Source organism: Felis catus, chromosome B4 (genome assembly GCF_018350175.1).
Source record: "Felis catus isolate Fca126 chromosome B4, F.catus_Fca126_mat1.0, whole genome shotgun sequence".
Lineage (NCBI taxonomy): Eukaryota > Metazoa > Chordata > Mammalia > Carnivora > Felidae > Felis > Felis catus.
In genome coordinates, this window is record NC_058374.1 from 129,544,723 (window position 1) to 129,614,616 (window position 69,894).

General features: G+C 49.0%; 2 protein-coding genes and 2 long non-coding RNA genes across 12 annotated transcripts in view; 3 read left to right on the forward strand and 1 right to left on the reverse strand.

Moving 5' to 3' along the window:
- Positions 1 to 3,279: 3,279 nt before the first annotated feature.
- LOC109501775 lies at positions 3,280 to 12,335 on the forward strand. The gene is made up of 4 exons (XR_002160051.3): positions 3,280 to 3,803; positions 10,551 to 10,685; positions 11,292 to 11,537; positions 11,662 to 12,335. It is a non-coding gene; the product is annotated as an uncharacterized LOC109501775 (long non-coding RNA).
- Positions 12,336 to 14,484: 2,149 nt separating this feature from the next.
- On the forward strand, positions 14,485 to 44,795 carry HMGXB4 (HMG-box containing 4). Of its 4 annotated transcripts, none has more exons than XR_002744020.2 (11): positions 14,485 to 14,609; positions 19,803 to 19,951; positions 20,166 to 20,244; positions 21,015 to 21,970; positions 33,647 to 33,728; positions 34,973 to 35,037; positions 36,527 to 36,632; positions 37,084 to 37,253; positions 42,057 to 42,179; positions 42,657 to 42,788; positions 43,078 to 44,795. XR_002744020.2 is itself a non-coding variant. In XM_003989219.6 (11 exons), exons 2-11 carry the CDS (start codon positions 19,124 to 19,126, stop codon positions 42,699 to 42,701), a joined length of 1,806 nt encoding a protein of 601 aa, XP_003989268.2. In that variant the 5' UTR covers positions 14,500 to 14,609; positions 19,056 to 19,123; the 3' UTR covers positions 42,702 to 44,795. The 4 variants fall into 4 exon arrangements, 3 of the variants coding, with proteins under 3 accessions (XP_019691023.2, XP_003989268.2, XP_019691024.2); XM_003989219.6 differs by adding an exon at positions 19,056 to 19,154 and having other exon boundaries at positions 14,500 to 14,609; positions 42,657 to 44,795; XM_019835464.3 differs by having other exon boundaries at positions 42,657 to 44,795.
- Positions 44,796 to 48,147: 3,352 nt separating this feature from the next.
- Positions 48,148 to 69,894, forward strand: part of TOM1 (target of myb1 membrane trafficking protein) — a 42,512-nt gene continuing 20,765 nt past the window's right edge. The window contains exons 1-4 of one of the 6 annotated variants that reach the window (XM_023257421.2): positions 48,148 to 48,367; positions 54,530 to 54,796; positions 55,424 to 55,574; positions 67,491 to 67,575. In XM_023257421.2, the coding sequence (XP_023113189.1) occupies positions 55,529 to 55,574; positions 67,491 to 67,575 (131 nt within the window). In that variant the 5' untranslated portion in view covers positions 48,148 to 48,367; positions 54,530 to 54,796; positions 55,424 to 55,528. Of the gene's footprint in view, positions 48,368 to 54,529; positions 54,797 to 55,423; positions 55,575 to 66,755; positions 66,822 to 67,490; positions 67,576 to 69,894 lie in introns of those variants that run through there. The other 5 variants (XM_023257419.2, XM_045062299.1, XM_023257422.2 and 2 more) reach the window with 5 other exon arrangements.
- LOC109501780 overlaps positions 66,519 to 69,894 on the reverse strand; it is a 4,912-nt gene continuing 1,536 nt past the window's right edge. Inside the window, exon 2 of the long non-coding RNA XR_002160057.3 lies at positions 66,519 to 66,690. This is a non-coding gene — a long non-coding RNA (uncharacterized LOC109501780). The remainder of the gene's footprint in view (positions 66,691 to 69,894) is intronic.

Here is a 69,894-nt window from a genome sequence, read left to right on the forward strand (position 1 = left end):
CAAGCCCTGCATTGGGCTCTGTGCTGACAGCTCAGAGCCTGGAGCCTGCTTCAGATTCTGTGTCTCCCCCTCTCTCTGCCCCTCCCCTGCTTGTGCTCTCTGTCTCTCGAAAAATTAATAAATGTTAAAAAAAATTTTTTTTTAAATATTTAGAAAAAAAATTAGAAAAAAAAAAGTCCTCATATGAGTTAAGTCATGTTTGTCTTTCTCTGACTAATTTCACTTAGCGTTAATACCCTCCAGTTCCATCTACGTAGTTGCAAATGGCAAGATTTCATTCTTTTTGATTGCCAAGTAATACCCCATTGTCTATATACACCACATCTTCTTTATCCATTCATCCATCGATGGACATTTGGGCTCTTTCCATACTTTGGCTATTGTTGATAGTGCTGCTATAAACATGGGGGTGCATGTGTCCCTTTGAAACAGCACCCCTGTATCCCTTGGATAAATACCTAGTAGTGCAATTGCTGGGTCGTAGGGTAGTCCTATTTTCAATTTTTGAGGAACCTCCATACCGTTTTCCAGAGTGACTGCACCAGTTTGCATTCCCACCAGCAGTGTAAAAGTGTTCCTCTTTCTCCGCATCCTCCCCAACATCTGTTGTTGCCTGAGTTGTTGATGTTAGCCATTCTGACAGGTGTGAGGTGGTATCTCATTGTGGTTTTGATTTGTATTTCCCTGATGATGAGTGACGTTGAGCATTTTTTTCATGTGTCGGTTGGCCATCAGGATGTCTTCTTTGGAGAAGTGTCTATTCGTGTCTTTTACCCATTTCTTCACTGGATTTTTTGGGTGTTGAGTTTAAGTTCTTTATAGATTTTGGATACTAACCCTTTATCTGATATGTTGTTTGCAAATATCTTCTCCCATTCTGTCGGTTGCCTTTTAGTTTTGCTGATTGTTTCCTTTGCTGTGCAGAAGCTTTTTATTTTGATGATGTCCCAATAGATCATTTTTGCTTTTGTTTCCCTTGCCTCCAGAGACATGTTGAGTAAGAAGATGCTGCAGCCACAAAGAGGTTTTTGCCTGCTTTCTCCTCGAAGAATTTGATGGCTTGTCTTACATTTAGGTCCTTCATGCATTTTGAGTTTATTTTTGTGGATGGTGTAAGAAAGTGGTCCAGGTTCATTCTTCTGCATGTCTCTGTCCAGTTTTCCCAGCACCACTTGCTGAAGAGACTGTCTTGATTCCATTGGATATTCTTTCCTGCTTTGTCAAAGATTAGTTGGCCACACGTTTGTGGGTCCATTTCTGGGTTCTCTATTCTGTCCCATTGATCTGAGTGTCTGTTCTTGTGCCCGTACCGTACTGCCTTGATGATTACAGCTTTGAAGTCCGGTTAGTCTCTGTTAATGTACAATAGTTCTCCAGTTGTGTGTGGGTGTGTGTGTGCACATATCCATACATGCATGCTTCATGACATTTTTGTTTGTTTTTAGAGAGACAGTGCAAGCAGGGAAGGGGGGGGAGATAATTTTTATTTATTTTTATATTTTATTTTATTAATAATTTGTCACGTTAGCTAACATACAGTACATACAGTGTGCTCTTGGCTTTGGAGGCAGATTCCCATGATCCATCACTTACATAAATACCCAGTGCTCATCCCAACAAGTGCCCTCCTCAATGCCCATCTCCCATTTTCCCTGCCCCCCAACCCCCTATCCCCATCACCCTCAGCTTGTGCTCTATATTTAAGAGTCTCTTATGGTTTGCCTCTGAGAGGGAGAGAATCTCAAGCAGACTTCATGCTCAGCACAGAGCCCAATGCGGGGCTCAATCCCACAACCCTGGGATCGTGACCTGAGCTGAAATCAAGAGTCGGCTGCTCAACCAACTGAGCCACCCAGGCACCCCATGACATTTTTTTAAGGCTATTTTTAGAGAAGATTTAGGTTTACAACAACACTGAGAGGAGGTGTAGATTTCCCACATATCCCTGGCACTGATTTTTTTTTTTTTTTAAGAGTACAAGCCAGTCATATTATAGAACGTCCTTCGCTTGGAGTTTGTCTGATGTCCTCTCACAATCAGATTCAGGTTATGCATCTTTGGTAAGAACACCGAAAATTTATAATGCCATCAATATACTGTGTGACCTTGGAGTGTATCACTTAACCTTTCTGAATGTCACTCTCGTCATCTGAGAAACCAACAGGATGAGACCGGCAGCTACCAAAAAGGAGTTCATATGGGAATAAGATGTGTATCTCAAACTTGCAAGCAGATGAACTGGTATCTGTGAACATGATCTTCGGTTTCCTGGGTAGCGTGGGGAATGGCCAAGTATGTATGCCATGCTGATTCCTCTTATGCTAGACTCGACTAGGAAATTGTAGCTTTGAGAACGTTTGGGAAGAATGAAATTCAAGAGGTAATTAAGGTTACTTCAGGTCTGGGTGAAAGGGGCCACATTGTTTCCATCACCTAGGATCAACCTTAATCAGCCATCTCACAGATGGGAGGGATGGAGAGGTGGGAAAGAGATGGGAGTCGGCAAATCAGGCAGAACAGACCTCAGGAGGCCAAGGGTAAAAAAAATAAAATACAGAAGTCCATTCAACCACTTTGGAAAGCAACCTGGCAATCTTCTGTTAAAGGTAAATATATGCCCTAGGATACAGCATTACCTTCCCTGGGAGTCTCCTCAAGGAAATTCTCAGATAACTGCACAAGAGACTTGAACAAGATTACTGTGCTACTGCTTACAATAATCACTTAAATGGATATCATTTAAATGCCCACAGTGATGACAATGAATAAATAATATCTGGCACACTGCGAGAACAGAGTACTATACAGCTGTAAAAATTAATTACCTGGATGTACATGTGTCAACATAGACTGAGAACCAAGATAATCGTGTGTGTGTGTGTGTGTGTGTGTGTGTGTGTGTGTGTGTGTGCATTTTATAGCTTGACTTCTGATGTTGGTATTTTATGCTTTCTTTTTTTTTCCCCGATCATTCCAACTAGAGATTCATTGATTGTATCAAACTTCTCAAAGGACGACCTTTTTTAAAATAAACCTTTTATTTGGAATAATCTTACACGTACAGAAAACTTGCACAGACAGGAGAAAGTTCTCATACACCCCTCATATTGTTTCAGTTTTCCCTACTATTACTGTCTCTGATTACTGTTATAAACCTGCCTAGTCTAAGAAACCCACATTGGTAGGTTACTATGAACTAAACTGTAGACTTTGTGTTTTACCAGTTTTCTATCACTGACCTTTGTGTGTTTCAAGGTCCAGTCCAGATGGCTACTTTGCACTGAGCTGTGCTAGTCTCCTGCGGTCTGACAGTTTTTCAGTATTTCCTGCTTTTCATGACCTTGATGATCTCAAGGAGTACTGGCCAGGTATTTTGTAGCATGTCCCTCAATTTAGGGTGTGCCTGTGAATTTTTTCATGATGAGGGCAGGATTATTGGGTTTGGGGAAAGAACGTCACAAAGGAAAAGCGTCCTTCTCAGCTCATATTCGGGAAGCCTCTCGAAAGCCAAGTTCCCAGACACCAGACAAAGGTCAAACTCACTGGCAGACTTTTCTCTCTCTTTTTTTTTTTAACGTTTATTTATTTTTGAGAGAGGAGAGAGTGCGTGCTGGGGACGGGCAGGGAGAGTAGGAGACAGAGGATCTGAAGTAGGCTCTGCACCAACAGCAGCAAGCCAGATGTGGGAACCCACAAACCGTGAGATCACGACCTGAGACGAAGTCGGACACTCAACCGACTGAGCCACCCAGGTGCCCCCACTTGCAGACTTTTCTAAGGGAAGTAGCCTTAGGCCCACGGAGGTAAGCCTTTCGTGCACATGTCTTCTTTTTCTCTGGATGCTTTTAAGGTTTTTTTCTCTATCCTTAGCTTCAGGCAAATAGGTTATGATGTGCACTGGTGTCTTTTTCTTTACTTTTGTGAGTTTGGAAATTTGAAAATTTTTCTATGAATATTTCTTCTAATATATAAGTTTTAATCCACTCTCCTCTTTCAGGGACTCAAAGTACACTTCTTTTTTTTTTTAATTTTTTTTTTAACGTTTATTTATTTTTGAGACAGAGAGAGACAGAGCATGAATGGGGGAGGGTCACAGAGAGAGGGAGACACAGAATCTGAAACAGGCTCCAGGCTCTGAGCTGTCAGCACAGAGCCCGACGCGGGGCTCGAACTCACGGACCGCGAGGTCGTGACCTGAGCCGAAGTCCGCCGCTCAACCAACTGAGCCACCCAGGCGCCCCTCAAAGTACACTTCTATTAAGTTTACAGTTTCCCACAGGTTACTGCTACTCTTTATTTTGGGGGGGAGGGGGTCTTTTTTCCTCTCTGTGTTTCATTTTGGATTGTTCATCTCACTATATCTTAAAAGTTCACTCACCTTCCCTTCTTCAGTGTCTAATTGGCCATCAGTCCTGTCTCACACATTTTTCATCTCAGACATTGTAGATTTCACTTCCAGAAATTCTGAGTCTTTTTTTTTCCCCACATTTTTGACACCTTTATTGAAGTATAACTGACACATATTAAGCTGCACATATTTAAAGGGTTGATATTTCTTGGCGTTTTGACATAGGTAAATGCCAGTGAAACTGTCACCGCAATCAAGATAATATGACCTAGTGTGTTCATGGACCAGTGGAATCAAACTAGAAATCAAGAACAGAAAGATAATAACAGAAAAGTCTCCACATACTTGAAAACTAAGCAACACACTTCTAAATAAGCCAAAGAGGAAGTCTCAAAGAAATACACCACAGTGCTGAACTGAATGAAAATACAATGCATCGGGGCACCTGGGTGACTCAGTCGGTTAAGCTCCGACTTCAGCTTGGGTCACGGTTTGAGAGTTTGAACCCCACATCAGACTCTGTGCTGACAGCTCAGAGCCTGGAGCCTGCTTCAGATTCTATCTCTCTCTCTCTCTCTCTTCCCTCCCCCCGCCAAAAGTAAATAAACATTAAAAAAAAAGAAAATACAATGCATCAAAATTCATAGGACAACAGCTAGAGCAGGGCTAAGAAGGACATTTATAGCTCCAAATGTATACATCCAAAAAAAGGAAGTGTGTAAAATCAGTAACTGAAGCTTCCACCTCTAGAACCTAGAAAAAGAAGATAAAAACTAAAAGCAAGCAGAAAGATGGAAATAATAAAGAGCAGAAATCAATGGAATTGAAAACAGAAAAACAATGGAGAAAATCAGTGAAACAAAGATCAATAAAACTGGCACAGAGAGAGAAAAAACACAAATTGCCAATATCAGGAATAAAATGTGGCATCACTACAAACCCCACAGACACTAAAATAATAAGGAAATGTTAGGAACAACTCTATATACGTTTGTAGGTTTATGACTCTTTTTTTGAAATAAAAAACTATATTATTTAAGGTATATGACATGTTTTAATATACATACACATTGTGATGAACACAACCAAACTAATTAACACATCCATCACCTCCCAGTCATTGTGTGTGTGTGTGTGTGTTAAGAATACTTGAGCTCTACTCTCTTGGAAAATCTCAAGTACACGATACACTGTTACTAACTATCGTCACCATGCCATTCACTAGGTCTCCAGAATTTAGTCATCTTTTTTATTAATGTTAGTTTATTTTTGAGGGGGGAGGGAGGGAGAGACAATGAGCAGGGGAGGGGCAGAGAGAGAGAGAGAGAGAGAGAATCTGAAGCAGGCTCCAGGCTCTGAGCTGTCAGCAGAGCCCAATGTGGGGCTCGAACTCACAAACCGTGAGATCATGACCTGAGCCGAAGTTGGATGCTCAACAGACTGAGCCACCCAGGCATGCCCATCTTTTTTTTTTTTAATGTTTATTTATTTTTGAGAGAGAGAGAGAGAGAGAGAGAGAGAGAGAGAGAGAGAGAGAGAGATGCATGCACGTGCAAGTGGGGTAGGGGCAGAGAGAAGAGGACAAAGGATCTGAAGTGGGCTCTGTGCTGACAGCAGAGAGCCCAATACAGGGCTCAAACTCAGGAACTGCGAGATCATGACCTGAGCCAAAGTCGGATGCTCAACCCACTGAGCCACCTGCATGCCCCAGAACTTGGTCGCTTTTAACTACAAGTTTGTACCCTTGGATCAATATCCCTCCTTTTTCCTCACCCCCACCTCCAGCCTCTGGTAACCACCATTCTACTATAAGCTTGAGGGGGGTGGGTTTTTGGTTTTTGGTTTTGTTTTAGTTTAGTTTAGTGAGGGTTTTGTTTTGTTTTGTTTTGATTCCACATATAAGTCTTTCTGGCTTATTTCACTTCACATAATGTTCTTGGGTCCATCCACGCTGCCAAAAAGAGCAGGATTCCCTTCTTTTTAAAGTCTTAGTAATATTCCATTACACACACAAACCCCTCACATTTTCTTTATCTATGTATCTGTCAACAGACACTTAGATTGTTTCCATATCTTGGCTATAGTGAGTAATTCGGCAATGGACAAGAAAGTGCAGGTATCTCTTTGAGATAGTGATTGTGATGTGATTTCTTTTGGATATTTACCCAGGAGTGGGGTTTCTGGATCACATGGTACTTCTATTTTTAATTTTTTGAGGAACCCCCATACTGTTTCCATAGGGGCTGCACCAATTTATATTCATACCAACAGTGCACTAGGGCCCCCTTTTCTCCACATCCTCACCAACACTTGTTTAATCTTTTGACTTTTTGATAATAGCCATCCTAACAGGCGTGAGGTGATGTCTCATTGTGGTTTCGATTTGCATTTCCCTGGTGATTCATGACACCAAGCACATTTTCATGCTCCTGTTGGCTACCTGTGCTTCTTCTTTGGAAAAATGTCTATTGAGGTCCACGGCCCATTATTTTTTTTTTAATGTTTATTTATCTTTGAGAGAGACAGAGCATGTGCAGGGGAGTGGGAGGGGTAGACAGAGAAGGAGACACAAAATCCGAAGCAGTCTCCAGGCTCCGCACTGTCAGCACAGAGCCAACGCGGGGCTCCAATTTACCAACTGTGAGATCATGACCTGAGCCCAAGTCCGACACTTAACTGACTGAGCGACCCAAGCACCCCGCCCATTTTTTTAATTGGGTTATTTGTTCTTATGGTACTGACTTGTATGAGTTCTTTACATATTTTTGACATTATACCCTTATCCAATAGATGATTTGCAAACACTTTCTCCTATTCCATAGGGTCCCTTTTCATTTTGTTGACTGTTTCCTCTGTCATGCAGAAACTTTTTAGTTTGATAGAGTCCCACTTGTTTATTGCCTTTGCTTTTAGCATCATATCCTCCCCCTACTCCGCCTCCCCCAAAGAAATCCTTGCCAAGACCAATGTCATAGACCCTCCCTCCCTGTGTTTTCCTCTAGCAGTTTTATAGTTTCCAGACTTCCAGTTATGTCTTTAATGTATTTGAGTTGGTTTTTGGGTTTGGTGTAAGAAGGGCATATGGTTTGGGTCCTGAAATCTACCTTACTCTCCCCAACTTTCAGTGTCGTCTTATATTTGTTTTTTGATTTTGTGTTTTTTGTTTTTATATAATGTCCAGAGATTGTAGTTGTACTTAGTAGGAGTAACAGGAAAAAAGTAGATGTGTTCCAGCTTCCCAGAACCATGTGACCTCCTGAATCCCTTTTATGCCTTTCATGTCTCTGCTCAGCATGTTTAATCTTTGTTCTCTCCTTTTGAACATATGGAATGTGGTTATAATTATCGTTTTAATATCCTTGTCTACTAAGTCTATCGTTTGTGTCTTTTATGGGTCTGTTTATATTGATGGATTTTTCTCCTCATTATGGGTCATAGTTAATTGCTTCTTTGCACGCCTCCCAATTTTTATCGACTGCAAGAGACTGAATTTTGGCTTGGTAGCGCACTGGATATTTTGTATTCATATAGATAGTCCTGGGGTTTGTTCTGTGATACAATTAAGTTACTTGGAAACAGTTTGATCCTCTCAAGGTTTGTTTTTAAATTTTGTTAGGTGGGATCAGAGCAGCCTCTATTCTGGGTTAACTTTCCTCCCACAACTGAGCACTCTAGCAGATAGTTCATGAATTACCAGATTTTTCCATTCTGGCTGATGAGAACCTGAACTATCCCCCCACCCTTTGTGAACTATAGGGATTGCTCTCTCTAATCCTTTTGAGTAGTTCTTTCCCTGGTCTTAGGTAGTTTCTTCGCACACAGGCACCGACTGGTCAAGCTCCCTGTGGAGCTCTGGAGCCCTTTCTGGGCAGGGCTCTCCTCATTCACACTCTGCCTGAGAATCCCGGCCACCTTGATCTCTCCAAACTCCCAGCTCCCTCTCCTCAACTCAGGGAGATCACCAGGCTCCACCTGAGGTACCCTTCCCTACACCGTACTCTGGAAACTTCAGGCAGTAAACCAAGGCAATCATAGGGCTCACACTGTTTGCCTCCCATCATCTTGGGGATCGCTGTCCTGTGCTGCCTGATAGTCAAGGTCTGAAAATCCTCATCTCCTATATTTTGTCTGGATCTTTTTGTTGGGTCCTTCAGGCAGCAAGAGAAATCTAGTCCCTGGTATTCCAATTTGGCTAGAAGCAAAGTCTCCCAAACATGGTATGTTGATTGAAAAACACAAATTGTGTACTGGGAATTTATCCAAAGGATACAGGAGTGCTGACTCACAGGGGCACATGTACCCCAATGTTTATGGCAGCTCTTTCAACAATAGCCGAAGTATGGAAAGAGCCTAAATGTCCATCAACTGATGAATGGATAAAGAAGATGTGGTTTATGTATACAGGGGAATACTACTTGGCAATGAGAAAGAATGAAATCCTGCCATTTGCAGCAATGTGGATGGAACTGGAGGATATTATGCTGAGTGAAATAAGTCAGTAAGAGAAGGACAGATATCATACGTTCTCACTCATATGTGGAACTTGAAAAACTTAACAGAAGACCATGGGGGAGGGGGAGGGAAAAAGATAGTTTCAAACAGAGAAGGAGGGACGCAAATCATAACGGACTCTTAAATACAGAGAACAAACTGAGGGTTGATGGATGGGGGGCAGGGGAGAGAGGAAAATGGGTGATGGGCATTGAGGAGGGCACTTGTTAGGGATGAGCACTGGGTGTTGTATGTAAGCAATGAATCATGGGAATCTACCCCTAAAACCAAGAGCACGCTGTATACACTGCATGTTAGCTAACTTGACAATAACTTATATTAAAAATAAAAACAAAAAACAAAAAGAAAAACACAAATTGCTACCAAATGGTCCTATACCACTTACATAGCTTTGCAAAACAGTGCTGGTATGGTGCAACACAACACAACACCATATATTATTCCTGCGTAATGGTAACGAACACATACAGTACCTGCCAGGTATCAGACACTGCTGTGTAAGGGCTTTGCTTTCCTTCTATCCATTTTGAGAAGAGAGACATTGGGACCCTGAGATGTCTGGAATTTGCTCAAGGTTACACAGCAAAAAGTAATAGAGTTGAGCTCCAACTCAGTTGGGCATCCAACTCTTGACTTCAGCTCAGGTCATAATCTCAGTTTGTGGGTTCGAGCCCCACACCGTGCTCTGTGCTGACAATGCAGAGACTGCTTGGGATTCTCTCTTTCTCTCTCTCTGCCCCTCCCCCACTTATGTGTGTGCACGCTCTCTCTCAAAAGAAAGAAAGAAAGAAAGAAAGAAAGAAAGAAAGAAAGAAAGAAAGAAAGAAAGAAAGAGTTAGACTTTCACCCAGTAAGTAAGTCTGGCTCCTGAGTTAATACTCTTAATCATTAATTAGGCTACTCTGCCTCTTGTGCCTATATGTGATCAAAACATGGACAGGAAAGACACACACCAATTTCAATTCCTCTGAGAAAAGACAAGGCAATGAGCTATTATTGATGCTGGGGATAGAGATGGGGCTCATTGATGCTTTCTTTCCTAAAAAAGATTTTTTTTTAATTAAATAAAATTTTAAAACAAGCCAATATAAGGAGACTAATGTTAACATTTGTTTAATCTGGGAGGTGGGTACATGAATATTTGTACTTTGAACTTCTAAGTTTAAAATATTTTCCTGTAAGGCTGGGGGAGAAGGAAAGAAGAAATTGAGGGTCACCCCCATCAGCTAGAAATGCACAGTGGAGGACAGAGACAGCCAGGTTGGGAGGAGAGGGCAGGTACTGGCCCAGCCCTTCCAGACTAAGTACATAACTCTCCACGTGGCCCAGACTTCCCCCAGCACTAACACACCTGACCCCACTGCTTGTCATTCTGAGCATGTGGTGCAGCCCTGAGCCTCCCTGCCTCCCTTTACCCAATCTCTTCCACCAGGAATGCCCTCCCACCCTATTCTACAGGCAAGGACCTTGCCCTACAAGCAAGGACCAGCTAGAGGGCTTCCTCTTTCTTGAAGCCTAGGGACTCGAGAGTTCCTCTGGGCTCCAAAGGACAGAGGAGCCCCCAGCCAGTTTATACCAACAGGTAGGGGAGATCCCTGACTCACGCAGTAAGGCATGGAAGGGGCAGAGGACAGCTTGATCCGGGCACCGAGCATCTTCAAGCTCTTTCGGTGTCTTCTCGCTTTCTCAGACAGGCTCCTGCCTTTGAAGTTTTGACCCAGCCCCAGGGAAGCTCAAGCTGGGTATTACGATCACCAGGCTGGCATTCCACGGCCACCCCTGAAGTCTGAGCTGTGACGTCTGCTGCAGACGAGCGGTGAAGCAGGTAAACCCAGGGCCGCCACACCATCTATGTAACTTTCCCAAGAAGCTTGCACCCCTGTCGCCTTGAGTCCCCAGAAAAAATGGTCTGTCCTAGTGTTCATTCAACAACACCCAATCAAAAGGATTTGCTGAATACCCGCCATGTGGCTGGAGGGACAAAGATGACTTAGATCCTGCCCTTGAGGAGTAGGGAGAGGAGGGATGTCAGGGGATTGCTGACATCCATGTGGGAAGCGCAGTGGTAGAGACACGAAATCGAGCATGTGGGAACACGGAGCATGATTCGGACAGGCGGCATTCAAGCTACGTCTTGTAGAACAGATAGGAGTTTTCTGGGTACGGAGCTGGCAAAAGTGGTCGAGCGGTGGTGGCACGCAGGGAGCACACCGCAGACAAGGAAATGTGTGCACAATGGCGTGGATGCATGGTGGGGCACTCCGTGCTTAGGGAACCGGAAGTCTAGGGAACCGGAAGTCGGTCGGTGTGGCTGGGGCAGGGTCAAGGGATGTGAAGAATCAAGACTGACTACTGAGAGGCAGTGGCCCCTCAAAAGCAAGGACAGGGCATCACAGCCTCATTACAGAGGATTTACTATTTGTCATCCCAGAATAGATTCCCCTGTTCTTTTGGGAAATGACTCCAACTTCATGGTTCTGCCAGAAATGATCCATCACAGCATGGAACGACCACCTGACCCCAAGCCAACCAATCATTCTTGCCTGGGATTCCTTCCCATGGAGCTGGTATGGGGAAGCCCTCTTCCCTCTTTGCTCACCACCGTAAGCCTAGAAGCCTGGGCTACACGTGGCCGTGACTCCAGGCCCGCGAGGACGGCCCACCTGAGCGAACAGAGGTAAGAGGGAGGGATCTGAATCCCTGAACCCGGAGGCCTAGACGGCTAGCTTTTCTCTGGCTCCTAGCATTTCTTCACCTCGAGCCATAAACTTCTTCTTGCCACTTACGGTAGTTTTAATTAGGTCTGTGCACTCCCAGCCCAAAGGGCCCTGTCTTCAGCATATCCATCTGGACTGATGCAACGAAGCTGCTCACAACACAGCTGACGAGGCCAAAGCATGGAAAAACAGTGCAGGGAAGAACACATCCAAATCAAGTAGGACTTGATGGGCCACCTGCTATTACCATGCACGGGGCAGTTTCCTCGGGTCACGTGAGCCAGAGACCAGCCCCAGGCCCAGAGAGCACCCACCCTTCACACATCCCAGATGCCATCCTCCTGTTTTCACGGGACGGCGTTCTCACTCACAAAGTCTGCGTGACCAGGCCCTTCTCCACTTCGGGCTACCAAGTGGTCCACCTTTCTCTCCTTCCAAGTTGCAAAAACAAAAGAACCATGGCAGGGTATTAGGTGGAGAATATTTTTCCATCGAGGCTCAGAGGAAGGCCTAGCAATCATTCCTGGAGCTATGGCCTCTGAGCCTCCGCCACCAGCCCGCTTCTGGCTGGGCCGGCCTCTGCTTCCGCCTCCGGTGCACATGTCAGTCAGAGGAGCCTCTCTGATCGCTACTTTAAATAACAATCCCTACTTCCACTCCCTCCTGATATCTTACCCTACTGGGCATTTTTTTCTCCACCTTTGATCACCACCTAACACGGTATCTATTTTCTGTTCCCAACCCAATCAGAACGTAAACTCCGGGGGGGGGGGGGGGGGGGTGTCCAGACACTCCCAGTTTTGTTCATTGTTCTATTCTGAACACCCAGGACAGTGCCTCACACAGGCCGTGTTTCCAATAAATATCTGTTAAATGAATGAATGAATGAATGAATGAATGGACAGGCAGTGATACCAGACTGGGATCAGGGAACAGAGAGGGCAGACCGAGGGGTGATAGACTTCCGGTCTGCAGAAGGTTAAGACGGGCAATTATTTGATATGCCCAATCTCATGAGGGATGAAAGAAGACACAGGACAAACGGGACCCATGAAGCAGGCGGGTCCAAGCGAGTGGTACAGCTGGGTGGACAGCTACCGGCTTTGCCTAGCGCTCCTTTACCCTTCTGACAAGAATCCCTGATTCTCCTCGAGTTTATGCTGCTTTAAAGCGTGAGCATGTGACCCGATTTAGCCAACCAGCACACCCCACGCCTTTGCCCATAGTGATTGCTTTCTGTTTGGATACATGATCTAATTCAGGCAACCCAAAACAAACGGGTAAAAGAAAGCCCCCACCCAGGGACACTGCCCGTAGCAAGGATGATACAGCCTGGAGGTGGACTCATCACCTGCAGCCTGAGAATAAAGCCAACCCAGAGGAAAGAACGTCTCTCCAGAAACTTGAGTTCCTCCCTGGATCCAGCCATGCCCAAAGGTACCAGACGTTTCAGAGCTGTCAGCCAATAAAGTCTCCTTTTCTGGTGAACCATTTTGAATTGGGATTACGTCCCTTCCAGCCGAAAACATCCTGAGCAGCCCTGAAGAGCAGGAGTGACAGTCCATTCTCATGGCGCTGAAATCCCTCACAGGGAGGCCTCATGTCAGGCCAGATGTCCCAGAAGAGCCATCCCATAACTCTTGGTGAAGCTCACTGACTCTCTTTTTGATGGGCGGGATGGGGCCATGATGGCAGTTTTATTAACTATTCGCAGTTACGTTTGGGGAATAAATTCAACCACTTTGTCTCAGGTGTCTGAACATCTCGCATCTCACGACTGTGAAGGGCCGTGATTACACGGAATCCGACATTCAACTCAGTGCAGAGGGAGAGAGGGCATCGTACGGTGAAAACAGCACCGAACCAAGAGCCGAGTCATCTGGCTTCTCATCCTTCTCTGATCACTAACTGGCGGTGCGTTGTGAGCCAACTCATCCACTCCTCTTCCTCTCAACGTCTAAGTCCGCAAAGCGAGCAGCCCTTCTAATTCTGGACTCAAAAGCCCAGGGAGACGAGGGTTCCTAATCCTTGACAGGATCTAAACCCAGAAAAACACGCATGTGCACAAACACGTAATTTTGCAGAGTGTCATGGGGTTCACGACTCTACGACCCAACCTAGATCGCCAACCTCTCTCCATTCTACAATAACTAGGACACTAGCTCTTCTTGCATTCCTCTGGTAATGGGGAACTCACTATCTGACGAGGTAGCCAAACACGACTGAACTGCTCTAGAAACATTAGTTTGTCTTCATATTGAACCAAGATCTTCACACAGCAGTTTCTACCTATTGGTCCAAATTCTCCAGAGCAAATCAGAAAAACCCTCTCTCCCTCTCTGTCTCTCTCCTGCGTGCGGCGTCTCTTCATTTGTTGGAAGACTGTTTCCAACTTTTAAATGCAAATAATATGTGAGAAGAAACGCAGATGACGGCTCACCATGTACATTATTTTACAGTTCGTTGTTAGAAAAATACATTCTTCCGAAATATGCCAAGCACCCAAACGTAAGTGCCAAATTCCCAATAAGCACTATTAATCTGCACGGCCAAGGGTTTGCACAGACAGCACCGATGCACGAAAATATCTCGAAGGAAATGGCATAGTCTTGCAGAAAGTTCACCTCATTCCGATTCACAGGAGTTGCAGTAGTACCTGCCTCCTCCCCCAGCTACCTGTGCACGGCTGGGCAAGCCACTTAACCTCTCTGAGCCTGTTTCGCATCCGCAAAATGCGACCGAACCTACCTCACAGGGACGCAGCGAGGATTAAGTGACATCCCGTTCGCGAAGCTCCGAGCCCACGCCTGGCTCCCGGCAACTTCTCAATCAATCCCAGCTCCCGGGCTCAGCCAGTAGCGCGTTTCTTTCGATGCGCTCGGCGCTCCGTCAGGCGCGTGCGTCCCCTTCCCGAGCCGGAGCCTGCGCTCTGGGCTCGACTGCGGCTCCCTGGCCGCTCGCGCTTTTCTCTCCTTCTCCAAGATGGCGGCGGTCGGCGGCGCTGAGGCGGGATCCGGGCGAGCCGAGTGAAGGTAGCGGCGAGCGGAGCCCCCACGAGGCCGGGCTGGGCCCCCTCCCCGAGGCGGCAGCGGCCCCGCCCCGCCGCCACCCGCCGCTTGGGCCCGCGACACCGCCGCGGGGGCGCCTCAGGCCCGGCGCGGCCTAGCCCAGGGGCCGAGCCGGGGACTGGAGTAGCGGCCGCAGTCCGCCCCCGGGAAGGGGCTGGGGCGGGCCGCGGAAGGAAGGCGGGCGGGAGCTGTTCAAACGGGGAAGGCGGGAAAGCTGCGGGGCCGGGAGGGGGCGTGCGGCCGCCCCAGGGGCCTGCGGGCCGGGGCCGCCCCTCCCCCTGCCCGGGCCGTCTCCGCCCTCGGGGGCGCCCGGAGGCCGCCGGGACCGCGGGGAGCGGGTCGGGGCCGCGGCGCGGCTCGGGACCCGGGGTGCAGGGGCCCCGGGCTGTCAAGGCGAGAGAGCCCCGGGGCCGGGGCGGCGGGAGGGCCGGGCCCTAAGCCGGCGGAGAGGATGCGAGGAGCTTTCTTCTTTTCCTCTTCACAGAGCTTTGTTGAACTAGCTGTTGCTGCAAAACTGCCGGGAGAATCCCATTGGTTTGCGTGGGGACCGCAAAAAGGGTGGTCCTGGGGGCTCTCTGTATAAATAACCCGGTGTTATGGGTCCTCTTTGCGGGCGACCCAGTGGGAACGTGCCTTCGGGGTGCGATCTTCTCCGTACAAGGCCCGTGTCCCCCCGCAGCTGTTACTTGTGTATGTTCACTTTATATCATGCATTGGAGGAGCGACCTCTCCCCCCTCCCTCTGCCGGTTAAGCTGGTGGCCGGTTATGTCCCCTTATAGCAGAACCAAAAAAAAAAAAAAAAAAAAAAAAAAACCCTCAGTCAAAGGAAAGCCTGTTGATTGGACAAAGCTTGTCAAAATTCGTCCTGGTGGTTTTTTGCAAATGTGTGTTGTCAGCCGATCTGTGCGGTGGTCGTGGTTCCGCTCAGCTCCCTTGCAATGGGAGGATTCAATCCCCATCCCAGGCTGTCGGGATCTCTGCAGTTTCCAGAGCTGGCAGGGGCTGTGAGTGCTGCATAGGTAGGTTCCTGGAGAAGGGAGTGGCGGGAATTCGGAGTCTCTGCGTTCCGAGTTCGGAGGCGGTCTCCACAAAAATGACAAGACAGCACCTGCTCTATCCTAGAAGGAAACAACTGTAGCAATTCAGCAACTGGCAACAGCTGGCAAAGCACCTTCCTTTTCCTGCACTGACCGGCCACCCGGGTTCCTGGAGGAAGGCTAGAAGAAAACAGGGACCCGTGAACATGGCTGTCGTCGCGGACTAGACCCGGATTTCAGCGTTTCGCTCACTGCTCGGATCGAGGGCCTTACTCTGTTCCCTCTTTTTCAGTACTCACGTTCTGGGATGAAGAAATTTGTTCACAACGATCGCTGGGGCTCAGATTACCGCAAAAAAAAAAAAAAAAAAATCACCTTCTGAAACTTTGTTTCAATACTTCTCATTTGGACCTGCAAAATAAGAAGAAGCAACATTAAGTAACGAACTTTCACTTACAGTATCATTTCTTAGCACACTGAGAAGAACATAATTGTAAAACTACCCCTGCCTCTTGAAGTTGACAACACTGAATTCCGTGAACTCCAAAATGGTGGGATTCAGGAGAATGGGTTTTAACACCTGTTTTCGTTGTGCCGACATTTCATGTTAATTATGGCCTCTGTCTTCTAACGTGGAAATCAAGGCTAATAATATTTTTCACTTCCGTTAGTCCCACAATCTGCTGCCTAACCCTGAACTCTGAATTTATCGTGGATAATGATTACCTGGAAGGAATATCGAGGGGTCATCTGATCCCATATAAATGTTGTCCTAACTCTGCCTTTCTTCCACACTATTGCCTGAGACTTCTTTATCTGGCTTCATCTTTCCTTTGTGAGTCAGCAACCCAAACTAACCCCTGAGCTGCAATAATACCTTGATTTTAAAGAATCTCGAAACGCAAGGTCCATCAATCTGCCCAAGCTGTGAGCAACAGAGTTCACTGTGTTTTAAGTTTTTTAAGCTCTTGGCTATTCCAGTTCTTTAGTGAATCAGCCTTGCCTTCAGGTCCCATTCATTTTTTTTTTTTTTCTCTCTCTATGGGTTATTTAATTCTGTAATGTATAAAATGCTCTTCAGCGTTTCTCTGAAAGTTTAAACAGGAGCAGGCCTAATTGCAATATGTCATGCCAATACCAGCATGTGTTTTCTGTATTTGCCCGTGCCTCTGAGGATCAGCTCCTAATTTTCTGTTCCCTTTCACAACTTTTTAAATCCACTGGTTGTTTTCCAAAGCAGTCAGTTAAGAGACCACGAACACTTTTTCACAGCTCTGAAGTCACATCGTGGTGTTCTCTCTCATACTGTCTTCAGAGGTACTTACTCCCATTTTGACTGTTAGACCGTTCCACTCTGGTTTATGTTAGTTTTGATGTTACTAAAAAGAAGGCCTGCCCGTACGTCTCAGGGCCTGCAGAAGTGCCTTGACAACAAATTGATGGCCATATTTGTGATCCCGAATGTTTAAGATTTTTTTCCTTATTATTTCTCAAACATTCTTAGCCAAAATTCATTTGGCATGAAAAACATTTAAAACTCTAGGTCTCAAGTTGCTGTATTTCTTGGCATTACCAGCCTGTGAAAACTAACGGGACCTTTATCTTTTTTTCTGATAAACTCAGTATATTTTAGTGCCAGTGAGAGGGTGTACTGTTTTCAAATGAATGGACGTAATTCCCTCGGACGTTCCCCCTTGCCTTACCGCCTGCAGTCTGCACCACTTGTGTGGAGAGGGGAGGGCAGTAATTTCTTTTTTTTTTTTTTTTTAATGAAATCTATTGTCAAATCGGTTTCCGTACAACACCCAGTGCTCATCCCAACAGGTGGGAGGGCAGTAATTTCTAGCTGAGAAAGTTGAATACTGGAACATGGAAATCTAGCTACAGTGGTGCAAGTTGCCTCGTGTTTCTACATGAGATCTGACCTTATAGCCCCTTCATTTCCTATGACAAGCCCTCAGAGCAAGCAGTTCTCCAGTTTATCACTCAAATAATCCAGCTGATTTGGTTTCTTTACTTCACTCTAGATACTCTTGACCTTGACCAACTCCATTCTTCATTCTCCTCAGGGAAGTGGAGAAGTACTTTTTTGTGTTACTTTTCTGAATGTTCCTTGTAAATCATTCTTGGTAATGCTTTTTCTCTTTGTACGCTCAACTTAGGCTTGTCTACGCACTGTATTTTATCTGACTCGTGCAGTTAAGTCTTCTCGTTTATCTTCGATGTAACTTAGGAAAGTTCCCCTTGTTAATCAGATTCTCTATCACGAAAGTTACACACTTCAGCATTGCCCATGCCCGCCTAAGGGATTGGCAGTGTCTCACCAGAGAGCCCGTCAGCATTTCTCAATCCCCTTATAGTAATGGAAATAAAATGAAATTTAAGTAAATAGCCAATCCAATCACCTTGTAAGCATTTCACTAACTGGATGAGAACACTTTTTGATATACTTAGTCTGTCATTTTTAAGTTTCCTGCAAAGACTTCCTGCAGGACTTGCGACATTACCTGTCCTTAAAGTATTTGAAGAACTTTATCCTAGAGTGCAGTCTACAGCTTGTCATTGTCAAAGTCATAGTAGACGTATAAACGTGAATGCCAGAAAAAGTTTAACGTCTTCAGAATAATACTTAGAACATTTACATTACGGTAACTCTTCAAATCAGTAAAAATCTTAATCACAAAAACTTCACCGCCAGTGGACAAATGAATTCTTCCTTATTTCCACCTAGCCTTTAACAGAGGCTTGATAGCCTTGAAAGCTGTCATGTGGCCAACCAATATAAGAAGTATACTTATTTTTATACCTCTGCAGTTTTGAGCAAATTCATACAGCCCAACAAAATGCAGACCAAAAAATTACACTGTAAAGTTATCCTTTCTGTTTAAACTGCAACACGATAGATTTTAGCCTGTTGCCAATCCGCATGGTAGGACTTTATGGTCTGGAATGTTTGCTGTAATCTGTCTTCCTCTGCATCCTGCTTTATCTGTGCATTTCATAACTGTGACTGAACCTATCCCTCTGACTTAATGTCAGTATTTACCATCTCGGTGTTGTCAGTCCTGTTGGCATTTCAGAAATTCTCATTAATTTTGAGGTATTTTTTATTCTGTGGGAGGTATTTTATATACTTCACCAAACCACAACTCTAACTCATAAGTCAAATCAAATTAAGCCCAGTACACTTCCACACTTCCTGCAGTCTCAACCCCGATACATTTACAAGCAGAATGAGGAGGTGACGAGACACTCCTTTATTTCTTGCTGCCCTTCCAGTCTGCCCTTGGATCACTACGCATTTCCATCTGGAAGGTTGCTTCTCCACAGTGATTTCGCATTACAGGAGGGTTTTCCTTCTTTGTTTCTCAGACCTGGTCCTGTAGACGGGAAGGAGCCTGGACACAGTGACACATTCACAAAGGCCCTGCAGGACCACCATGGCTTATGATGACTCCGTGAAGAAAGAAGGTATGACCCCTTAATCTGAGAAGCATTCCAAAGGGGGTTTCCTCTTCAATCCTTGCAGCCTGTGGACATAGAGACCAGGACTGGCCATCACAGCCTGGACTCCCAAGTGCTGGCCCAGAGCAGTATTAATGACACTCAGCCTCCACAACATCCCCCAACTGGGCCCATGGATGCGAAAACCAGGACAGGGTTCCAACACGAGAGTCTGAAATATAAGTCTCTAGTCTATTGGGGTGATCCCCTGCAGCACTCGTGGTCCTTGCCAGCTCCATGTGCAGGAGTCTGGGGATAAGAGTCACGTTTTGGACTCCCACAGAGCAGCACAGCGCATGAATCCTTATTCTTTTCAGCCTTACCTCTGCAAGTCTGTGTCCACCTGCCAAATCACAACTAAGAAACCATGTCTGAGGATGCACATTGGGCTTTGCATAGCGTGGAAGCATTGTTTCTTCAGGTTTGGTTCTTGTATTTGCAGCCAGGTCATCAAGAAATACACTTGTCCCCTTGGATCCTAGCCCCGTATGCCAGTGGGCTTCTTGAAACATTTTAACTTGGAAATGGAGGGCCTGTTGCCTTACATATGTGGTGACTTGGTTGCCACTTACTTAATCTTTCTCATTTCCTTTCCCAAATGAACCCGGCTTTTAGATTGCTTTGATGGTGATCACAGCTCTGAGGACACAGGACTAGCTGCTGGCCGAAGCCAACGAGAAAAGAAACGTTCTTACAAAGACTTTTTAAGGGAAGAGGAAGAAATCGCTGCTCAGGTCAGAAATTCTTCCAAGAAGAAGTTAAAGGTAAATTCTACACATTTGAATTAGGAAAGCTTTTAACTGTCTCACATCCTATTTCCTCATACTTGAAGAAAGAAGTTTATCTTAAAATAAACATTGTTGGCACCCGTTTGTAGTACTTCCCGTATTTTACTTTGTTTTCCAAAGTCAGAAATCAAAGAACAGCATCGGGCCCCGTCTTATTCGTTGGTCAATTCTTCTTCCTCTTCAATTCCAGGATAGCGAACTTTATTTCTTGGGGACGGACACGCACAAGAAGAAGAGGAAGCACTCCTCCGATGATTACTACCATGGAGGTGAGGAGGGAAGGGGCAGCAGGTGGGATGAACACATCACTGGTTCTTGGAGTCGGGGTAGGGGAAAGGGATCCAGATGTTGCTGACTCAGTGGCCTATTTAACAGGACAGTGGTTCTTGTTCTGAGTGCCGATAAACCAGTGTGAAGGAGGAGAGAGGTGGAGGGCTGGTATTTTGGAGGATTCAGCATAGAAGAACAGTCTTCATTTGTGATACACCAGGTACCAGGTTCCTTCTCCCCCCAATCATCCACTTCTCTTCTGCCCATGGTTACCTAGCATCCCTTTTGCCGTATGTAGTCCCGGGCCCTCGGGCCTGCACCTGTGGGTTACTTCTCAGTGCAGTGCATATCCACTCACAAGACCAGCCTCTCTTAGCTCTCTTACGCGCATAGCTGATGAGACTAACCCTTTACTAGAACGGGCTTGTCCTGAACACAGAAACAGATGACACTCTGTCTGCAGTGCAACCCAAATTGTGACTACTCATAATCCCACAGCTTAGTCCATTCTTCTGGGTCCGCTCTCTCTGGTTGCTCGTGAAGTCTCAGTGAAGAGAAACGACTTTAGTGGCGAGAACTGTGTCCGGGGTCAGGCAGAATCTACCAAGCCAAGAAGCACACGGGCGTCATCAGGAATCAGTTGAAGGGTCCCCCCTCAAATCATTTCTCTTAGCCTCTTGCTCGTGTTAGTTGAGTGTTTTGGGTGAGAGAGGAAACTTGTTGGAAGTTGGTTTGTCGTGTGGACATGACTTCTCTTGATTATTTCTAGATATTTCGTCTTTGGAATCGTCACAGAAGAAAAAGAAGAAGTCCAGCCCGCAGTCTGCTGATACAGCCATGGATCTGTTGAAAGCTATCACTTCCCCGCTGGCAACAGGCTCCAAGCCCTCCAAAAAGACAGGGGAGAAATCCTCCAGTTCTTCAAGTCACTCAGAGAGTAAAAAGGAACACCACAGGAAGAAAGTAAGTGGAGGCGGTGGGGAGCTGTCCCTGGAGGATGGCGGTTCCCACAAATCAAAAAAAATGAAACCGCTCTATGTGAACACAGAGACACTGACCCTTCGGGAGCCCGACGGCTTAAAGATGAAGCTCATTCTCTCGCCAAAGGAGAAGGGAAGCAGCTCGGTTGATGAGGAGTCTTTTCAGTACCCCTCTCAACAAGCGACGGTGAAAAAATCCTCTAAGAAATCAGCTCGGGATGAGCAAGGTGCTTTACTCCTAGGACACGAGTTACAGAGCTTTCTGAGAACAGCCCGGAAGAAGCACAAGTCCGCCTCGGACCCACACTCCTCTCCTGGCCCCGAAGGCGGTGGGTCGGATGCCTCCCAGTTCCCAGACTCCCACAGCGCTAACCTTGATCTTTCAGGACTTGAACCTATTCTGGTAGAATCAGACTCGTCCTCTGGTGGGGAGCTAGAGGCTGGGGAGCTAGTGATAGATGATTCCTACCGGGAAGTCAAGAAGAAGAAGAAGTCAAAGAAGAGCAAAAAGAAGAAGGACAAGGAGAAGCACAAAGAGAAGCGACACTCCAAGTCCAAGAGAAGTTCGGGACTTTCGGCCGCAGCAGTGGGAGAGGCCCCAGTGGCTCCCGGCCCTCCTCCCAGCGCCCCGCACGCTGGGGCGGCCGCCCCTCCCCCCCCGCTGCCCAGCCTCCACACAGACGGGCATGGTGAGAAAAAGAAGAAAAAGGAGGAGAAAGACAGAGAGAGAGAGAGAGGAGAAAAGGTAAACCATTCTTTAAAGTGCGGTGGGTAAGTGACGATGGTAGTAAGCGGACTTGGAATTCGGCAGCTGAGGGGAGCCGTGGCGAGTGTGGCCCCGTCCGGTGGGATGGCGTGAAATGTAAAATATTACCAGTGGCCAAGTGTGGCTGATGCGAAAATAAGAGCAGTCTTGATTATTCATGGGTTTTGTTTCTTTAATTTTTTTTAATGTTCATTTATTTTTGAGAGACAGAGACAGAGCACTAGTTGGGGAGGGGCAGAGAGAGAGAGAGAGGGATGCACAGAATCTGAAGCAGGCTTCAGGCTCTGAGCTGTCATCACAGAGCCTGATGTGGGGCTTGAACTCACAAACGGTGAGATCACGACCTGAACGGAAGTCAGATGCTTAACCAACTGAGCCATCCAGGCGCCCCAGATTCATGGGTTTTCTTAACGGAGCTGTTCTCCCATTGTGCCAGGCATAGGGTTAGGGACACCCTTGAAATTGGAATTCACGGAAGGAGCCAAACCCACTTTCTTTCACTCGGCAGCACTGGCTGCCTGGGGCAGTTGAGAGAGACTCAAGGTACCAGAGGTATTCTGTGAGCTTACTTTGAGAAACAGATTTTCAAAATGAGAAGAATAATGACCAGGTTAACAGAGTAAGGGAATGGCTTTCCACTAACTGTGCTTTCCACTTTCTGGTGTCAAATGTGTGTTCTTTCACCATGTGAGCGCCTGCTGTCTACCAGGCCCAGTGCTGTGGTTCTTGTTAAGAGGAGCAGAGCTGAGCGGGACCTAGCTCCCGACCTCAGGGAGCCCACAGATTGCTGAGGAGACAGGAATGAGAAATCAGCCAGCTTGGTTTAACTTCTTTCCCGCAACTTGAAAAACTTCCTAGCAGTTGTACAGTAGGGGCTGGTGACTATGTCATTACAGGTTTTCTTTGAAAAATAAACCTTTCCCCCCTGTTATCAAAGTAATTGCTATTGCAGAAATTTAGAAATCGAGAATCGTAGAAAGAAGCTCAGAAAGGTTAGTTTCGCCACCCGAGGCCAACCATTGGCTTCCTTTGTTTAGAGTTCTGCAAGATGAAATGTCAGATAAAGTCTGAAAGAGAAGCTGCTAAGAAGGAGAAAGTCAAGTATTTAAGAATTTCGAAATGGGAGCTTCGGTTCCGCCTGTGACGGGTACGGGTCATGTTTCCCACTGCAAAGAGTGGCTTTGAAGTGTGTATGTCTCACAAATGAAAAACAGAAGTGTACCTTCCGAGCCACGAATCAGTGTGCACGTCAAGAGCTGCATAGTCAGACACTGGGTCAGGTTTTATTCATTTATTTGCAAATTGCTTCGTGAAATCGTATGTACTCTGTGTAAGATGCCCTTTATCCTGAGAATTTCCATTCGCTAGTGATGTATGACAGTGCCATAAACTAATCGTACAGTGCTGAACGTAGGAGGTCAGGGTGGTCAGAGCTTACGGAAGAAAAAGGATTTCAGTACAGAGGCATCCAAGGTGGCAGAAAGACGTTTAGGAAGTAGCACAGCAAAACCACCGAACTCTAGTCCTGTGTTTCTAACTGCCTGATAAATATTGCCACCTGGATGCCTTGGGTCCCTCAGACCCACGTGTCACTGACTAAGCTCATCATCCCGTCGCCCAAACCTGCATCTCCTCCTCCATCTGCTTCTGTGTTCTGGGCCCTTCCAGTCAGCCCAGACTCAAAACTATATGCTGCGTCGTTTCTCTTGACGCTTTATTACGAAATTTTCCAAACCAAAAGCTTTGAAATGGTACAGTGAGCACAATATGCCCCCCAGTGAGATTCTGTAGTTATTATCTTGCCGTCTCCCTCATGAGACATCTGTCCATCCACCTTTTACAAAGTAGTTTGAAGTAAATTATAGATCTCTCACATCGCATCGCTGAACGCTTCAGCCTGCGTGTCATTAACTTAAGTTCATCATTTGTTGTCAGGACTTTTTTTTTTTCATGGTAGACTTACGTGCAGATGTGCATGGGGTCAGTCTACCACTGGGTGAGTTTTGACAAATGCATACGCCCGTGTGACCACACCTGTCAAGACAGACATTCCCATCGTCCCAAACAGCTTTCTCGTGCCCCTTGCCTGTCGGTCCCCGCCCCAGAGCCACCCACTGTTCTGGCTGCTTCCCAGTCTGATGGCGCATTTTTGCATCTCCGCCTCCCTGCTTTCCCTCTCCTGTAGCTCCACTCAAGGACTGTGCCCAATATCCTTCCTCCTTAATCATCCCCATGCCTTTATGTCCTCCGTTACCACTGTTCCATCCCGGACCTCATCCCTCCCTGTACGTAATGCAGTAAATGGCCTCCTTTCTGTTTCTTCTCCCATGCAATTACTACACCCTGATGCCAGAATGTTCTTAAGTACCACTTTGATGCCAACAGTCCTCTGGTTCAGCATCTTCAGTGGATCCTTCCCGCCTTCACATTCGACCCTAAGCTCCGAGAGGACCAGGGTCCTGTCTGTCACGCTCTCCACTTCATCCCTAGCACTGAACCCGCAGTCTGGCCCGCTGTATTTAGTCCATAGATGCTTGCTGAATGACTAAATATCAAAGTTAGTCCATAGATGCTTGTCGAATGAGTAGATAATCAAGGTCCAGACCCGAGGCCAAGCATCATAATTGTCTGTGATTTAGCCTTCAGCCTTCCTTCTCAGCTGTCCCCCTTAGTCGGCTTTACATGCACTGTGGGGAAACCATTCTTGGCCCCTACGTTCTTCCCTCTACTCCTCTGCTCATTTTTTGTAGTGATCTTCTTCCGTATTCTCCTTCCTATACTGAAGCTCTGCCTTCCCTTCAAGACCTAATCAAGTGCCGCCGCCTCCAAGACATGCTGCCCCTCCGGCCACAATTGTGACTTCCCCTGCCAGCTGGCTGTGGGAAGTCACTGCACTTAACTTTCCCTAACATTCGGGTTTTCTATGCATGTATTCCATTTCCCCTGTTAAAGACGGTAAGCTCCTTGAGGGTGCCGTAGCTCCTTAGGGGCTGTTGTGGTCACTTTACCGTCCCCTTCATCTCCTCAATGCCCTTGGTAGGCATTTTGTGATGCATGTAAAGTGAATGAAGTGGGTGCAGACCTAGTACTGAAAAGGTGTGTCAGGAGCAAATTGTAAGAATCTTGAATAGTTAAGCGCTTGGCAACGGGCACTTCGGGCTTATGGGCAGGACTTAGATATGCTCCACATGGTCGTGTAAGAAAAAATGATAGCGTGGCGGCAGGTGGGTGAGACCAAGGAGAGGTTGTGACAGACCGTGCAGGAGGTTATTATAGTCCAAGGTCTGGGGGACTGGAAAAGCCTGGTAGAGATTCAGAAGAGGCTCTGAAGGGAAAACCGATAAGGTCTGGCAGCAGGGCTTGGATCTGAGAAGGCGGAAACATACATGAGGGTAAAGGTGTCCCTTAAGATTTTGAACCTGGGTGCCTTGGAAAATAAAATTATAATCTCTTCAAGTGTGGGACTTCCTTATAATTCCCCCACGGGGCTAGCAGTTGCTAGTAAAAAATGAACGGTAGTTTACAGCAAAAATTGTATTAGGACTCAGCATTTGATCGTGACTATCCAAACCTGAAGTAGTCATACTCTGAATGTAATCATTTATTTATCCAGCAAATACTTATGGAACACGTACCATGTTGTTTTAAACCGGACCTCTGCATAAAAATTTCTCGTGGGGTTTAAAAAAAAAAAAATTCCTTTCCCGGGTTTTATTTCAGTATAGAAAAGAACTAAAAGTCCACCTAGAGGTCAAAAGGAAAGCTTTAGGAATAGCGTCCCCCCAGACTACAGCGAGCAGAGGCTGGCTCTCCCACTGGTAGAAACACGGAAAGCCTCTGTGCACTTCCTGCTTGGATCCTATGACCAGCACTGGCACAAAAGTAGAGAAGCGAGAAGGATGGGTCTTTTGGGAGAAGATAAGTCAGGTTTAGATTTTTTTAAGATATAAGCGTGAAGCGATTCAAGGCTAAGAGTGTGGGCTGGGGAGCCACACCACTTGGGTTCAAAGCCTGGCTCTGCCACTTACAAGCTGTGTGCTATTGGGCAAGTGACATAACTTCTCCACGTACAAAGTGTGGATGGTGGGGCGCCTGGGTGGCTCAGTTGAGCGTCCAACTTCAGCTCAGGTCCTGATCTTGTGGTCCGTGAGTTCGAGCCCCACATCAGGCTCTGTGCTGACAGCTCAGAGCCTGGAGCCTGCTTCAGATTCTGTGTCTCCCTCTCTCTCTCTGTCCCTCCCTTGCTCATGCTCTGTCTCTCTCTGTCTCAAAAATAAATTAATAAAAACATTTAAAAAAAAATTTTTTTTTTTTTAAAAGAAGGTGTGGATGATGACAGACCTACCTGATAGGGTCGTTAAGGGTTAAATGAGGCAATAATACATGTAAAAGGCAGCCAACCCACAGGGGCACCATTGGGTTGTTTTTTTGTTTTTTTTAAGAGTTTTAAGTAACCTTTGCACCCAATATGGGGCTTGAACTTACAACCCCCAGATCAAGAGTCACATCCTCTGCTGACTAAGCCAACCAGGTGCCCCTGGATATTTTACATTTATTACATTTACTTCAAAAGAAACAGCAGTGTGTGACATCTGTCAAACACCTTGGGAACTACCAGCTCGAGGTAATTCATGGTTGCTACGTCTTATCACACGACATTCCTTTCAATAATGCCCCGTCTTTTCGAAGCTGGTCTTCTGTGATGGCTGTGATAAAAAGCAAGTGCCATGTGAAAAGCCATGTGGGCACCCAGCTAAGTCTGGGAACTGTGGCTCTGCACATTAGTGAGCGTTCAGTAGGAGCTGTTTTCAGTGTCCTCTCGGAGAAGTTCCAGAGAGCGATAGACACGCAAGAGCTGGGGCTCAGCAGAGCAGGTGGGGCTCGGGTGAGGGTGGGGCGCTCCTGCACAAGAAATGAGGTCCCTGAGCAGAGAGCGCAGAGCAGAATCTGGTACGGTGCGCACAACGGGGCGCCGGAGAAGGCAGAGGGGGCCGCTGTGTGGGAGGAGAAACCAGAGAGGGGTCAGCGTGGCAGAAGTGAAGAGCAGACCGTTGGGGAGTAGACTGGACTCCCACTAGAGGGAGGAGGAGTTCACGTGCGGCAGGGAGAGTGGGAGTCCATGCAGGAGTGAGAAGCGAGGGCAGCAGGGGTGGCACTCTCACCGGGTAGTCTTGATACAGACCAGGGGATTGAACTCTGTCTCCGGTGGAAGGTCACACTCTCAGTGTTGAGCTGTGTTTGGGGAGTGGCTTTTTGTTGTCGTGTTTGCGTGCTTGTGCGTTGGCTCATTGTTGAATCCCGCTTTCTGAGAAGGGGTAGCGAAGTCATCTGGTAACGTCTTGATGATTTCCCCCTGGGATCATCCCGTGGAGGGGAAGCTCTTGTTCATGCCGGTAACGTTTCAAAGACACCTTACTTTGGGTTTTGCTAAATCACTAAAAGCCCATTCGCTGCCATTCAGAATAATATCTGTGATGTTGCCGCTCCAGAGGCACGCCTTCGGTTATCTGTATGTTTCCAGAATGTTCATACTTCCTGTAAGCAAGCCGAGGCCAGCCAGGTGGCCTTGTGTCTGGCTCACTCAGGCGTTGTTGCTGATGGAGTAGCACACTGACTCGTGGCACTGCGTGTGTCCTCTCGCTGATGACACTGAAGCTGAGGTACAGCATCGATACGGTAGAAGTCAGCCGCTGCCCTCTACCGAGTGCCTGCCGTGCGCCAGTGTCTCTTCGGCATCTGACCTCTCGGACTGCCTTGACTGATAGGAGAAGCCGAGAAGACAAGACGAGGGTGTTAGCATAGGTCTCCTTAACCCCAAGCCTGGACTTTCTCAACTCTTGCCACGTGCCCTTCTGAAGCCTCAAGAGACGGTTGTCCGGTGCCATGTGCCTTCATCGCAGCCAACGGTAGGTTCTGGGGTAAAGGAAACCGATGCGGCGGCCAGCGTCTCAACTAGTGTCTGAGATTCGTCCCACTGAGGTGCACAGACCTTGTTTGTAAGTCGAGTGTGATGAAGCGCAGACAGCTTGGGCTCACACGCGGCCGTCCTGGGTCCTTGTCCTAGTCTGCTGCTTAACCAGCTGTGCTCTCCAGCGATGCTTCCTCCCTGCTCGCTTGTAAAACGCAGTTGTGTATACGCGCAACACGCTCCGCACGGGCCCGTCTCCGGAAACAGCTGCGGTTGCACTTACCGTTGCTTCTGTCCTAAGTTCTTCAAAAGCAGAAAGTAAGCTTGAAAACATCTTTCTTAAGCTTTTCTTCTCAACCGGTCGTTTCACATGACCTCGACGAAGCAAGGAGACGATGCTTTTATGGTTTTCTTTGGCTTTGCTTCATAATATAACACCCACCTGATAGGAAGCAGACTCTGCATTTATCCCACCTGTCTGGGCAACAGTTAAGATCTAGAAAGAAAACAGCGTTTCCAAGGAGCAAAAGCCAGCACCCTTCAGCCCGCTGGAGCGCTTCCTGGGCAGGGGAAGGAACGCTGGCCAGAGAGGCGTCGCCGGACCTCCCTGACCCTGTTCCGTTCTTTGCAGAAGAGCGAACATACCTGGCCCACCTCACGTGTGGGGGTGCCCTGAAAATCAGATGAGGGAGTGGAGGGGACTCACGCTCCTCCCCTTTGGCACACAGTCCTCAGACTTTGTTATCCATCTTGTACGTATTCTGCACAACGTAAGTTGTGCCGGGCACGCGCCGGGTGCTATGGATTAAAGACGAGTAAGTGCAGTGCCAGCGTCCTGCCAACTCCGAGCTTTGGGTGTAGGAAGAGGGGTCGGAAAGTATTCAGTGCGTCGAGCCCCCCCCCCCCCCCCAGGCACGTGCCGAGGGAGCACGGGGGGGAGCCTGGGGTGCCAGAGAAGGTTCCCTCCAGCGGCACGTATCATCTGAACCAGATCTCAGGGCCAGCTAGGAATTATCAGGTGGAAGTGAGGAGTGGGCTTTCAGGCAAGGAGTGAAAGATGCGTTGAAGGGACTGAGATGCCAGGAGGCAGAGGATGTTCAGAGAAGCACAGAAGTGCGCATGCGTGTGTGCGCGTGTGTGAGATGGAGGCAGCAGAAGTTCGGGAGTAACCGTGTGGAAGGAGGAAGCATTGCTGCACCTGCCTCCGAGGACGGGGCGGTGGAGCTGGGGGAGCGATCGTAAGCCACGACCACAAGAGTCTAGCTGTGGTTTCAAATGCGTCCCGAGCGCTGCACTAGGCGTTCGTCGGTGGTATTTCGGTGAGTCTCCACAAGAACCCGGTGAGGCGTAGACGTTCTCCTCTCCGTCTCCCAGAAGCAAGCTCAAGGGAGCGAAGTAACCTGCCCAGGGCACAGTCCTGTTCAGGGGCAGAGCGGGACTCTGAACCCACGATCTTTGTGATTGTGGGGCCCGTGCTCCTTCCGTTATACAGAGAGGATGTCTGCCTTCCACCCAGTGGTGCGCCGTGAGAGATGGCGCAAGTGCAGAGTGCGTTTTAGGAAGATTTCCGTTCAGAACGGTTCAGGTAGAAGCTTTGCTGTGAAAACCTTACTTCTCTGGCACCCTCTCCTTTAGCCAGATCAGATTTAGGGATCTCGGTCAAATTAGTTCAGGAGAACATCAGGTGGTATCGTGGTTACAGGCGCGGGCTTCGAAGCCAGACCGGCTGCGTTTGGACGCTCGCCCCGCCACTCCTGCATGTCTGACCCTGCATCTCGGTTTCCTCATCTTTAAAATGGCAGGAGTGGGGCGCCCAGCTGCCTCAGTCAGTTGAGCGTCCGACTTCGGCTCAGGTCATGATCTCACGGTTCGTGAGTTCAAGCCCCACATCGGGCTCTGTGCTGACAGCTCGGAGCCTGGAGCCTGCTTCAGATTCTGGGTTTTTTTAATGGCAGGAATGGGGCGCCCAGCTGGCTCAGTCAGAAGAGCATGTAACTCTCAGCCTTGGGGTCATGAGTTGGACCCCCATGTTAGGTACACAGATTACTTTTAAAAGTTAAAAAAAATTTTAAATAAAACGGCAGTAATAATGGAATTTACCTCACAGGGTTGTTGCAAGGTTTAAGTGAGTTTCTAGAGATAACACTGTCCTACAGCACCTCCTATACGGTATTAGTATTAATGAAGCACTTGTGTTCTTGTCATCAGCAGAAGAAAGCCAAGTTTTATTTTTAAGATTCGTAAGTTATGTTTTGCCTTAATCCCCAAGTGTTTTAGCCTTTAAAAGTTCTTAAACCAGGGGCGCCTGGGTGGCGCAGTCGGTTGAGCGTCCGACTTCAGCCAGGTCACGATCTCGCGGTCCGTGAGTTCGAGCCCCGCGTCGGGCTCTGGGCTGATGGCTCAGAGCCTGGAGCCTGTTTCCGATTCTGTGTCTCCCTCTCTCTCTGCCCCTCCCCCGTTCATGCTCTGTCTCTCTCTATCCCAAAAAAAAAAAAAAAAAAAAAAAAAAGTTGAAGAAAAAATAAAAGTTCTTAAACCAGAGTCTTGGGTGGGCTTGAAGAGGGATTTTCATCAGATTGTCAAAGAGTTCTATTTCCCAAAGGAGTTAAACATGACTACTTTATAAAAAGCATTAAGAAGTTTACTCTTTGAGGGATTCCTGGAGGGATCTGTCGGTTAAGTGTCTGACTCTTGATTTTGGCTTAGGTCAAGATCCCAGGGTCATGGGGTTGAGCCCTGCATTGGGCTCTGTACTGAGCGTGGAGCCTGCTTGAGATTCTCTCTCTCCCTTTGCCCCCTCCCCCACTCGCACTCTCTCTTTCTAAAAGGAAAAAAAAGTTACTCTTTGAAAGGTCTTGATACAGCGATACATGTCATCAAACACTTAAAAGGAGGTTATGGCTGCAAAATTACAACATTGTGAGTCACAGTGGATCTGTTGGCAGATCATCTGCTACTAATAGTAAAGTATCCAAGTTTTTGAAATACTAACATTTTATTAGGGGGAGTCAACATTGTTCCCGATGTAACCACTGAGATCCACTTGCAGTAGTGTATGTTTTCTTGCATTAGGAAGTCTAGAGTGGAATTACTGGCCTTGTATCTGGAGTCACATGGAAATGTTTTGTGTGCATAGAGATCATCCATTATTTGTATATTTCTAACTACTAAACTACATTTAGAAAAATCTTTGTGCCCTGGAAAAAGTTTAACTGTTGAGTTTGAATTCCGAACTTTAGGTCCACAGACAGGAGTTGCATTTTGCACAGTGGTTAGGTTCTAAGGTCAGCACCTAAGGTGGGAATTGTAAGTAGTTCAGGTTCCCTGAAAACCCCTCAGGAAGGCTGGCTTCACAACCAAAAGGTGACAGACTGCGGGTCCAACAGAACGTCAGCCCAGTGCAGCTGGGTCCTTCTCGGCACCAGGTGAAGTCATTGGCTTAGGCTCAGAAGCCATAATTATTATTTTTTCAATTACGTTAGCTACACGTGTCAGAATCACACTTGGGTAGTGAGTTGTGCACACTGAAAGAGACATACAGGAGTTCTCCAGGACAAGCAGGTGTATGTTCTTTGTCACACTCGCTCCAAGGAATAGGTTCGTAGCATAGAATCACCCCAACTAATCAGTCAATCCATCTCTCTCTCTCTCTCTCTCTCTCTCTCTCTCTCTCTCTCTCTCTCTCTCTCTCATAAATGGCCAAATATAGAACTTACATGAACTCCTGTCTATGTAGTGCCCCTCCATTGTATCTGGGGCCCAATAAAGGGGGATTTGAAAGAAGGGAGCGTTAGTTAAAAACCTTGGAACATTTGGGGATATGAAGCTGCTCCTAAATTACTAACCAAACGCAGCACCCAGAACTCACTTCTGTCGCGTCTCTAAACAGGACTGGCTTCACCAGTAGAATACTAAAAATAGGACCTTCACTATTTAAACGAAACTGTTAAAGTAAAGGCCTTGCTGCTATTTTCTTTACCTGATTTAGGCCAGATGATTTCACTTTATCATCCTTCTCCAAAATTCCCTATTTTTAAAAAAAGCTTGTATTGGCCTTTTGGATGCTACAACTTCTATTTTGAAAGATACAGAGGGAATAGAAAAGAACTTATAGTAGTTTTCCATAGGAGCATAACAAATTACCGCAGATTTAGCAGTGTGCAACGACATCCACTGTTATCTCCCAGTTCTGTACCTCGGAAGTCCAGATAGGGCTCAGCTGGGCTCTCAGTCTCTCCCAACACTGAATCAGGGTTTGGGCCAGAACTGTGTTCTTCCCTGAGGCGAGCGAGGGCTCCTTCCTCTTCAGGTTGTTGGCAGTTCGTTCATGTTGTCGGCAGTATTCCGTTCTTTATAGTTGTAGAACTCATGGCAACCTCTTTTCCTAAAGTTCAGGGTCAGTATGTCTGATGTTGTGTCTCATCCCTTTCAAGGGCTCACCTGAGTGACCGTGGTAAGTCAGGCTGAGTCAGGATGGTCTCCCTTTTGATTAAGTAAGATTCATCGGGACCTAAACTAGTGTGCAAAGTCCCTTTTGCCATACAACGTAACAGCCACGGGAATGATAGCCCGCCACATTCACCAGTCCTACTCACGCTCACAGGGATGGCACTATACGGGGCATGTGACCAGGGGGCAGAAATCTTGGGAGCCGTCTTGGAATTCTGCCTGCCACAGAAGTGATGCTGTCATAACGTTACTGCGTACCTACTGAAGTGCCACATACTGTTTGATTAATTCCCACCTTGGAGTTAAAATGGTATTATCCAAGTTTTACTCACAGGAAAACTATAGCTCAGGGAGATGAAGCAGTTTGTGTGGCTAACAAATAGTGTGGTCAGGATTCTGAACCACATCAGTTAGCATCCAAAGCCCAGGCTCTGGTTATTTTGTCACATTATCTCGCTAAATCCTGTCACTCCTTCCTCCCTGCTTGCGGAGGTGTCACAATACAGTAAAGAATAAACATGCTCCAAGTAACACAAAGCAATTTGTTGAAGTGAGACAGGTTCATCTTACGTTGACTACCAAAGAATTGTTTTCAATTGTTTACCTGCTTCCCACATTGGACCACAAGAATGTGAATAATAAAATAATGATAAACTACAACTAACAGGAAAAGCAGGATCAGGGAAATTATAACACTAGAAATCAAAACCAGAGGAACAAAACAAACAGATTTGGCTCTTGGCTTTCTGGTCCCAAAGTAAAGGGAAATAATATGATTCTTCTTTTCAAAGATGAGAAAAATAGACGCTCCAGGAGAGGCAAAGATTTTCTCAGCACAGAGTTCTCAAACACATGACGTGGGATTGTATATAGGTGAATGAAGGGCTTTACAAGTAATTATCAAGTAGCTGCAACAACGTGAAAGATCTAGAAATGATTTAGCATGTGGTTTTTACCTTCTGAAGTAAAACTGGGGGTGCCTGGCTAGCTCAGTCAGTAGAGCACGTGACTCGATCTCGGAGTTGTGAGTTCCAGCCCCGCTTTGGGTATAAAGATTACTAAAAACTAAAATCTTTTAAAATAAAAGTAAAGCTGATGTGCATTAATTAAATACTAAGTATCATTAAAAGTGAAACATAATTAAAAGTTATCCTGTTTAGGAAGCTGGTTAGTGGTTCCGAACTGTTCCCTAGATGAAAAAGTATAGGTCTCTTTTCTGTTTTGTGACCGTGGCTTCAGGGTTGCTCAACCTGTGTTCTAATGAAGTCTTCCCCTGTTCTGTTTCCACGTGACACCAGCCAAAAAAGAAGAACATGTCTGCCTACCAGGTGTTCTGTAAAGAGTATCGTGTAACCATCGTGGCTGACCATCCAGGTATAGGTAAGGACATTTCTCATCCTCAGCTTTGTTCTGTCCGTCTTTATCTCAGAAACAGTGCAGTGAATTCAGCCAGTCAGCAGGCAGCTTCTTCCTATGGTACTGAAATACCACAAAGCTCATGTTTCTTCCCCCCTCTTGCCCTGTTCTGAAGTCACTTTAGGTTCTGCCTTAGTCCACCCGTCCCTGGAAGAGATAAGCTTTCTGTTTATATCCCTCAAAGTGAGAAAATGGGACACTGAATAAAACTAAATGTTAGGGAGCCCTGCACATAAACCTGCAGTTGTTCGCTGCTGTGATTCCCCGGCTGACCTTTCCCTCTGGCCCCTGGGTGTGAGTTACAGCGAGGCGACTTGCATTGCTTCTGTCCGTCTCTGTGTCAGAAGTTAGCGAGGTGAGAGAAACACTCTGCCACAGACCTTGACAAGTCACGTAACCTCCACAGATCTCATTTGCCTGATGGGTACAGTGGCTTCACAACCTTCTCATCGAGGTTGTTGTGAGGCCCACGTGAAGCACCGTAGCAGATAGGAGCGCTTTATAAAGCATGACCTTGCTGTGCCGATGGAAGGGCAGCGTTACACTTCTCAAGGGTTGCTTCTGGGCTACTCGAGGGAAATTCCTCTTTGGTTCTCCGCTCTCAAAACTTGGTAAAAATCTAACGTTTTCTATCAAATTCTACACAACACATCTTCTTTAACCTAAGTGGATAAGCTCTGTATAATGAGGTCAAATTGAAAGGCCCCCGAAAGAGGCTGAAGGGATAAATCTCTGGAGAATAGGTGTGTGAGAATCTGAGCCTATCTCATGACCACCCAGTAGCCCCTTCCTTCCCTAGAGAAAAGAAGCAAGACAAGCGTTGGGGTTTTAGTGTGGTTTTCTGAAAGAACCTTGTGCTATTTAAATCTGAGCTGGGGGGGCACCTGGGTGGCTCAGTCGGTTGAGCGTCCGACTTCAGCTCAGGTCACGATCTCGCGGTCCGTGAGTTCGAGCCCCGCATCGGGCTCTGGGCTGATGGCTCAGAGCCTGGAGCCTGCTTCCGATTCTGTGTCTCCCTCTCTCTCTGCCCCTCCCCTGTTCATGCTCTGTCTCTCTCTGTCTCAATAATAAATAAAATGTTAAAAAAAAAATTAAAAAAAAAAAAAAATCTGAGCTGGGAATTCCTTCTAGTTTTTGCTCTTATCAATCTTCTGTTTGATTTATAGTCCAACCTTTACTGTGTCGCGTTTTTTACCCTTTCATGCCAGACTTCGGGGAACTTAGTAAAAAACTGGCTGAGGTGTGGAAGCAGTTGCCAGAAAAAGACAAACTGGTAAGTACGCTTTCTTACGAACGCAGTTTTCATTGCTTTGTGCCTTGCAAAATATGTAATTCTTCTGTAGGCCATCAAGCCAACAGTGAAAATGGTGAAAACAAATTATAGATCAATAGAAAATGGTTTGACAGGGGCGCCTGGGTGGCTCAGTTGGGCGTCCGACTTCAGCTCAGGTCATGACCTCATGGTCCGTGGGTTTGAGCCCCACATCGGGCTCTGTGCTGACAGCTCAGAGCTTGGAGCCTGCTTCGGATTCTGTGTCTCCCTCTCTCTCTGCCCCTCCCCCGCTCATGCTCTGTCTCTCTCTGTCTCAAAAATAAATACAAACATTAAAAAAAAAAATTAAATAAAAAAAATTAAAAAAGAAAATGGTTTGGCAGAGGGCATTAACACTGGCTGGTGCCAATTTACTCTAGTGTGGATCTAACTGCAGGGAGGCTGTCTTTTCTAGACTCATCTAGTTGTTTTCCAGCAGCCTTCCATTTGAGCCAAAAGGTGACCTGAGTTGGGGAGTGATGAAGGGTTAAAAGAGAATCTAAGATCAGACCCCTTTCCTGCAAACAGCCACTGGTCAGTAAAGGTCCGAGAACTGAGGAAGGTCATCTGCATCATGGTTACTGCAAATGAGAAAAATATGGGCTGTGTTTACTAGGTGAGTGGCTTGCAGGCCATCATCCTCATCAGCCAATACCAAATAACATACCCTCCTATCAGGAAGCCGGCAACACAATGATAACTAGTTCTACTGGAATCATTCACAGTCACTTTTCAACTGGGTGATGTGAAGGTTGGTCTAGGAACTAGAATTACCGTCTTTCTTTACAGCACAGCTCATCTGGGTGAAGCAGTGAAATTATTGTCACCTGGGTAGGTTATCTTTACTTTCTGTTTTCCGTGTCATTGTCATCCTGTTATTGGCATTGCCAACCAGCAGGTCAGAAGAACTGTTTGGACCACATGGACATCATACCGAGCTTGGTGTTTACCCTATGATTTTCCATTTCGACCTCCGAGTGATCTCAAATCTCTTCTGAGACCTAACCATTAGCATGGAGGAACGTTTGCAGTCCTGTACTTAGGTATCACTGTAGTCACCATCTGAAGCCTGTTTGGTAACCCTCAGCGTAAAAGTTAGCATTAAGAGGCGCCTGGGCGGCTCAGTCAGTTGAGCATCCAGCTTCCACTCAGGTCATGATCTCACAGTTCGTGATTTCAAGCCCCGCATCGGGCTCACTGCTATCAGCATTGAACCCGCTTCGGATCCTCTCTACCACCCATCCCCCTCAGCCCCTCCCCTACTCATGTTCTTTCTCAAGAATAAACATTTAAAAAAAAAAAAAAAAGTTAGCATCAACCCTCTGTCTGCCCCCCTCCAGGATTTCCTTTCCCTTTCTTTTCTTCATTCTCCCCTTCCGTGACTGCTTTCCCTTGTATGTTTTGTCCGGATTCATTTATTGTAACTTGCTTTGCCCTGATCTGATTGCAGATTTGGAAGCAAAAAGCTCAGTATCTGCAACACAAACAGAACAAAGCAGAAGCTACAACTGTGAAAAGAAAAGCCTCCTGCTCGGAAGTTCCCGTGAAAGTAAAAGGTAGGGGCTCCGACCTCTTTTCCTGAGAGCATGGTGAATTTGGCTTCCTAACCAGGAAATTGGGAGTGCAGCCTATATCAGAAGCAGATCTTGATACCCACATATTATCACTGAATATTATAGATTGCAAAAAAAAAAAACAAAATTAGAAAATATAAATCAGAAGTCATCAAACTTTTTCTAAAAAGGGGCAGAGAGTAAATATTTTAGATCTTGTGAGCCAAAGGCACTCTCTGTCACATATTCTCCTTTATTTTTTCTACAACCATTTAAAAATGTGAAGCCATTCTTAGCTCACAGGCTATGCAAAAACATGTACAGATTTGGCCCACAGTCCACGGTTTTGCTAAGGCCTGGTATAGGTCGTAACAGGGGGAAATCAGGAAGAAGATTTTTGTGGTGTTCCAGGCCATGGGTAAGCTTTATCTCTCTATTTCGTCTCTGTTCTCAGCTTCCTCTGCAGGAGTACTGTCTCCCCAGAAGAAATCCCCACCCACCACCATGCTGTTACCAGCCTCGCCAGCCAAAGCCCCTGAGACAGAGCCCATTGATGTCGCTGCTCATCTACAGCTGCTGGGAGAGTCCCTAAGCCTCATTGGACACCGCCTGCAGGAAACCGAGGTGAGTGGCACTATAAGCATAGCTCTAGTTTCTGATACAGTGTGAATCTGTTTGCTCTTCCATGTGCACCCAGTGAGCAACTACTACTCTTTTGTGCGAGATTATGCCAGGTGCTAAGGACAGAGTGACAAGATACGTCCTCGTGAAAACCCCTAGAGATAAGGAATCTACTGGCTGTCAAAGTCTACCCTTACCCCATCCTGTTGAACAATGGCACAAAAAGAAGTTAGGTATTCTATGGTTTTTTTCCCCAATTTTTATTGAGATACAATTGACCTATAATCCTGTATTTTGATTTTTTAAAAATGCAGTGGAAAAAGTGAATACAAATCCCATGGAAGTTTTGATCATTGGTACTTCTAAGAGAGTTTCAATTTTTCTGCACAATTCCAGTAAGGTCTTAAATAGAGTAAATTGTATAGGGGATTAAGGCTTCCTCTACTTCTCTGAAAATAAGCAGCAAATAGGGAAAAATAGGGAAATTGAGGTTCTCAAGCTCTTTATTACTGCGTGCTCGAATTATCCCGTGCTGTGTGCCCGAGGGAGATCTTTGTCCTTTTAAGCTTCAATTTCAAAATCACTTAACCTGAAAAGCTGTCATGTTCCATTTCTATTACCATATTCAATTTCTAATCATATTACCCCCTTGGCTAACCCAGTCGTGTAGTATTTCACTTTTCCACTGGGTCCTGATAGGACATTTCCGCAAAGAAATCAGTCTCCGCTACTAAAGCCATAAAAATCAGTGTAGGAATATAAAACTATTCACTGGCTTCTCTGTGGAAGTTGGACTGTTATTCAACAAATAAAATGCCAAAGGCCACAAAAGATGAAGGTTACCTAAGTTTTTTGGCTAGTTTTAATAACTTAGCAGATTTCAAAACAACTGGGGTATTTTCATACAGACTCAGATATTTAAATGGATGTGGATACTTCAAGAGTAAAATGTTCTGGGATCCTTACTTATTTTTCGTATTTAATCATTCTCAATTTCCTAAAGAGTTAGAAATAAAAATGATTTGTTTTATGCACCTTCTGTATTCCAGACTTCCCCTGGTATTTCCATTTAGTTTAGAAACTATTTGTTGAGTACCTAGGCATTATTTCAAAAACTTGTGGGGATAGGGGCACCTGGGTGGCTCAGTCAGTTGAGCATCTGACTTCATCTCAGGTCTTAATCGCATGGTTTGTGAGTTCAGGTCCCACGTCGGGCTCTCTGCTGTCAGCACAGAGCCCACTTCAGATCCTCTGTCTCCCTCTCTGTGCCCATCCCCTCCCTCCCTCCCTCTGTCTCTCTCTCTGTCTCTCTGTCTCTCTCTCTCTCTCTCTCTCTCTCAAAAATAAATAAACATTTATTTAAAAAAACAAAAAAAACTTGTGAGAGTAGAAAATCTGACTTGCTTCCTGATGGTTTCCGATCATCAGGAAACTTACAGTCTCACTGGAAAGATAGAACATACATATAATTAGCAGTTAAGGGGCACGGGGGTGGCTCATTGAGTTAAGCATCTGACTCTTGATTTCAGTTCAGGTCGTGATCTCATGGTTCGTGTGTTTGAGCCCTGCATTGACTCTGTGCTGACAGCATGGAACCTGCTTGGGATTCTCTCGCTCACTCTGTCTCTCTGTACCTCCCCGTCTCGTGATCTCATTCTCTCTCTCTCTCTCTCTCTCTCTCTCTCTCTCAAAAATAAATAAATAAATAAACATTTAAACAAAAACAAGCCAGCTTCTGTGAGCAGCTGCTTTGAAAAAGTTACACATACATGGTGACCAGAGAAGGGGAAGACTCAGTATGCCCGGGTGGCTCAGTCAGTTAAGTGTTTCGACTTCAGCTCAGGTCATGATCTTGTGGTCCATGAGTTCAAGCCCCATGTTGGCCCCTGTGCTGACAACTCAGCACATGGAGCCTGCTTCAGATTCTGTGTCTCCCTCTCTCTCTACCTCTCCCCCACTCACGTTCTGTCTCTCTCTCTCTCTCTCTCTCTCTCTCAAAAATAAATCAAACATTAAAAGTGGGGGGGGGGGGAGACTCGTGCAGGTTCTCTAGCCCCCTTTATGTAACAGTCTTATGGAGACACAATTCACATACCTTGAAGTTCACCTTCTGAAACTGTAGAATTTAGTGGTGGTCAGTATATTCACAGAACTGTGGCCCCATCACTACCGTCTGATTCCAGAACATCTTTGTTACGCCCGAAAGGAGTCACAAGTCTGATATTCTAATTTTTTCCTAACGTAGTACATCACAATGGGCATACATCAAAATGACGTGCCACCTGAAACTACATACCACACTTCAAGGAACACCGGTGTCTACAAGTCACTCATTTATAGATGGGACACCAGGGGCCTAATAACGTTAAGTGACGATTACAGGTTGACACTCTGGCAGAGCCCAGCGTGCCTCACTCCTGACCTTGTCTCCCTGAGGCCAGCTGATGCGGTGAGAGAAGCTAGAGCCCAGGGAGGGTCAGGGAGAGTCAAGAGGGGTTTTGTGAAAGGGAGGTGCTCTTCCAGCAAGGCCTGGAGGGATCTGGAGGGTTTTGTCTCCTGGAGACGTCGGAGAGAGACCTTCCAAAGCCAGAAAACAGTGCGCATCTCTGTTGCTTGGAATCGGGGTCTTCTACAGAGATGGATGAAAGGAGCCCCCCACTCCCACTTTAACCAGGTCTTCTAGCTGGTTTATATATCGGGACTCCACATCTGGGGTTTTTGTAAGTTTTTCATTTAAATCCCAGTTAATTAACATGCAGTGTAATATTAACCTCAGGTGTACAATATAGTGATTCAACACTTTCGTACATCACCCGGTTCATTGCAAGTGAGCTCCTTAATCCCCTTCCCCTGGTTCACCCATCCCCCCCCCCAACCCACCTCCCCTCCAGTGACCAGCGGTGTGCTCTCCATAGTTAAGAGTCTGTTTCTTGGTTTACCTCGCTCTCACTCTTTTTTTTCCCCCTTTGTTCATTTGCTTTGTTTCTTCCACGTCAGGTTTTATTTGAAAAAAGGGTTTTACTGCTAAAATGATGACAATTTAGACCACCCTACACGTAAGATGGAGGAAGCCTGAAAATTAAGGCCGTAGCCCAAATTACAGAAGGTTTGGACGCTCTCAAATCTTTATTCTCCATTATGGAGGAACCGCAAGGATTTTTGTTGGTTTGTTTTGAGTAGGGAGGGATGTGATCAGTGCTCTCATTTGGTTTTCTCAGAAAATATCTTCTGTTTTTGATTGGGAGTGACACCTGACTTGAGGAGAAGTTGTGTAACTGTAATGCAGTCCAGACATGACAAAGACTTGAATTAAGTCAACACATATTTATTGAGGGCTTACTCTGTGCAGAATACCAGCAGGTATTGAGAAGATATGAAAAGGAATATGACAGGGTTCCTGCCCTCAAGTTGCTTATAATTCATTAGGAGAGTCCGACATAAAACATCAGCTATAATTACCTGTAGGGCAAAAGTAATGGAATAATATTATTAATTGCTAACTGGTTGTTTGCTTACTCAGCCAACTTTGGTTCAAAGGGCTTTAAATCGATTCTTTCATGTAATTCACACTGCAGCTTTGTGGGGAGAATTTTTGTTCCCTCTCTTTTACAGAAGAAAAAAACAGATGTATGTAGAGAGACTAAGTAACTTGCTCTGGAGTTGAGCCCCTAAGTGCTAAAACAGAGGCCTGAATTTGGTGGCGCAACTCAAGGTCCACGCTCTTCACCCCTTGCTGCACAGCCCCCCTTGCAAGGAGGAGAGGGGAGGGAAGAGTTGGCGATGGCAAGGCCTTGAGACTGGACAGTTGTGTGAGTGGTGGTGACCTTAGCAGAGAAGGGGTGCTAGGAGGAGGGCAGGCGATTTCTCTTTACGGCATGTTGAGATTTGGAAACATCCAAACTGAGAGACCTAGCGGGCAACCAGAATGCAGTTTGGGAGACGAAGATGTGGGCAATAATGGTAATAATTACTGATACTTTTTGAACACTTACCACGTACCAGGCACCGTTCCAAGTACCTTGTACCTGGTATCTCCCTTAATCCCCTCTGCGCAGGCTATTTCATGGGCACAGCATAGGAAGCATCTCGCCCCAGGGCAGAAAGCAGTGCGTAGGGGACCTGGCAGTCCTGAGCCCACAGCTCCTTCTCTGAAGGACTGTGCTGTGTCCCTGGCTGACATAGCCTCACAGGGCTTCTAGTTAAAGCAGATGATACAAGAGCTAGGCAGGCGCATTGCAGCAAGCAGTCTTAGTTCTTACCTGTTTGAATCACAGAGAGACATTATGCATTGGGCAAGATGTTAAAATTTGAAATAAACCCAATTCACTTCTTTCTGAGGGTGAACAACTCAACCCAGAAAAGTGGGATCATCAGCTATCAAAAAACCACGTACGTGGAGAAGTGTGCGTACGTTTGTGTTAAATGTTAATGCGTAGGGCCGTAGACCTGTCAGTTCTCACACTTGAGCTCTGTGGAGTTCATAAGAAAGGTACTTTTGCACACATGACTTCCACAAATCTTCCCAGGAGCTCTCTGGAGTAGGGAAGTCCAAGTGACTAACCCTAGGGTGCACAGAGGGTAAGATGGGGGAGGAACATAGAAAGGGAACTTGGGAATGTGTTGTAAAAGTTTTCTTTTGAAACAACTTACAGAGTTCTCAAAGCAGATACCTTCCATTTCTGCTGCAAGTTGCATAGGACGGGCGAGACTTAAAAGAACAATGTGAGGAAACCAACCAGAACGCGGAGGGAGCGCCAGGAGTGGGACCCGATTACAACCTGCTCTCCCTTACTGCTCTCCTTTCAGGGCATGGTGGCTGTGTCCGGCAGTCTGTCAGTGCTTCTGGATTCCATCATCTGTGCGCTTGGCCCCTTGGCGTGTCTGACCACACAACTACCTGAACTGAACGGCTGTCCCAAGCAGGTCTTGGTGAGTTTTCCCTGTTTTCCTTGGCGTTTTTTCAGCCAGACCCCTCAGGCGCCACAGAGGCCCTGCCTTAACGAGCTCACAGGCTTCCTGGCAGATGGCGCTCCCTCCGTATATGGGCCCGTGAACGTGGTCCCGGGTTGCTGAATACATGCTGTGCTTTGCGTGCAATTAGAAAACGTGCCGTTTCCCCAAACAGTCCTTGGGAGAGAAGCATTCTAGCCCCTGAGGGGCCGCACCTCCTGTGTTGCCTATTTGCATTTCTATACACAGAGCCGGAAGAGGAGGCTTCTGCCGCTTTTCCACGAGGATTAATGGGAAGAGTCAGCGGAAAAGCTCCTAGGGGAGCAGACAGCACGGTGCCAGCTTCACTCTCTAACTCTCGGTTTCCTTTCTCCTCTCTCTCCTCTGAACAAAGAAACAGGTCTCAGGGAACTAAGGTAAAGTACTGTCGGCTGAACCTCTTCCCTTGTTTTGCAGTCAAACACACTAGACAACATTGCTTACATCATGCCTGGACTGTGACCTCGAGGAGCCCCGGGACAGAGACCTCATCCAACCCCATTGCTGGTTTGTGTATATGTGGATGCGCCAGATCACTGGTCTCCGGGTGTAGGTTTTAAATTTTTATATGTATATACATATATATATATACATATATATATAATGTACAATATATACATAGGACTGTAACTACTTTGCTTTTAATAATTTTATGAAATGGCAAAGGTTTAGCCAAGAGGAAACCTTGGCATGAATATGGACTTGGGATTCTTTTTTTCTCCTGTGGTGGATAAATCTGCCTTAAAAATCAATGTAACTTGGGGGCTGGGGGCTTGTTCTGGGTGCCAAGGGCATCTCTTTATGGACAGCTAAAAATGTGATTTTTTTCCAAACTCAGCTGTACCTCCAGACCCATCACTGACCACTTGCCTTACCTGTCTCACAGTCTGAAGTATAATAGGGAAGATTATGGGAAGATGCCAGTTGCCTGAGAGAGTACAAAGCCTTTCAACTTGAAGTGACCTAGGCAGGAGGTGATAAAATCGTTCCCATCTTCCAGTCACTGCAGTGGCTTAGGTGAACTTCATAGGGGGTTCATTCCGTTTCCTGCTCTACCGGTGTCTGTGTCTCAAAATTTATTGTAATCATTGGTACCATTAGCAGCCTCAGTAGGGGCCGAGGAGTTACGTGAGCCCCAGCAGCATGAAACACCTTGGAGAGGGTAAAGCTGTGACTGCACAAGTTGAACATACATTGTGAGCTGACCCAGAATATTCCATCTGCAGAACTAATTGCTGGTATCTTCCATTGGCAGCATTTGCTTAGCCGCCGAGTCCTCACAGGTTTTGCTGCTTAGTTGCTTGATGGTTGTGGAAGATGAACTTGGCCCAGCGTGATTCTTGGGTTCATCCAGTTGGCTCCCCTGGTGGGCAGATACCCAGTGTTCTGCATTCCACACATAAGTGAATTGCAAAAAAGTACTCGATTCTCATGTAGGTTTATTTATGTGCGCGTGTGAATGTGTGTTTTAATTATGTGTATTTAACTCTTTAAAATCTCTTAGATTTTAATTTATCCTGTAAATTTCTGTATATATAATTTAATAACAAAAGCCTCCACCAGCAACAGCACGTGGAAGACACAGATTTGTCATTTCTTCCCTCCTTCTTTCTTCTGATCTCCACTGAAAACTCCCAAGTCATTTACATTTTAAGGTATCATGCCTCAAAAAGGAATCATTATGTCGGGATTCTAATTCTTTATAATTCAATAATGTCAAGAAAGTAAAATTAAAAGGAATGTTACCATTCCCAGCTGCCCACTTTTCCAAAGAACCAGACTTCTGCTTCCCAGTTCCGAAGAAGACAGTTGAACACTTGAGGGTTGTTTTCCAACTGGGTGTGAGGTTCCCTGCCAAAACTAAGCTCCGGGGGAACTGCGCTTTCTTCCCCTGGCCGAGGCACAGCACTACAGCATCTAAGTAGATCTTCGAGGACCCTTCAGCCAGCCTGCATCCTACTTAATCCCTTCCCTTCTCCCCACCCGAGGGTCGGGTCGCAGGGCTTTGTTTCCTGAAGGTGCTCTAGCTGCTGATTGGCCCTCAGCTCAGAGCCGTGGGGAAGTTTAATTGGGGAGACGGAAGGAAATGGGTGTGTTTGGGAACCAAAATCAAGAAGAGCAGATCTGGGTTTGATTTCTTGTGTCAGACCCTGTGCCACGCCTCATCTGTACCGTGGAAGCTTCCTGTTTGACACAGGGTATCAAGGAGGGGCCTTGAAGACAAGGATTAGTAGGAAAGAAGTCAGTCAGTCCTACCATTGTCATTTGTGCACATGAATGAAATCCTGATGAGGACCTGCTTTTTGTTGGTTTGTTTTCCTTTAAAACCCAACCCTATTGTATTTGTATTTAAATTTGTACACATTTGTATGATAATCTGTACCTTGTGGTATTTGGTACTATTAGAGGAAAAACTTTGGATTCAGACCTTGCAGTTTTTATATCATTGTTTTATTTTGTTTTTTAAATAAATTCTAGTGGTTTGATCCAAATCCCATTACAGTTGTATAAAGAAATAAAATTTTGTACTTATATTATTAAAAATCACATTTTTAATATTTGTAGTCCGGTCTCAGGTTATCTTTTCCCTGTTGATGAGCAAGTTGCTATGAAATTCTAAAACCTGTCGTTTTTCACCTATATCGTACCATGATTTTTTTTTTTTTTTTTTTTAAGAAAAATCTCTATCTGGAATAGAGGCCAAGTTTCTGATCTTAGCCATTTTTCTAACTTACATCTTGCTCTGTCTCTATTAACTTTTACATTGTACAGTCTCTCGTGTTCTCTCCCTTGCAAACTAAAGACCAGTGACTCTGTAAGAGAAGCTCTATTCACTGGTAAATGAAATTGTGTGTACACTACAGTGTTGTCTAACTCAAGAAAATATCAGTCGTGTATTAAGGGTCACGTCTAAATCCTGTGCTTAACCATGATACATTTCATTGCCGTTTCAGTCCTGTCTCGACCTAATGAATGATGTTGGATAGGTCACTTAGTCTTTGTGGGTGTCCAAAGTCCCACCAGTAAAATAGTGTTAAGGTCACTCCTGCCTCCAGGCCTGCGGCCGGCCAGCCTGACATGAATGATTAAAAATACTGTGAACATTTCAATACGTGGAGATTTGACCTCTCTAGGTAAAAATTTCAATGTAAAGACAAGGTGTGACTAGTCCTACTAAATACTGAAATATTCGGTCAATGGGAAGACTGACCTCTTACGAAGAGACTGCAAGAAAGACACTGAATGACTCTTAAGGAGAATGTGCTTTCTCACATTCAGTCCTCCCACAAGCCTTCTGAGTATTCTCCCCTTTCACAAATGAGACCAATGAGGAAAGTACTTCGCCTCAGGTGGTACAGCTAGTAAAGGGCAAGGCCATAGCAGCACACTGGTACAGCTGAACTGGGCCCCAAGCCACTTGCAAAGTTGGATCGTGTATGGAAGGCCTCAGAATCCTTCTCTGTTACCTAGGGTCCTGAGCAAATGGGATTGTACAAAAACTACCTGAAACTCTTTCATTATTCAGATGTTCTCTCGTCCTGGCTGGCGTTTACTACACAGGCCTCACCTTTCTTGTCGTACTACTGTCTTACCACTTTGAAGGCAGAGGATCTTGACTTTCATCTAAAAGTACTTGAGGGGCGCCTGGGTGACTCAGTCGGTTAAGCGTCCAATTCTTTGATTTCTGCTCAGGTCATGATCTCGTGGTTCATGAGTTTGAGCCCTGCCTCAGGCTCTCTGCTAACGGTGCAGAGCCTGCTTGGGTTTCTCTCTCTCTGCCCCGCACACTCGCTCTCTCTAAAAATAAATAATCAATTTAAAAAATAAAAATAACAAAAGTACTTGAAAGATGTAATAGATTACGTTACATTTATGCAGTATGTCAGTCTTAGGGGACTTAACCATTTTTACCCACAAGCAGGCGTTTGATATCAATATTACTAAAACGTTTAAAAAGTTAAAACATATTGTTTACTAAGTGAATTTGCTCCTTGCTAGCAAACGCTTCTTTTTATTGATTTTTTTTAATGAGCTCTACGCCCAACACGGAGCTTGAATTCAGGACCCAGAGAACAAGAGTCACATGCTCTACTGACTGAGCCAGCCAGGCGCCCCTTAGCAAACACTTTTTGGTTTTTTTAGCAAACACTTTTAAAACATAGTTTTAATCAGTTTTGTACTACGTTTAATGTTTGCCATTTGTATTCCTCTCTGTTGGGTCGACAAATCCACATACTTCTAATTTAAGAGCTATGTAGTATTCTGTTTGCATGGAGTTGATATGATTCCGCTCCCTGTTTTGGAGTATGGGGGCTGTTTCAGCTTTTTTACCGCGAAGGATACAACTTATGGCTGTTTCATTCTTGTCAATAAAGCCCAAGATCTTCTGCCCACAACCACTTTAAACCAGAGTGGGGCAAGGAGGCAAAAACTTCAGATAAATCACCACCCAACATGGGCATGTGAAAGGCTGCCAATGGAAGAATCCAAAAATGCTAAATACCATGTATGCGACCAAGCAATATGCTCAAATGAAGAAAAACATGGAAGGTGCCTGGCATGGAAGTCACCTTAAATGTATATCCTGCCCTTTATGGTCCAAATACCAAAGGTATTTGATCTAAGGTAGATTGGTTTAAATTTTAATGTTTTAGTCACTGTACTAGACAACAATGGTGAGCAAAGTGGTGACATAGTATCCCAGCCCCTCACAGAGTAGAGGGGAAGGGCATTTGTGAATAGGTCTCCTGGGCATTATTAAAACACTTCAAAGCACAGCAGCACATGACTTCCATAAAGTTTTTATATTGTACAGTAAAGATGTTCAGCCACTGTGTCTGCACAAACAGGTTAACGTAAGGAAGTGATTAAGTCCTAATTTAGGTCTTTCATCATCCCATATCGGTACAATCCATTTACTAGCCTTCCCAATTTAAAAATCACAAACACAGTGATCAATTAAATATTAAAGCACCCTGCAGTAGCCCAAACTACCAAAGCTGTGGTTATTGTGTCTTTTGGAGTGCATGTGATGAGAAGAAAAAAACCAATAGATCAGATCTGATCGAATGTGTAAGAGCAGTATCTAAAACATGGTACACAGGAGGGTTGAAAAGAGAATCTTAGAACGAGGAAAGGCCTTTGAAATGCTTAAAATTTTTAACTTGGGGTCCACTGCTGTGTTTCAGGAACCCCAGAAACTCCCTGAAGTTAAATTGTATCTCTGTATTTTTGCTGCATAAAGGCTTGTGGTTTTCTTCAAATTCTCAAAAGAGCCTGTGACCTACAACAAAGTTTATACAGTCCTTGATCTAATTCTAGCATCCAGCAAAAATGAAAGCTCGCTGTTTGAATCACAGAGTAAATCAATGGCAGAAATGGGTCCCAGGCTCCTCTTGTGAGTACATCTGGGTGCATTCTGCCACTCTGGGCTCTAGCCCGTTCCTCGCTACAATTCATGGAGTTGGTTCTGTGTCAAGGGATCGCAATCCCCTGGTGCTGGCCTCCAATGTGAGGTAAGCGAATGCGGACTGCAAGCAAGGTGCATCTTGCAACAGGGAGGCCCTGACATCAGATAGGAGGAGCTCTGCCAGGGCGGAGAGACAACAGGCCAGAGATGCTGTCAACCCCAGCGTTGGGGGCGTAGTCATAGTGAGGTCCTAACAGCGAAGACGCTAGAGTGAGAACTGGTCCGAGCTTGCAGTGTAACCTTACCCAAGTCATTTCCCTGCTCGGAGACCTTGCTTGACAAGCGTAGAGCTTTAGGTCACACCTTTAAAAGGCATTGGGGGCGTGGCCTGCACAGGCCACACAAAGCCTCCTCATTTGCCCCAACCCTACGTCGTGCGTGACGTCCGCAGGCGCCAGGAGAGCGGCAATGTGGTCGTCGCCCTCCGCCTCGGGGAGCCCGACCCTCCACGTCAGGGGCGGGGCCTGTGTCCCACGCTCTACTCCCTACGCCCCGCCTCCACGGGCGCCTCCTCGCGGACCGTCGGGCGCGTCACGTGACGAGTCGGCGGCGCTGGCGGTTGCTGTCAGCTGATTCCCCCGGTTGGTGGCTGGGGCAGCCGCGGCGATGGACTTTCTCCTGGGGAACCCGTTCAGCTCTCCGGTGGGACAGCGCATCGGTGAGTCCCCGGAGCCCCGCCGCAGGGCCCTCAGCACGGCCTAGGTCCCCCCCGGGCGCTTCCAGGTCCCAAGTCACCCTCCGGAGGGACGCTGGGAGGGGAACGAGGCTGGCGTGTCTCTCCCGGACCTGTCCCCGCCCAGTGTCCCGCCCACCTTGATTGACAAAAGCCGTGGTCTATCGGGAAGCCTCGGCTTGTGATGGATGCCTACGGCAGCCAATAGCTAGAGAGAGAGGGCGGGTCCGGGCGGCCGCGGCTCAGCCAATGTGAGGCTGATGGGGTCCCGAATCCCGGGAGAAAGTTTTGGGGGTTGAAGGGTCTGCGTGGTTTTGCAGTCCTTGAGCCCCTCGCCTGTCTCCCTCATCGCTCCCCTAGCCCGGGTCGCGCCGCCTGGGCTCTTGCCGTCTCTTTCCTGGCTCGCCCGACTCTCCGGACACGGATACCGGAGAAGGGTTAGAAGTCCATTCTCCCAGGATCAGGAGACTGGGGCTTGGCGTCTGGGCGAGCAACTTGCGGGGACGCGGCCAGGCAGCCCTGCTGCGCCCGGGGCCCGGCCAGACGCTGGCGAACCCGCGAGACCAGCAGCAAGGCGACCGCACAGTCGCAGACTCCCCGAGCTGGAAGCGATCTCAGGAGCCACCTGATTCCGCCTCCCTCATTTCTCAGTACTCGGCTGGGCCGGGCACCCTGGCCGGAGGCACAGGCTTACTCAGCCCAGGTCTCCTGACTCTCCTGCGCCCTGTTGACGGGAGACTGACTTACTAGCTCCGTGACGTTGCCTCCCGTTTCCTCGCCTGTGATTAGGGGTGTATTAATGGTCCCTGCTTCCGTGGGGTTGTTGTGAAGGCTAAACTCGTTAATAATTGTAAAGTACTTAGAACCGTGCCTGGCATATGGCCACTGCTATATAAAAGAACGTGGTGATATTTATCATCCTTGTTACTGAGATACCACCAAGTGAGGGTGGGGAATCCCTGGAAATGGCTGGTTCCGTAGGTACTTCTTGCTCCCAATACTGGGAGGAACCCCAGGCCGTGGCCCAAACAGCTAACACTTCTCCAGGGACTGTCTGGATGTGCCTTCTTGCATCAGGAAACTGGCCAGTACTGTGAAACGTCTTCCTTCATCTTCTTGATGGTCTTTAGCATGAAGTCTAGTCTGGGAAAATTGGATCTTTTAGACAGGCTTTCCATTCTGGCTGTCCTGGAAGCCAAACCTCACTAAGTCCGTCAACCCGGCTCAGCAGTATAATAGGCGCCATGGCGGTGTGTGGCTCTTCTGAGGTTTTGTAATCAAATTTCTCCCAAGAGGAGGCTGGCGGTCCGGGATTTATTTATACACCAGAGAGCTCCTGGACCAGAGAGAGGAAGCTGTCCTCCCAGGAACACCCTCCCCGCTCCCTGCCACCCACACCTCCCAATGAGTCATTGTTCTGGAGCTGAAAAGCTCTCCTCTCATCTTAATTTCTCCAGCAACAGATACCACCACTTTCATCACATGCCAAGTTTGAGACTTCCTACCTAAAAAAAAGTCGGAGGGGCGCCTGGGTGGCTCAGTCGGTTGAGCGTCCGACCCTAGCTCAGGTCATGATCTTGCAGTTTGTGAGTTCGAGCCCCACCTCGGGCTCTGTGCTGACAGCTCGGGAGACTGGAGGCTGCTTCCGACTCTCTGTCCCCCTCTCTCTCTGCCCCTCCCCCGTTCATGCTCTGTCTCTGTCTCTGTCTGTCTCTCTCTCTCTGTCAAAAATAAAAATTTTAAAAAATAAATAAATAAAAACAAAAAAAGTCTGACCTTCAAAGTTGGCCACATTTTCCTGAAGCTTTCTAGAAAAGCTCACCTGGGCTCTGGCCCTTAGCTGGTCAAAGAAAGCCTGTGGCAAGAAATACTCTGTCCAAAGAGAATACTACAAACTCATAATACCTTGGAGCCAGAACCAAATTTGGCTACTGGAAGAAGGGTCCTTACCCTGGCTGCCTTCTAACTCAAGGTTCTCATCAGGATTCCCTGGAAGACTTATTAAAGACAGATGGCTGGGGGCGCCTGGGTGGCTCAGTTGGTTAAGCGTCTGACTTCGGCTCAGGTCATGATCTCGCGGTTTGTGAGTTCGAGCCCCGCGTCGGGCTCTGTGGTGACAGCTCAGAGCCTGGAGCCTGCTTCGGATTCTGTGTCTCCCTCTCTCTCTTCCCCCCGCCCTCAAAAATAAATAAACATTGAAGAAAAAAAAAAAAAAGACAGATGGCTGGGCTCCATCCCAGAGTCTCTGACTCTGTAGGTCTGGGGTGAGCCGAAGGCTATGCAGTTCTAACAAATTCCCAGGTGACACTGATGCCACTGGCTTGGAAACCACATACTGAAAAGCTCCATTCTAGCCCATCTCCTTCATTTTCCACAGAAGGAGACAGAGGCCAGAGAGAAGGTGGAGACTGACTCACCCAGGCCCCCAGAGAGTTGGTAGTGAAGCTATGATGAGCTCCCCAGAACCAGTGAAACTTGAACCAAAGCTGCAGAGGCTCTAAAAGTGGAATGAAATGAAGGCTAGCTGCCATTTGAGTAGATGCCTTTAGTCTTCCAGAGGTTTCTTGTAGGTGAAGAGATGAAAGGTACTGCTGATTGGCTGGGATTATCGATGACCTAGGGTTTCTGGAAACTGCAGGAGTAAAATAATGTCAAGGCTGCTGACTCCGCCCCCTTGTGGCAAGAGAAGCCCCGTAGACTCCTGGCATCGGCATCCCTGAGCGCAGTGAGCTCCAGGGGTGCTCGTCAGGGGTGAGGGTCAATCAGCTCATCCACCCGCACACCCACCCGCACACCCTTGTACTTGCTGCCTCCTCTGCCTGGAATGCCCGCTCCAGCCTGCATCCTTCAAAGCTCAGCCATTGTCACCTCCTCCCTGAGGCCCTCCCTGAGCCCTGCAGATCCAGCCATTGCTTTTGTGCTCTCGCATCACCCTCGCTCCTCAGGCTTCTTCGCTCTCGGCCTTGGGGCTCTGAGCCTCCACTTCCTCCTGGGTAGGACGGTAGCTACAACAGCATCCACCTGTCTGGGTGGTCACGAGAGTGAAGCGAGACACTCCCCGGGAGTCGTGCGTGCGGGAAACATCAGAAATCATCAGCCCTTGCTGTCCTCATCATTGTTTCTATTATTTCCACCATTGCACACTAATAGACCCCTGTCCCATTCTGTTAGTAGCTGTACATGTGCATCTCCCCAGCTAGACTAGGCTTCCTGAGAGCGGGGATTGTACCTCACTTGTCGGGACCCTCGGCACCTGGCATGGTCCCTGGCCCATCGTAGGAGGGAAGAAAAGAGAAAAGGAAGGTAACGTTTGGTGAGGAGCAAATACCATGTGTCGGGGACCATGCTAGTATCCTGGTTATTAATATTCACAGCGACCCTACAAGGTTTTGCTATTTTTTCTAGTTTTACCAAAAGTAAGTGTGAGGGAGCATATCATTTCCCAAGGTTTCACAGCTAATCAGGGTGGGGATCCAGACCCAGGTTTCTCTGGCTGAGAGCCCACGTCCTCCCCTGGCCCTCACCCCACTGTATCTGGCTGACCAGTGCTTATTTGGAGCTTACACTGTCCACCCCTCCAGGATCCACAGTTCATTGCTCTACTCACAGATTAGCCTGGCTGGTTATGATGTACGTGTGAGTCTGTACATTTGCAGGTCCCTCAGCCTTATATCTTTCAGTGGGAGAGCTTCCCAAGGGCAGCAGCTGTGGCTGAAAGGATCCCAGATACTTAGCACTGGGCGGTGTTGACACAGCCCTCTTCTAGCAAGGATTTCAAAACCCTTTCCAGAATCCTCTGCGGACAGATCTTGGGGGTTGTCTTATAGACGGAACGTCAGAAGGCAACCCAAGAAGCCCATTGTCCATTTCTGACTGTCATCTTACCCCTGGCACACTGAGTCGGAGACCCAACTGCTCAGAAAGCAAGCTGCAGACAGCAGACGCTGTGAATGTGGGCTGTCCCTGAGGACCAGCCCCCCGTAGTCGGGGTGGAGGTGCCGGTAACTGGATATGACGTGGGAGCTCAGAGCCTGCGGCCGATCCCCGCAGTGGATGGGAGAGGGGGAGAAGTCAGGCAGAGCTGCCTTGGAGCCACAAAGGCCAAGCCAGGGGAGCCACAGGAAGGAATCGTAGAGGAGAGACTCCAAGTGTTAGTTAGTAGAGAGGACACTTGAAGCCCCCCGGAGTGCCATTTTGGGAGTGAGGAACTGGGAACCGAACTGGCCACCCAAGTGATGTTGTGGAGGGAAGAGCAAGCCTGGACGCAGGAGACCTGGGCCCAGCTCCTCGCTACGTCACGTTCCCTCTCCGCTGCCCGTGGCATGTCTGCAATGCACCGCCGTCCTCCCTCTGCTTCCCAGAGCACTGCTGAGGAACAGCGGAGGTCACGCGTGGGGGCAGGGAAGGCTGGACACCAGAGGGAAGAAAGGAGCTGACGGACGGCCTCGAGAGAGTGATGGATCGGCTCCGCGGGCCCAGAGGGCAGAGAGCGAGGACGTCAGCCGAGCCGAGCTCAGTGGCAGCACATGCGGCCCTGACACCTTGCACAGGTGTCGCTTGCTCCCCGCCGCTGGAGGGGTGAAGGCAGAGGCCGCAGGGGAGGGAGGCTATAAGGAGGATTCCGCACACTGGCCACCAGGGTAGATTAGGGCAGGATTTGCAGACTTTCTGGAAGGGGCTAGAAAATAAATATTTCCACTTTTGTGGGCCGTGGCCCGCATTACAGCGGCTCATCTCTGCCATTGTAGGCCTAAAAGCAGCATAGACCATGTGTAGGTGAGTGGACCAAACGGTGTTCCAACCAGACTTTGCTTATGGGCACCAAAAGGTAAATGTCATGTACTTTTCACATGTCATGAAAGAGTATTCTTCTTTGGATTTGTTTTCAACCATTTAAAAACGTGCAAACCGTTCTTAGCTTGTGGGCCACGCGAAAGCAGACTGAACAGGCACGTGGGTTCATCGTTTGCCGACCTCTGGGTCGGACCAGCTGGCCAGAGGCAGAATGATGGAAGGCAGCGTTCTTCAGGGTGGAATCCCAGAGAACCCCACGTCTCAGATGCCTAAGGATGCTCCAGCCCTGGGCCTCCCAGGGCAGAATCCCTACGACTTCCCCCAGTGTGCCCTGGGGAGCCCTCAGGTCTTGAAGCTCTGGTTCCCCGATGTGGAAATGCTAGCTTGGGGCCCAAGTCTCTGTCTTAAGGGTAACAGGGAATGATGTCTAGAAAGGACCTTGTGCCAAATGGCTGTGGCACATGCCATAAGGCATCCAGGTTGAGCTCTCGAATCCCACCAGATGGTCTGAGTCCTGGTTCAGCCTCCGCTGGCTTTGTTACCTGGGGCAAGTTACATAACCTCTCTGTCGTTGAGTTTCACATCTGTCGGGTAAGAACAGTGATAGCACGTGTATCAGTTGGGGTTGCTGTTTTGGGAAGCCCTCAGCCCAGTGCCTGCCGGAGAGGAAGCGTCCAGAGCTGTTAGCCTTGGTGGTTTTTTACCGGTGTCATCATCGCCGCTGGGGCATAGTCTAAGTGAGTGACAGAGCTAAGGAGCTCTGGCTCCAGTGCAGCCTCTGTGTTGGTCTTGGTGTCACCGGGCAATGAGCAGTCACTGGCTGGTGGCAGCCACATTCATAGGTCAGGTTGCAGGCTGTGGGGTAGAGCCGATTCTCCCTTGGGAACTAAAGCCTTCGCCTGACCCTACGGATAGAAGCGGTGAATAGGTTTTGTTCCCTCACTGAGCTCAAAGAAATAAGAGTAAAGTGCCGGATTTCCGCTCTTCTGGTTTTAGAAGAAAAAAAAAAAAAAAGACACACACACACACACACACACACACACACACACACACAAAACCCTCAGTGTCTTCTAATTAGCTTGGGGCTGTCACCCCATAGAGAAACAGAGAATCGGGACAAGTTAACTCTTTCCCTCCTTACCAAGAAGGTCTCTGTCAAGGCTGGCATTCTGCAGACTTCTGTCCTTCGTGCGCCACCTTCTTGACTTCTATCCGCCCTGTGCCACCTCTCCTTTTACTTTCATAGTATTTTCTTTTTATTGGCTCGCCATTTTTAGTATGACCTCATCCTGTGTGATTACATTCATGAAATCATGAAGTAATTCATGTTTGTTTTTCTCTCCTTCGTTGAAGTTAATGTGCATCTCTCAACATGTCTTTAAGTTTGTCCGTGAACCCACCTGATGTGACCCTGCGTAGCACCTTCCGGTGACTCCAATGACAGCAGTATGGGGTCAGAGCTTGGATCTTGCATCAGAAGATCTGGGTTCATGTGCCAGCTCTGCCCCTTCCCGGCACTTCCTGTGTCCCCCGGGCAAGTGACGGAGCCTCTGGGGGACGCCTGCCTCCATGAACATGGCAAAGGCCACGGAAAAGTGCTGTGGAGAACCAAACTGCCGTGTAAGATTCATAGAGAACTGGGCTTTGTTCCTGATGGGGAAGGTAGAGGAGGGAAGGGGAGAGCCCGGGGTGAGAGGGAGAGGAGGAGAGAACAGAACCCACCAGACTGTGTGAGGCTGAGCCCAGCAGCATTTAAGAACAGACAGAGGTGTCCCCTGTTCGACTGGAACTTGTTTGCATTGAGGCAGTAAAAACCCCGGATGGTTAACTTTATGTATCAACTTGACTGGGCCATGGTGTCCAGATATTTGGTCAAACATTATTTTGGGGGCTCCTGGGTGGCTCAGTCAGTTGAGCGTCTGACTTCAGCTCAGCTCATGATCTTGCGGTTCGTGAGTTTGAGCCCCGCATCAGGCTCTGTGCTGACAGTGTGGAGCCTGCTTTGGATCCTCTGTCCCCCTCTCTCTCTGCCCCTCCCCTGCATGTTCTCTCTCTCTCTCTCTCTCTCTCTCTCTCTCTCTCTCTCTCTGTCTCAAAAATAAGTATACCTTTAAAAAACATTACTAAAAAAAATTATTCTAGACCTTTCTGTGAAGGTATTTTTTAAATGAGATGGGTAGACTTTGAGTAAAGCAGGTTACTCTCCATAGTGTGGGTGGGCCTCGTCTAATTAAGTTGTGGTTTCAGTAGAAGACTGGCCTCTCGGACGAGGGAATTCGCCAGCAGACAGACTCTGGACTCGAGCCGCATCCGTTCCCTAGGTCTCCTGCCTGCTGGCCTGCCCACATTCACATGAGCCAATCCAGTAAAATAAATTTCTCTCAACGCATAGAGAGAGGTGAGAGAAGGAGAGGGACCGAGGGAGGGGGGAGGGCGGGATCAGCAGCATCTTCTGTACTCACAAGGGGGAAGGAAGAGCATGTCACAGGCACTTTGGCCAGCCGCGTCACCTCTCTGCTTTCACAGCCTTGCTCCCTCTTACCCGGACAGTTTTACCAAACCCTCCTTCGTGTAGCTGAAATTTTCTTCAGTTAGGTACTATAACTGGTTATATCAACTTTAAAATTGTGGGTTGCAGAAGTCATGCCCCCACTGTAAGGTATTTTTGAGTTCCTCTATGGCCTGTGGTTACAGGATGGCAGGGGGAGAGGCAGCCAGAGTTTTGAGTAAGGATGGCTCAGCGACTTAGGAAACTGGTGGAACTTTCCACGCTGGGTCCTCAGAGACTTGCTCATGTGGAACACAGGCCTCAAGACAGTTTGCTGGCTGGGGGAGAAAATGGCTTCAGCGTGTATGGGATTTAAAAATCTATTTTGTGGACTGCTTGAAATTTTCAAACATTTAATTTGGGGGTTGATATTTTTGTAGTGGAAAACGTTCGTTTTTGTGATTGCTGTGTGCTAAGTAAGATAAAAGCAATGGAAATGCATTCTCTCATTTGCTCCTCACACAGCCCTGGAAGCTGAATGTCCTCTTTATCCCTCTTTATGCAGGGGAGAAACTAAGGCACAGAGAGTTTCAAGAAAATTCATTCAGGATGGGGGCACCTGCCTGGCTCGTTCAGTGGGGCATGCAACTCTTGATCTTGGGGTTGTGAGTTCAAGCCTCACATTACATACATACATACATACATACATACATACATACATACATACATACATAGGAAAGAAGGAAGGAGGATTTTTATTTATTTATTTTGAGAGAGAGAGAGAGAGCTGGAGCGTGCACACGAGTCGGGGAGGGGCAGAGAGGGGGTGGGAGAGAGAGAATCCCAAGCAGGCTTTGTGAGGTCAACACAGAGCCTGACGCGGGGCTTGAACTCACGAACTGTGAGATCATGACCTGAGCTGAAATCAGATACTTAACCGACTGAGCCATCCAGACTCCTGGAAAAAATAAAAAAAATTTTTTTAACCAATTCATCCAGGGTCACACAGCTAATGAGTGCTCAAGTCAGGACTTGATGTGGGATTTGTCTGTGTCCAGATCCCACGCTCCTAACTTCTTCACCTCACTGCTCCCCCTTAGAACTGAAAGGAGTGTGCTGGGTTTCCTCTCGAGTGAAAAATATCCAGATGCATCTGGAATGATTTTGTTTGTAATGGTTCTTCCTACAGTTCCCCACCCTCACCGTTAGCGTATTGTTTCATCCTTGTGCGTGTCCCCACGTGGCAGGAAGTGCAGGTGGAGGTGCCACCACTGCCCTGCCTCTCTTGGTGGGGGACAGGGGGCAGGGAGAGGGGGGACGGGAGAAGCTTCCAGAACCGCCCGACATTCAACCTGTGTCTCCGGCCAGAACTGGGTCACATGGCCACTTCTAGCGGCAGGGGAGACCAGAAGAGCTAAGTTCTGTGGCCAGTGGAGAGTGAGCGCCTTTGACAAGGACAAATTCTGCAGCAGTCGGCTTCACGAGGTGGAGTTAATAACTGTCTACTGACGTCATCGCAGAGCGCATTAACACACATGCAGGCTCCGGTGCGGCCAGGTGGGTGAGTTCCCACGCTGCCTTTCCAGAAGGAGTGCCCAGCTGGCCCGCGCCCCAAGAGGATCAATCAGAATGGCAGAGGCTCTAGAGATCACGTCCAGAGCAGCCACAGGAATTGAGGGTTAGTGTGGAGGACAGATTAAGGGGGGGACATGGTACTTTCTAAAAATATTCAAAGGACTGCCAAGTGGGAGGAAGATTACCTGCACAACAGCTACCAAGGGATCAATAGAGGACAAAGGATGGGAGTATTTCAAGTATTACAGGGGCCCCTGGGCGGCTCAGTCGGTTAAGCGTCTGACTTCAGCTCAGGCCATGATCTCCCAGTTCGTGGGTTCGAGACCCGCCTTGGGCTCTGGGCTGACAGCTCAGAGCCTGGAGCCTGCTTCAGATTCTGTATAACCCCCTCCCTTCCTCTGCCCCTCCCCCACTCACCCTCTGCCTCTCTCTGTCTCTGTCTCTCTCTCTCTCTCAAAAATAAATAAACATTAAAAAAAATTTTGGGGGTGGGGGGCGCCTGGGTGGCTCAGTCAGTTAAGCATCTGACTTCGGCTCAGGTCATGATCTCACAGTTCGTGCGTTCAAGCCCTGCGTCGGGCTCTGTGCTGACAGCTCAGGGCCTGGAGCCTGCTTGGGAATCTGTGTCTCCCTCTCTCTCTGCGCCTCCCCTGCTCACGCTCTGTCTCTCTCTCTCTCTCTCTCTCTCTCAAAAATAAACAAACATTAAAAAAAAAAAAGATTTAAAAAAAAATTTTTTTTAATTTAAGTGTTACAGAGGTTTATTGTCCTGGTAGGTATGACCTCATCCTTCATTCAGTTAGTTACTCAGCAAACACGCACCCCGCAGGTTTACCGGGGGGGGCCAGGTCCCATCTGATGTATGAATTCCTGAGCTGTGTAATCTCCACCCAGGAGCTCACGACCTAATGGGAGAGACAGACAGCCGCTCACAGCCTAATGGGAGAGGCAGACAGAAACAAAGAAATCAATTCCGTAGAGTTATTTTAACAGCCCTGCTGAGCAGAACTTGTAGCTGCGGCCTGTGTGAAATGCTGGTGGCCCATGAGGGAAGGAGCAGGTCCTCTAGGGGGTCAGGGCAGGCTCCGTGTGGTGACCTGACTTTGATCTGGGCGTAGGAGCAAGATTTAGGGTGGGCAGGAGGGCAGGAGTACAAGCAGGCCCCGCCGGGGCACAGTCAGAAGGCCAGGGCCGTCTCCACCCTGAGCCCTGCCCACCAAGCCCCAGGAAGCCTGGGAGTTCCAGTCCCACAGCCTTGTTTGATCTGAAGTTGCGGGGTTGGTTTGATCAACAATTTTTTTCTTTAATGTTTATTCTATTTCTGAGAGACGGAGAGAGACAGTGTGAGCAGGGGAGGGGCAGAGAGAGGGAGACACAGAATCGGAAGCGGGCTCCAGGCTCCGAGCCGTCAGCACAGAGCCCGACACGGGGCTCGAACCCCTGAACCGCAAGATCGTGACCCGAGCCGAAGCTCAAACACTTAAGCAATGGAGCCACCCAGGCGACCCAACAAATGTCTTTAAACACCCAGGCTTTTTGTCCTGAGCTTGTCACCTCCTGGGCCCAAGCTGCAGGTACCCCATTCCCAGGAGAGAGAAAGGAAGAAGAGGGAGGGTTTTCTCCTCCCTGAGCTGTGTCTCTGTGTCCCAGAAAGGACGTCTCCCCCGCCACTGCCCAGCAGACACCCCTCTTCTCCCCAGAAACCAAAACAAGGCCGCTTGCCCACTTCTGGAGCAGGTGTTGCAGAGGGGAGCGGGGTGGCCGCTCTGGGCAGGGAAGGGAGGAATGGCTGCCGGGTGGGTCCTGGTGCAAGCCGGTGCCAGCTTTGAGGATGGCAGAGCTCCCTCTGCCTCAGCAGCCTCGCCTCTCCCCTCCAGTTGCCTCACTGCCCCTGGGACTTTCTCCCTCCCTCGGGCCACTTCTCCCCAGTGCCTGAGAGTCACCCTCCAGCCCCTCTTCTGTCTTCTTCCCGACATCCTCGATGACTCATCGTTGATGAGTTCATTCGGCAAGGCCAGTGCCGTTCCTCTCCCAAGAACCTCCCTTTCCACCTGCCCAGCCCGGCGCCTTGTGCTCTGGGCTCCGCTCAGACGGCACCTCCTCGCTGACACCTTCCCTGTTCCCTCTGCGGGTGCTCACTGCCCCCCGCCCCGTCTCCTGGCTCTCACAGCACCCTGAACTGGCCTCAGCCATGCCACCCTGCTCTGAAAATGTTTGTCCACCTGTCATCCCTGACCACTTTAGGACCTCCTGAAGGGCAGGGATTCTGTCCTTTGCCTTTGCCTCTGGAGCACCTGCCGCAGGGCTGGACAGATAATAGCCACTCAGAGAATGTCGTGGAGGGCAGAGAGGTGGACGCGAGGGAGATGGTGGGAAGCAGGTGCACAGAAAGCAATTGTGGGGCAGGATAACGGGCACTAGGCAGGGGGTGGAGGCAGAGGGCCGGTAGGGAGGGAGCGAGGAGGCGGACAGAGGGCGGGTATTACCTACAGCAAATTTCAAACATCGTATCACTTCTCTCATGAATATTTCAGTACATCTCTAACAGGTAAGGAATAGGATTCTTACTTAAAAACAAACAAGCTGCAGCCCCAGTACCATTATACACTTGAAAAAAAAGGATACAAATGGAGTGACAGTAAACACTGAAAGGAAGTCCCCGAAAGGATCTCTGGTTCCTTTGAGTGACGTGAGTGGGTGGTGTTTCTGCCGGAGAGCTGGCGTTCTGTAAAGGTGATCTAAAAGGAAGGTGGCTGTGCACGGCCTTGCTGGGGTGAGGGCCTCAAAAGAAGGCCTGTGGGGGCCACTCGGAGCTGACAGGCCATGTCATTGTTGTCTTTCTCACGGTCCGCCGACTTGCATTGGATCCTTCTCCCCTGGGCCTGGACCATGGCCTGAGACAGAACCAGGTCTGCGGGTCGTCACCGGCCTTGAAGACCATCCTCACTGCTCACAAGCCGCACTTTGTTGAATCGAAGACACTGTGGGGTGTGCGAAAAGAAAAAAATGCCAGCCGAGCGCTGGCAGGTCATTATTTGTAAGAGCCACCCCAATATCAGAGGGGTTCAAAGTGGGAAGGGGGAGGGGAGCTCACAGAGAAACACAGTGTGCGACATCGGGGCAGGTGGGGCGGGGACTCAGCCTTGAACCGGAATGGTGAGGCAGTCTGGGGGCTGTTGGCCTTGGACAAACACTCAACAAGCCTCTCCTCTCTGTCCCACTGGAGGGTAGACCCCGGCGAGAGAGAGAGAGAGAGAAAGAGAAAGAGGGAGAGGGATAGGTCCCCAAGAGCTCTGGGTCCACCCTAGTTGGGTAGAGATGTCCTTGAATAGCCAAGCAGCGTGAGATACACAGTGGGTTTAGACCCCACACAGGCCCAGCTCTGCGTCCCTGCTCCCCTACTTCCGGGCGTTGGACCTCAGCTGCCCCCATGCATGGTAGGGACCGTGGGGAGGTGACCCGAGAGGAGGTACACTGAGCAGGTTACACAGGCTCAGTGAATGCCAGTCATTTTGTCACTGTTCTTCATGATGTTACCGTCACAGTGCAGGATGACCATACAGGTCACAGTGACACAGTCCCCTCAGTTGGCAAATACACTGAGGAGCTGTCACCAGGGTAGGGCCTTAAAAGACGAGCAGGGATCAGCCGGTCCGTTTCCTCCTCTGTGCCGGCACATCCGGATCTCACACCGTGTCCTATCTCAGTGCCCAGTCTTTTCTGTCATGCCACTCTCACCTTTGTGAGGGCCATTGTGGCCTCCCACTGGACCGTCAACTTGCTGTGGGCAGGACCTGGTTGGTTTTGCTCACCAGAATCTCTCCCAGCACCCGGATGGCAACAAGCAATGAGTACGTTCAAGAGGCACATAAGGTCGTGGTTAAGAGTATGGATGTGGTAGGGGCGCTTGGGTGGCTCAGTCGGTTGAGCGTCCGACTTCGGCTCAGGTCATGATATCACAGTCTGTGGGTTCGAGCCCCGCATCGGGCTCTGTGCTGACAGCTCGGAGCCTGGAGCCTGTTTCCGATTCTGTGTCTCCAGCTATCTCTGCCCCTCCCCCACTTGTGCTAGCTCTCACCCTCTCTCTCTTTCTCTCTCTCTCTCTCTGTCTCTCAAAAATAAGTAAGTGTAAAAAAAAATTTAAAGAGTAAGGATGCAGTAACCAGACCTCTCTGAGTCTGAACCTCTGCTCTGCAATGTGGAAGCTGTGTGACCATGGGCAAGACACTGACCTCTCTGTGCTCCTCAGTTTATTCATCCTCTGTTTTAAGGATTATGGTGAGAGGTTCGTGTGAAGGCCCGAGTCCCATGATTGGTGCTTACTGAGCATCCAGTGAGCGTGCTGGTGGTGATGGTGTCATCGTCCTCTGTGACCCAGATGCGTGACCGAATGGTAGAAAGGCATGCCAGGCAGAAGCCCAGGGGCATGCAAGAACAAGGCCCCAGCAGGAGCAGAACACAGCCAGTCTTGGCTGAGGTCAGTCCCAAATGTCCCTCTCGGCCCCTGAAGACTTCAGGATTTTGATCCTCAGGCAACTGAGGGCGGTTGGAAGTGCGGGGGGGGGGGGGGGGCGGGCGGGGAGGGCGGGGGGGGTGGATCCTGGATAATTTTCAGACAGAAGAAGGTACTGGTTGGATTTGTGTTTGAAGAGAAGAGGGTGGAGGTGATGGTCTAGGCCTCGGAGAGGTGACAGGGCCTGAATGAGAGCTGATAATGGAGCCGGGGGCAACTCGCAGATGTGTTGAGTAGTGGGAATTCCCAGATGTAGTGGCCGGCCGTTGGAATGTGCAGGGTGGTGAGGGGAAGGCTCTAGGCTGCTCCCCCACCCCCAGGGCTGACTTTGGCAGCAGGCGGTCCTGGCCATGATTCCACCGAGCACCCGCGGACGCGGACTTCTCCAAAAGCAGTGGAAGGAGCCAAGAAGGCGACTGTCTTCCAGCTGTTTGGGGTCCCCCCAAGAAAGAGCAGGCAGGGAGCAGGGGCGGGGAGCTGGTGTGTCCTCGGTGGCCGCTCTTGCCCGTTCTCAGCCCAGGTCACAGTCATGGTGCTTAATGAGTCATGACTCATTACTGCTCTTACCTGATGTCGTGCACGCATTGTCTGGCTACAGAGTCTCAGTGTGAGGCAGGCAGCCTTATCTCCGTTTCCCAGAGGAGAAAGCAGACCGGAGAGGGCCTGCCGTCCCCAAGTTAGGACACGAAGCTAGACTCGCCGCACTCCAAGGCCTGTGCCACTGCCCAGCCTGACTCTGCCTGCCATCCCGCCAGGCAGACTCTCCGGAGCCTTCCCGGAAGGTGGCGTCTGCAGCAGGCTGACGCGGGGAGAGGGGACAGGCACACACGGGCCCAGCGGTCCACGGCCACGGGACTGCTGGCCCCCGACGGCAGCCGGGGAGGCTGGCAGGGCCTGGCGTCCTCGCGAGCTGGGACAAGAGCAGAACAGCTCCCGGGACCTTTGACGACTGCCACCCACAGCCCAGAGGCCGGCGAGCATTCTCCTGGAACCAGTAACCACTGTCAGTGTTCGTACTCCCCCTTCCTGAAATAGCACGCTGAGCCACTTCTGTGGTCAAAAAGCAAAAACAAAACAAATATCCCCAGGTTCCTGTGGGTTTCCATTTCTGCCCTTGATGGAGTACGCCTACCGCCCCGGAAAGTCTCACGGAGGATGTGTGAAAACCCCCCGGTCGGGCCGTCTGCTCCCTGGCCTGCGGGGAGGTGGCCGCGAGGCCCCAGGCTGGGCCCATCCTGCTCTGGACACACCTGTCTCCTACTGAGTTTGCCCGGGTGGACCTCGAACCTCCTCCCCTCCCTCCTCTTCCTCCTTCCTCCTCTTCCTCCCCCTGTTGAGGCTGACTGAAACCCCAGCACCCCAGAAGACTCCAGCGTCCGCCTGGCTCTGCCCGCTGCTGGCATCGGGACTGGAGAGCTGTGCTCGGGGGGCCTCAGACCCGTGCTCCGGCTCCCGTACCCCCCGATTCCCTGGCCTGGCACCTCCTCCGGCTTCTGAGTGCCCCGCCACCCCTTAACGGCCACTTGCCTGTCCAAGATGACCTTGATCCCTTCTAAAACCGCGCTGCCCCTCCCCCAGAAGACAGGCGCCCCTCATGTTGAGGCGTCCCCCGGGGGGCCTAGTTGAGGCAGCCCTGACAGGCCTGCTGGTGGAGCGAGGGATGGGGAGGAGGGGGCAGGGGGGCGCTTCCGGGAAGGCTGAGCTCCCCGGCCCCTGGTGACCACTGTGTGACCTCCCGGCACCTCAGTGTCCTCATCAGTTAGACGAGGGCAGTGACACACACGTCACAGGCTTGGGAGGATTCAGCTGCCTGCTTTGTGTAAACAGCCAACGGCACTTGGTGTGTCAGGGGCTGTAACTGGAGAGGGTTGTTGCCGAGGAAGGGCACGCCGGCCAGGTTGAGGGCTGGGGAGCCTTGGAGTCTTTGGGGCACAGGATGGGCACGGTCCCTTCCAGGTTTCAGAAAGCTCACTCTGAGGCAGGAAGGGCATGGGGTGGGGGAGGGGTGGGGGAGGGGTGGGGGGGGGAGCCAGGCAGGAGGGGCCGGGGCAGTGGCCTGTCAGGCAGAGGCAGAGGGCAAGGTGACAGGGGCTCAGGTAGGACAGAGAATCCAGAGCTGGAGTTGGCAGAACACCGTGACCAGAGTCAGAGATGACTCGTCCTCTGGCCCGTGTGGCTGGGGACCGCTGAGGTGCGGTTTCTGGAGGAGCAGCACACTAGTGTGTTTAGCCACTGCCCCCCCCCCCACCCCCTGAACCCTCCAGAATAGAGCCTGGCTTCCTCCGCTCAGCTCTCTTTAGCAAGCGTATGAGTCCCAGAGGGCGGGGAGTGTGCCGCAAAGAAGCCACACTCGAGTGTGCCGCAAAGAAGCCACACTCGGGACTTCATTGTGGGACGAATGAGCCCACCCTTCAACACTTCAAAAGGAAGCCGTCCTCACGCCCCCAGCCCCGTCCCCACAGCCATAGCCCGGGGAGAAAAACACCCCGTCCCGCTGCCGTGTCCCTACCCTGATGCCCCTGCTGCCTGGCTTGTGTCCCGAGCAGCTACCCCAGCGTCCATCTGGCCACAGGACCCAAGGCGGGACCCGGGATGGAACTGAGGTCAGGCCAATTTCGAAACCAACGTCATGAAAGCCACAGTTATAGGGAGCTGACTGCCAGCCCAGCCCAGGCATTGTCCTGCAGGGTGGGCCCGCCTGCCTGGCCCGAAGAGGGCCCTGCCCGGTCACAGGGCCGGGGCTCAGAGTGCGCCTCAGCCCCTTTGGGCACCGGGGGGCGGGGGCCACATCTGTCTGGTCCACCGTTGTGTCCATCCCCAGTGCCCGGCACATGACTGTGCAGCCTGTGAAGGGTCACTTGGCCCCCCTGGGCCTCAGCTCTGTGTGAACAGAGAGAGTGAGCCTGCTGTTCAGGACTGCGGAACAGTCGCTGGGATCACGAGCTGCACGCACCCGGTCCCTTGGGTGCTGTTGGTGTGACAGGTGCCCTATGACCCTGTGCTCTCAGGTGCCCGGTGCCGGCAGGGGCCAGGCCTGGAGCCAGAGGAAAGGGCTGTGACAGAGGGGGACGTGGGATAGTGCCCGGGGTCAGAACACCAAGGGTCTTACTCCCTAACCTTAAAACGTCAACCGGTCCTGTCTTGCCCCACAGCCCTACCTAGGGTACGACACTTGCCAAAACGGGGTGATTTGTGTGATCAAACACTGGCCCGAAAAAGCAGGGGACCAGACTGTCTCTGTGCACTGTGGTGGAGTTTATTTAAGACCTGGGCTGCAAGGATGGATCCTAGAAGGGTACAGAGGGGAATGACCTTGGCTCTGGTAAGCCCTCGGAGTCCGCACAACCTCAGCTAGGTAGAAGTGATGGTTGCACAGCATTGTGGAGACAGGAAATGCCCCTGGACTGTACACGTTAAAGCGGCTGATTTTATGTTATGCAGTCTTTGCCTCGATTTAAAAATAAAAGAACTGGGGGTACCTGGGTGGCTTAGTGGGTTGAGCTCTTGATTGCAGCTTTGGTCATGATCCCAGGGTCGTGGGATCAAGCATGGAGCCTACTTAAGATTCTCTCTCTCTCTCTCAGGGCATTTGGGTGGCTCAGTTGGTTAAGCATCTGACTTCAGCTCAGGGCATGGTCTCACAGTTCGTGAGTTCGAGCCCCACGTCCGCCTGTCTGCTGTCAGCACAGAGCCGGCTTCGGATCCTCTGTCCCCCTCTCTCTCTGCCCCTCCCCTGCTCGCTCTCTCTCTCTCTCTCTAAAAAATAAATATTAAAAAAAAGAAACAAAGAAAATTAGGGGTGCCTGGAGTGGCTCAGTCGGTTAAGCATCCAACTTCAGGTCAGATCATGACCTAGCAGTTCGTGGGTTTGAGCCCCGCATCGGGCTCTGTGCTCACAGCTCAGAGCCTGGAACCTGCTTCAGATTCTGTGTCTCCCTCTCTCTCTGCCCCTCCCCCACTCACTCTCCATCTCTCTCTCTCTCTCTCTCTCTCTCTCTCTCTCTCTCTCTCTTTCTCAAAAATAAACGTTTTAAGAAATTATACTAAAAAAATCATACATTTTTTAAGAAAATTAAAAAAAATTCTCTGTCCCTCTCTCCTCCCTCTCTCTCTCTCCCTCTCTCTCTCTAAAAATAAAATAAACCTTAAAAAAATAAAAGTAAAAAATAACAGAACTGCTACCACTTACTGAGCACCTGTTCTGTGGCAAGAACTGTACAGATGCCCTGTTTGAGTTATCACTACTCCTTTGGGCAGCTCTGTGGGGTGGCTGGCATCCACCCAGCCTTCAGACAGAAACCGGCTCAGAGGGGAAGGCCAGGCCGCCTGTTCGTAATGGGAGTCGAGATTTAAACTACCCTGGGTCCTTTGCTTCATAGGTTAAGAATGTCTCTGGGAGGCGCACCCCGGTGGCTCAGTCGGTTAAGCATCCGTCCGCTCGGGTCACGATCTCATGGTTCGCGGGTTCGAGCTCCCTGTCAGGCTCTGTGCCAACAGCATGGAGCCTGCTTGGGATTCTGTTTGTCTCCCTCTCTGTGCCGCCCCCCGCCCCCGCCTCGTCTCCCTCTCTCTCTCTCTCAAAATAAGTAAGCTTTAAAAAAAAAAAATTCTCTGGAAGGTTTGAGAGGAAACTGGTTCCCAGTAGGGCCACTGGGAAGTGGGGCTGGGGCCAGGGAGGCAGGTGGATTTACTCTGTGTTGTGTGCTGCTTGGGAACCTTTTACGTTTTGAACCACGTGAATGGTCAAAAGATACCAACTCAAAAGATAATAGAAAGTCAAGAAGGAGCACTTTATTTGCAAAAATAAAACACTGCCTCCGTAGTTTCATGTCAGAAACCAGCCTGCGATTGCTGTCCCCACTCATCCAGTTGGTAGACTGAGCCGCGAGGCCTCCTCGGTGATCATAGGACGGTGACGCTCCTGGCCTCACGTGGCTGCTGTAAGAATTAAGTGACATCACAAAAGGACAAATACTGTATGAGACCACTTAAATGACATGTTAGGTTGTCGGAATCGTAAGGACAGTGCAGTGGCGGCTGCTAAATCGTAAGGACAGTGCATCAGAATCGTAAGGACAGTGCAATGGTGGCCAGGGGCTGCTGGAGGGGGGAATGGGGAGTTAGAGTTTCAGATTCGCAGGATGCAAAGGGTGGTGGGGCCGGCTGTACCACATCGTGAGTGTATTTGCTGCTGCTGAACTGTACGCTTAAAAACGGTTAAGATGGCAAATGTTATGTGTATTTTAACACATTTTTAAAATGAAAAAATAATACAGGGCGCCTGAGCGGCTCAATCGGTTAAGCAGCCAACTCTTGGTTTCGGCTCAGGTCATGATCTCATGGTTTGTGGGTTCAAGCCCCGCATTGGGCTCTGCACTGACAGCGCAGAGCCTGCTTGGGATTCTCTCTCTCTCTCTCTCTCTCTCTCTCTCTCTCTCTCTCTGCCTCGCCCCCCATGACTCACTCTCAAAATAAATAAATAAAACTTAAAAAAAAAAAAAAGACTATAAAATGCAGCCAAAAACCAAATCAACTAAATGACAAAACGGAACAAGGTAGGTAACAGTTTGCACGCCACTTGGTCCTTCTTGAGGCCCAAAAAGTACCCATCGTCCTCCTCCTCTCTGGCCCTTCCCACCGCGTCCCACACCACACACCTGCACGCGGCTGAGTCTGCCTGGCCAGGACCCCCCCCCCCCCCCCCGCCCACCGTGTAACTTGTGGTTTCTCCTCCACAGAGAAGGCTACAGATGGCTCCCTGCAGAGCGAGGACTGGGCCCTCAACATGGAGATCTGTGACATCATCAACGAGACTGAGGAAGGGTGAGGCCCGCAGGCGAGGCGGGGGGTGGGGGATGGGTCGGCCAACCAGCCGCAGTGCAGCCTGCCTCTTGCCACAGAGCCCCTCCCCATTCCCACCCCTCCTGGAGTGCAAGGGGAGACCCTCCTGGGGTCCTCGGTGCCAGGAGGGCTGCAGAGGTCCTCTGAGTCCCACCCCAGGCAGGAGTGTGGCATCTTAGACATTTTGGAACAAAGATTCCATCCAATGCTGTCATGAGATGGACAGGGGACCCAGAGATGCCCTTGGGGGGCCACCAGCCCACACGGCCTCTCTCAGGTCACAGCCTGGCCAACTGGACCTCTTAGGACATCACCTGGGCCACATCCTCGTGGGACGCGGCCAGCTGGTGGCTCCCAGCACTGGGACATGGCCCCAAGCACTGTTCTGCACCATATGGGCTGGAAGGGGCAGGGAGACTCCCAGCTTTCTCTGTGAGCGAGAACAGACTTTCATTTCCTTAAGATTTGGAACCAGCAGGGGAGGGGGCCTGAGAGGGTCAGGGGACATGGAGAAGGCAGTGACAGTGAAGCAGAACTGAGAGCCCATCGGCATTAGCCTTTGCCAAGCATTTCCGGTACACAGGTCACCCCAGGACACATGCTGTGGAGGAGGCATCGTGGTCTGGGCTCTTGGTCTCTGACTAGCACTCTCTGACCAGCTGTGTGACCTTGGGCAAGTCACTGTACCCCCCTAGGTCTTTGTCATCAGAGGCAAATATCTCTTTTAGATTCTTCCAGCGGTAAGCCCAAAGTCCCGAGGGGAGCAGAGAGGGAAAGCAGGGTCACTGTCCTCAGGAGAACCCAGGAAGGGTGGGAAGAGGTGGGACCACAGTCATGGGGAAGTACGGAACGATCTGAGAAATCAGAATCAACAGCTGGAGCGGGACCTCATTTCGCTCTCCATTTCTCACTGGGATAATCCAGCTGGTCTGCGGGGTCCTTCTCAGCCAAATGGTCCCTTTGTGGGGAAAGTGAGCCCAGGCAGCTGGAAGCGGGCGGCAGGCAGGGAGCACCGAGGGCAGCACACAGTGGCTACCGGCACCTTCCAGCATCCCCAGCGGGGGGCAGACCGCAACGGCAGGGCCACCGAGATAAAAGATGGGGGGCGGACAGGCTCAAGGAGCCCCTGAGAGGGCCTGGGGCTGCACAAACCCCCTGGAGAGGCAAGTCCCCATCTCCCTTATAAGCGTTGGCAGAACTGGGGCTCGTGCGTACTCAGGTTCAAGCGCATATGCTGTTGACTTGAGCACTTCCTGTGTTCCAGGCACTGCTAACCCTAACCCTAACCCTAACCCTTGGCCTTGAATCTCTGGTCTAGGTCTACCCCCCCAGTGGGTTGTGGCCTCCCTGCCATCCAGTCTGGGCTCCTAGCTGGATACTGAGTGCAACAGGCCCACAGCAATGGCACACAAGCCTGGACTTCTGATTCCCAGTGCTGTGCCCTCTCTCTGGGCCGCTCTGAAACGTGGAAACAAGTCCCTTTCGAGGGTGACGGCCTGCCCCAGGGCATTGGTTGAAAACTACCCCCACCCTTCTGGGACAGGGGCCCACCCTGTCAGGGACCATGGTCCCTCACCCCACGTGTCCTGTGTGTCCATCACACCCTTGACAGGCCTCCGTGGCTCCTCCACCTTGCCTGCCGCCTTCGCTCGTGTGGGGGGACCCGTGTCGGGGTTCCTGACTTTCCTGACCCGCTCTTGACGGGCTCATCACTGAACAGACAGATGTCTGGCAGACAGCAGGACTGGCCCAGGGGCCACTCCCCAGCCTAGGAAATGTTGCTCATGCTCCTGTAGCGTACGGGGCTCTGGGAGGCCAAGTGTCGAGAGAGGACACGGTGCCCCCTCTTTGGGGGGCATCTTCTCAGCCAGGGAGCGCCAGGTGGGTGTCGTGTGACAGTGTACACCAGGGAGATGGGGGACTGGGAGTCGTGGGCAAGGCAGATTTTAGACGTGGAAGTTGGGGGCCACAAAGGCTTTTAGGCCAGAGCATCGGGGCAACATTGATTTCACCTGCACAGAGCTGAAGGGCAGGACGTAGGGGTGAGGCCACCGGCGTGCGTGGGCTGGGCGACAGATGGGGCAGGGAGGGCAGGCTGCCACCAGAGCCTTCAGGGCTCCCCCTGCACAAGGTATGTCCACCCTCCCTACCGGGATGGCCTGGGCCTCTTCAGCCTCTCCCTCCACCTCCCCGCACGGCCTCCATCCAGTCCCTCCCGCCTCTGCCTGGACCACTTCCCTCCTCCCCTCAGCTGGTTCCATCTCATCCTTCACGCCCAGCCGTGATGCCACCCCAGAGAGG

Coding starts and splice junctions, on each gene's coding strand:
- HMGXB4 (XM_003989219.6), top strand. CDS start 19,124: ATGGCTTATGATGACTCCGTGAAGAAAGAAG. Junction 19,155..19,802: donor TGACTCCGTGAAGAAAGAAG/GTATGACCCCTT, acceptor CCCGGCTTTTAG/ATTGCTTTGATGGTGATCAC. Junction 21,971..33,646: donor AGAGAGAGAGAGGAGAAAAG/GTAAACCATTCT, acceptor ACGTGACACCAG/CCAAAAAAGAAGAACATGTC.